A 60,948-nucleotide genomic window follows, 5' to 3' on the forward strand; every position below is an offset into this window, starting at 1 on the left:
AGGGAGCTGGTCGTGGCCAAGGAAGTGGCCCAGGACAGGGAGCTGTTAGTGGCCAGGGAAGTGGCCCAGGAAAGGGAGCTGGTCGTGGCCAGGGATGTGGCCAGGGAGCTGGTCGTGGTCAGGGAAGTGGCTCAGGAGAGGGAGCTGGTCAGGGAAGTGGCCCAGGAGAGGGAGCTGGTCGTGGTCAGGGAAGTGGCCCAGGACAGGGAGCTGGTCGTGGCCAGGAAAGTGGCCCAGGAGAGGGCGCTGGTCAGGGAAGTGGAGCTGGTCGTGGCCAGGGAAGTGGCCCAGGACAGGGAGCTGGTCGTGGTCAGGGAAGTGGCCCAGGACAGGGAGCTGGTCGTGGCCCAGGAGAGGGAGCTGGTCAGGGAAGTGGAGCTGGTCGTGGCCAGGGAAGTGGCCCAGGAAAGGGAGCTGGTCAGGGAAGTGGACCTGGTCGTGGCCAGGGAAGAGGCCCAGGAGAGGGAGCTGGTCAGGGAAGTGGAGCTGGTCGTGGCCAGGGAAGTGGCCCAGGACAGGGAGCTGGTCAGGGAAGTGGAGCTGGTCGTGGCCAGGGAAGTGGCCCAGGACAGGGAGCTGGTCGTGGTCAGGGAAGTGGCCCAGGAGAGGGAGCTGGTCAGGGAAGTGGAGCTGGTCGTGGCCAGGGAAGTGGCCCAGGACAGGGAGCTGGTCGTGGCCAGGGAAGTGGCCCAGGACAGGGAGCTGGTCAGGGAAGTGGCCCAGGACAGGGAGCTGGTCGTGGCCAGGGAAGTGGCCCAGGACAGGGAGCTGGTCAGGGAAGTGGCCCAGGACAGGGAGCTGGTCGTGGCCAGGGAAGTGGCCCAGGACAGGGAGCTGGTCAGGGAAGTGGCCCAGGACAGGGAGCTGGTCGTGGCCAGGGAAGTGGCCCAGGACAGGGAGCTGGTGAGGGAAGTGGAGCTGGTCGTGGCCAGGGAAATGGCCCAGGACAGGGAGCTGGTCGTGGCCAGGGAAGTGGCCCAGGACAGGGAGCTGGTGAGGGAAGTGGAGCTGGTCGTGGCCAGGGAAGTGGCCCAGGAGAGGGAGCTGGTCAGGCAAGTGGCCCAGGACAGGGAGCTGGTCGTGGCCAGGGAAGTGGCCCAGGAGAGGGAGCTGGTCAGGCAAGTGGCCCAGGACAGGGAGCTGGTCGTGGTCAGGGAAGTGGCCCAGGACAGGGAGCTGGTCGTGGTCAGGGAAGTGGCCCAGGACTGGGAGCTGGTCAGGGAAGTGGAGCTGGTCGTGGCCAGGGAAGTGGCCCAGGAGAGGGAGCTGGTCGTGGTCAGGGAAGTGGCCCAGGAGAGGGAGCTGGTCGTGGTCAGGGAAGTGGCCCAGGAGAGGGAGCTGGTCGTGGCCAGGGAAGTGGCCCAGGAGAGGTAGCTGGTCGTGGCCAGGGAAGTGGCCCAGGAGAGGGAGCTGGACGTGGCCAGGGAAGTGGCCGAGGACCGGGAGCTGGCCTGGGAGTTGGCCAAAGACAGGGAAGTGGCCAAGGCCAAGGAACTGACCAGGGAAGTGGCCAAGGCCAAGGAACTGACCAGGGAAGTGGCCAAGGCCGGGGAACCGACCAGGGAAGTGGCCAAGGACGGAGAACCGACCAGGGAACTGGTCAGGGAAGTGGTGGTGGAGCTGCCCAAGGTTGGGGAAGTGGTGAAGGAAGTGATCATGGCTGGGGAAATGGCCCACGACAGGGAGCTGGTCAGGGAAGTGGCAAAGGCCTGGGAACTGATCTGGGAAGCGGCCAAGGCCGGGGAACTGATCTGGGAAGCGGCCAAGGCCGGGGAAGTGGCCGGGGGGCTGGCCAAGGACAGAGAAGTGGTCAAGGAAGTGGTCTGGGAAGTGGCCAAGGTCAGGAAAGTGGTCAGGGAAGTGGTCTGGGAAGTGGCCAAGCATGGGGAAATGGCCAAGGCCAGGATAGTGGTCTGGGAAGTGGCCAAGGACAGGGAAGTGTCCAAGGACCGGGGAGTGGCCCAGGACAGGGAGCTGGTCAGGGAAGTACCGCTAGAGTTAGTCAAGGCCCGGGAAGTGGTCAGGGAATTGGTCAGGGAAGTGGCCAAGGACAGGAAAGCGGTCAGGGAAGTGGTCCAGGCCTGGGAGCTGGCCAAGGACAGGCAAGTGGCCCCGGAGCTGGCCAAGGACTGGGAAGTAGCCGTGGAAGTGGCCAGGAAAGTGGCCAAGGTCAGGGAACTGGCCAGGGAACTGGCCAAGGACAGGGAACTGGCCAGGGAACTGGCCAGGGAAGTGGCCAAGGACAGGGAAGTGGTTTGGAAAGTGGCCATGGGCAGGGAAGTGGTCAGGGAACTGGCCAAGGACGGGGAACTGGCCAAGGACTGGGAAGTGGCCCGGGGGCTGGCCAAAGACAGGGAACTGGTCTGGGAAGTGGTCAAGGCCAGGGAGCTGGTCAGGGAAGTGGCCGTGGAGCTGGCCAAGTCTGGGGAAGTGGCCAAGGAAGTGGTCACGGCCGGGGAAGTGGTCAGGGAATTAGTCAGGAAAGTGGCCAAGGAGCTGGTCAGGGAAGCGCTCGAGGCAGGGGAACTGATCTGAAAAGTGGTCAAGGCCAGGGAAGTGGTCAGGGAAGTGGCCAAGGACAGGGAACTGATCTGGGAAGTGGCCAAGGACTGGAAAGTGGTCAAGGCCAAGGAACTGGCCTCGGAAGTGTCCAGGGAACTGGCCAAGGACGGGGAACTGGCCAAGGACGGGGAAGTGGTTTGGAAAGTGGCCAAGGGCAGGGAAGTGGTCCAGGCCAAGGAACTGGCCTGGGAAGTGTCAAGGGAACTGGCCAAGGTCGGGGAACTGGTCTGGGAAGTGGCCAAGGACTGGGAAGTGGCCCGGGGGCTGGCCAAGGACAGGGAACTGGTCTGGGAAGTGGTCAAGGCCAGGGAGCTGGCCAAGGACAAGCAAGTGGCCCAGGAGCTGGCCAAGGACTGGGAAGTAGCCGTGGAAGTGACCAGGAAACTGGCCAAGGAGCTGGTCAGGGAAGTGGTCAGGGAATTGGTCAGGGAAGTGGCCAAGGACAGGAAAGTGGTCAGGGAAGTGGTCCAGGCCTGGGAGCTGGCCAAGTACACGCAAGTGGCCCGAGAGCTGGCCAAGGACTGGGAAGTAGCAATGGAAGTGGCCAGGAAACTGGCCAAGGAGCTGGTCAGGGAAGTGGTCAGGGAACTGGACAAGGTCAGGGAAGCGGACAAGGCAGGGGAACTGGTCTGGGAAGTGGCCAAGGCCAGGGAAGTGGTCAGGGAACTAGTTGGGGAAGTGGTCAAGGAATTGGCCTAGGCTGGGGCAGTGCTCAAGGCTGGGGCAGTGGTCAAGGCCAGGGAATTGGACAGGGCAGTGGCCCGGGGGCTGGCCAAGGACAGGGAAGTGGCCGTGGAAGTGGTCAGGAAAGTGGCCAAGGAGCTGGCCAGGGAAGTGGCCCGGGGGCTGGCCAAGGACTGGGAAGTAGCAATGGAAGTGGCCAGGAAACTGGCCAAGGAGCTGGTCAGGGAAGTGGTCAGGGAACTGGACAAGGTCAGGGAAGCGGACAAGGCAGGGGAACTGGTCTGGGAAGTGGCCAAGGACAGGGAAGTGGTCAAGGCCAGGGAAGTGATCTGGGAAGTGGCCAAGGCCAGGGAAGTGGTCTGGGAAGTGGCCATGGCCAGGGAAGTGGTCTGGGAAGTGGCCATGGCCAGGGAAGTGGTCTGGGAAGTGGCCAAGGCCAGGGAACTGGTCAGGGAACTGGTCAAGGCCAGGGAAGTGGTTTGGAAAGTGGCCAAGGGCAGGGAAGTCGTCCAGGCCAAGGAACTGGCCTGGGAAGTGTCCAGGGAACTGGTCTGGGAAGTGGTCAAGGCCGGGGAACTGGTCAGGGAAGTGGCCAAGGCCAGAGAGCTGGTCAGGGAACTGGTCAAGGCCAGGCAAGTGGCCAAGCACAGGGGAGTGGCCCAGGACAGGGAGCTGGTCAGGGAAGTGGCCGTGGAGCTGGCCAAGTCTGGGGAAGTGGTCAGGGAATTAGTCAGGGAAGTGGCCTGGAAAGTGGCCAAGGAGCTGGTCAGGGAAGCGCTCGAGGCAGGGGAACTGGTCTGAAAAGTGGTCAAGGCCAGGGAAGTGGCCAAGGACAGGGAAATGATCTGGAAAGTGGTCAAGGCCTGGAAAGTGGTCAAGGCCAAGGAACTGGCCTCGGAAGTGTCCAGGGAAGTGGCCAAGGCCGGGGAACTGGTCTGGGAAGTGGCCAAGGCCGGGGAACTGGTCTGGGAAGTGGCCAAGGCCGGGGAACTGGTCTGGGAAGTGGCCAAGGACAGGGGAGTGGCCCGGGGGCTGGCCAAGGACAGGGGAGTGGCCCGGGGGCTGGCCAAGGACAGGGGAGTGGCCCGGGGGCTGGCCAAGGACAGGGAACTGGCCAGGGACAGGGAAGTGGTTTGGAAAGTGGCCAAGGGCAGGGAAGTGGTCCAGGCCTTGGAACTGGCCTGGGAAGTGTCCAGGGAACTGGCCAAGGCCGGGGAACAGATCTGGGAAGTGGCCAAGGACTGGGAAGTGGCCCGGGGGCTGGCCAAGGACAGGGAACTGGTCTGGGAAGTGGTCAAGGCCAGGGAGCTGGTCAGGGAAGTGGTGGTGGAGCTGGCCAAGGTTGGGGAAGTGGCCAAGGAAGTGATCATGGCTGGGGAAATGGCCCACGACAGGGAGCTGGTCAGGGAAGTGGCCCAAGAGTTGATCAAGGCCAGGGAAGTGGTCAGGGAACTAGTTGGGGAAGTGGTCAAGGAATTGGCCTAGGCTGGGGCAGTGCTCAAGGCTGGGGCAGTGGTCAAGGCCAGGGAATTGGACAGGGCAGTGGCCCGGGGGCTGGCCAAGGACAGGGAAGTGGCCGTGGAAGTGGTCAGGAAAGTGGCCAAGGAGCTGGCCAGGGAAGTGGCCCGGGGGCTGGCCAAGGACATGGAAGTAGCCATGGAAGTGGCCAAGGAGCTGGTCAGGGAAGTGACCAGGGAACTGGACAAGGTCAGGGAAGTGGTCGAAGCAGGGGAAGTGGTCAAGGCCAGGGAAGTGGTCTAGGAACTGGTCAAGGACAGGGAACTGGCCAGGGAACTGGTCAAGGACAGGGAAGTGGCCAAGGACAGGGAAGTGGTTTGGAAAGTGGCCAAGGGCAGGGAAGTGGTCCAGGCCAAGGAACTGGCCTGGGAAGTGTCCAGGGAACTGGCCAAGGCCGGGGAACTGATATGGGAAGTGGCCAAGGACTGGGAAGTGGCCCGGGAGCTGGCCAAGGACTGGGAAGTGGCCAGGAAAGTGGCCAAGGAGCTGGTCAGGGAAGTGGCCAAGGACAGGAAAGTGGTCAGGGAAGTGGTCCAGGCCTGGGAGCTGGCCAAGGACAGGCAAGTGGCCCGGGAGCTGGCCAAGGACAGGGAAGTGGCCAGGAAAGTGGCCAAGGAGCTGGTCAGGGAAGTGGTCAGGGAACTGGACAAGGTCAGGGAAGCGGACGAGGCAGGGGAACTGGCCAGGGAAGTGGCCAAGGCCAGGGAAGTGGCCAAGGCCAGGGAAGTGGTTTGGAAAGTGGCCAAGGGCAGGGAAGTGGTCCAGGCCAAGGAACTGGCCTGGGAAGTGTCCAGGAAACTGGCCAAGGTCGGGGAACTGGTCTGGGAAGTGGTCAAGGCCGGGGAACTGGTCTGGGAAGTGGTCAAGGCCGGGGAACTGGTCTGGGAAGTGGCCAAGGCCGGAGAGCTGGTCAGGGAAGTGGCCAAGGCCGGGGAACTGATCTAGGAAGTGGCCAAGGACTGGGAAGTGGCCCGGGGGCTGGCCAAGGACAGGGAACTGGTCTGGGAAGTGGTCAAGGCCAGGGAGCTGGTCAGGGAAGTGGTGGTGGAGCTGGCCAAGGTTGGGGAAGTGGCCAAGGAAGTGATCATGGCTGGGGAAATGGCCCACGACAGGGAGCTGGTCAGGGAAGTGGCCTAAGAGTTGGTCAAGGCCAGGGAAGTGGTCAGGGAACTAGTTGGGGAAGTGGTCAAGGAATTGGCCTAGGCTGGGGCAGTGCTCAAGGCTGGGGCAGTGGTCAAGGCCAGGGAATTGGACAGGGCAGTGGCCCGGGGGCTGGCCAAGGACAGGGAAGTGGCCGTGGAAGTGGTCAGGAAAGTGGCCAAGGAGCTGGCCAGGGAAGTGGCCCGGGGGCTGGCCAAGGACATGGAAGTAGCCATGGAAGTGGCCAAGGAGCTGGTCAGGGAAGTGACCGGGGAACTGGACAAGGTCAGGGAAGTGGTCGAGGCAGGGGAAGTGGTCAAGGCCAGGGAAGTGGTCTAGGAATTGGTCAAGGCCAGGGAAGTGGCCAAGGAGCTGGTCAAGGCCAGGGAAGTGGCCAGGGAAGTGGCCAAGGACGGGGAAGTGGTCAGGGGCGGGGAAGTGGTCAGGCAAGTGGTCGGGGAATTTCTCGAGGTCAGGGAACTGAACTAGAACGTGGTCAAGGAACTGGTCAAGGCCGAGGAATTGGTCAAACAAGTGGTCAAGTTTGGGGAAGTGGTCAGGGAAGAGGTCAAAGTTGGGGAAGTGGTCAAGGCCAGGGACATGGACAGGGAACTGGTCATAATCAGGGAAATGGACATTGAAATGGTCTTTTGTTTTCTGCATAATATTTCTCCTCTGGAAATTAAATGAATTAAAAAGTAAAGGTAATTTGCTTGCTTGCGTTTGTGTGTGGTGTGTTTTTTTTTTTTTTTTTTGCCAATTTTTGATGGATATGATGTGGTTCATATTTAGGTAAACAAATCAAACATTGAAAATACCTTTTTAGTCTTTTCTGAAAACTGGAACATATAGGCGCATCTCAAACTAGAATTTATTTGGTATTCAACTCAAAATTTATAGATTTGTGTATTAAATAAATTCAATGCACACAGGCTGAAGTAGTTTAAGTCTTTGTTAAATGTGAGCCAGTAGTCGCCACAGTTAAAAGAACCAAACTCTCCAATTCACCATCTCCACAAATCTGAATACTTCACAAGACTAATAAGATATATTTTCTTTTTTTGTGAATTTGTTGGCTTTCTGCAAAGTATGTTCACTTACTGTACATGTACTCAATACTTGGTAGGGGCTCCTTTTGCTGTAATTACTACCTCAATTTGGTGTTTCATGGAGGTGATCAGTTTGTGGCACTGCTGAGGTGGTATGGAAGCACAGGTTTCTTTTGATGGTGGCCTTCAGCTCCTCTGCATTTTCTGGTCTCTTGTTTCTCATTTTCCTCTTGACAGTACTCATAGATTCTCTATGGCTTTCGGATCTGGTGAGTTTGCTGGCCAGTCAAGCACACCAACACCATGGTCACTTAAACTTTTTGGTGTTTTTGGCAGTGTGAGCAGGTGCCAAATCCAGTTTAAAAAAAATAACCAAAAAATTCAAAAAGCTGGTCAGCAGAAGGAAGAATGACGTGCTCCAAGATTTATTGGTAAACCGGTGCAGTGACTTCTGGTTTTCAAAAAACACAATAGACCAACATCAGCAGATGACCTTGCACCCCAAATCATCAGCATGTGGTACTTAACACTGGACTTCAAACAACTTGGGCTAGGAGCTTCTCCACCTTTCCTCCACCAACCTCAGACCTTGGTTTCCAAATGAAATTCAAAACTTGCTCCCATCTGAAATGAGGACTTTGGACCACTGGGCAACAGTCCAGTTTTTCTACTTAGCCCAGGTAAGACACCTCTGACATTTGTCTGTGGTTCAACAAGAGAAATGACAACTATGGCTAAATTCCTTAACGTCTTTATGCCCTGACCCCAGTTTCAGTCCATTCCTTGTGTAGTTCAATCAAATTCTTGAATCTATCTTGCTTGACAAACCTCATAAGGCTGCGGTTCTCAGTTAGTTGTGCATATTTTTCTTCCACACTTTTTCACTCAGCTTACTGTTAACATGCTTGGATACATCACTCTGTGAACTGCCAGCTTCTTTGGCATTGAATGTTTTAGGCTTACCCTCCTTGTGAAGGATGTCAATGATTGCCTTCTGGACAACCGTTAGATCACCAGTCTTCAAACTGCGAGACCATTTTGAAGGTTCTGTTTTGTCTATTTAGCTGATTGGCATGTCACCATATACTAATTTGAGTGGATTGGTAGGTTTTTGTTAAATTGTAAGCCAAAATCATCACAATTAAAATAACCAAAGACTTAAACCACTTCAGTCTGTGTGCGTTGAATTTAATACACAAGTTTCACAATTTGAGTTGAATTACTGAAATGAACTTTTCCACTACATTTTATTTGAAATGCACCTGTACTCTTAGTATGGCAATGGGTGTGCATGTTGCAACCAAGAATAGTCTTTTTGAATTTTGCCATCAACTGGATAAGTGTTCATAAAATGCTCCTAAATCGAAACTTCAGAACATGTGGCTAGGGTTGGGTATTTATTATTTTTTTTTTTTTATTGAATCAATTCCGAGTCTGATTCTGCTAACTGATTTCATTTCTTATCAATTCCCAGTTTAAATTCCGAAGTTGTAAAAAAAAAAAAAAAAAATTTGACCTGTGTGATCATTTAACCGATTTATTAAAAAGTTTGCAAACAAAAATATTAATGTGCAGGGTTTTGAAAATAATGTTCAGATTTTATACTTGACCAGATTTTAGCACCAACTTACCATTAGGTCTGAGTAGTAAAGTTTTATGCAGTATATGGTAATGGTGGCAATTTTTGACTGCTATATTAGCCTATAATTTGTACTGCTGTAGTTCAACTACAAATCGTAAACTAAGGCTACTATAATGAAACTTAAATTGGTGGTTACTGTAGCTTTACTACAAACAGCATAATTAAGGTTACTATAATGAGAGAAGTACATTTATGAAAACTGATTTTACTGCAAATACCATAGTTAAACTAGTTACTATAGTAAAAGCATGGTTAATTTTCCAAAGAGCTTTAACGGGTTAACACACACATAGGAGTTCACATAGAATAAAAACTAGACATTCTTTGTCATGTAAATCAAGGTGTAGGTCATTTTTATTTACCTTTTTCCAATCATTATCCAAAATCTTTGATTGTAGAACTCAACCTACTAAAGGTATCACATTAAGGTTGTCTCTTTAAAATCAATGTGGTGAACTAACACACTATAAATGTGCTTTTCCATCTTATCTTATCGTATTTGCCTTTTTCGTGCACACTGTTTAATGGGGAAGGTCTCGAGGTTGCCAGATCTGCATAAGAAAATATACAGACAAACATCGATTCCAAGCTATATGGAAAACTGCAGGCTTCGAAATACTCTAAGACTTCGCAACAATGGAAGGTCCTGACAGATTGCAGGCTGGATTTTCGCAGAATAAAAGGTTCAGTGAACCTGAAAATGCACACACTGGAAAATCTCCTACACATAACAACTTGGAGGATTGTGATATAAAAGAAGCGGAGTAAAAAGTATTCTGTCTTTCAAATGTAGCGAAGTTGAAATAACATTTTTCCAGAAAAAATAATACTCAAGTGGAGTACAGATACTCAAAAAGTATAATTAAATACAGTACTCAAATGTACTTTTTTTAACTGTCCACCTCTGCTTAAATTGGAGAAAATAAACAGGACAGAAACCAATACCTGAATTCACTGCAAGTGCAACATAATGCATTTTTGTTACATAGAAATGCACTCAACAAGCATTTTGATTTTGAGCTAGAAATTTTGAGAAAATTTACTGCTATTGTGTCATTTCCTCACCCCCAGCCTATATGACTGACTTTCTTCCGTGGAACATGATGTTTTCAGAATGTAGGATTTAAAAACGATGGCAGCACTGGTTGGAACGGTGAGCCCTTTTGACTGTGAGACACAATTGTGGGAGTAATACAGTGAGATGCTGGAATTTTTCTTTCAAGTAAACGAGATTACCGACGCTGACAAAAATAAATTCGTGCTATTAAGTGGGGTAGGTTCAGCCACTTATAGTTTGTTGAGAAGTTTGCTGTGTCCCATGACTCCTGGAGAGAAAACATATGGGGAGTTGATAAACGTGCTCAAAGCCCATTACAATCCAAAGCCAAGTGAAATCATGCAAAGATTAAAGTTTAATTCACGAGAGACTGTTGCTGACTATATGGCTGAATTGAAAAAAAATTGGCACAACATTGTGAGTATGGGGCCACGCTCTCGCAAATATTGCTTGACAGACTTGTGTGTGGAGTGAATGATGACAGGATGCAGAGACAGCTATTGATGGAAGAGGACTTAAACTTTGTGGAAGGACTTAATATCTGTCAGGCAATGGAGTTGGCAAACAAAAATGTAAAAGATTTACAAGGGATGTAAACACAGGAGACAGAGCAAGCAATAAGGATGCTGAAAGGACAAACGTCGGTGCACAGAGTGTATTCGGCAGAAAAGAAAGGCCTGAAAAAAGTGTTACAAATGCAAAGGAAATCATTCGCCCGAGGAATGCAGGTTTGTGGATGAACTTTGTCGTAAATGTGGGAAGCGTGGACACATAAACGAGCATGCAGATCGAAACAAGCTGGGGCTAGCTCACAAAAAGCACCGTTCACAGGACAAAGAGTGAAGAGAAAGGAAAAAGATAAAGGCAGGAGGTCACATTTAGTCATAGAGGAGGAAGTGAGTGATGTCGAGGATGCAAGTGACATCAATACAATTTACAGTGCATCTTAAAACCTACCTAAAGTGGTCCCTATCACACAAACGTTAAAGGATTAATGGCTTGGAAGTGGAGTTTGAAGTTTGAAGGATGTGGTGTCACAATCTTCAGCAGGGATAAATACTCCTGTAAACCCTGAACCCCAGCCACGATTCTATAAGCCTCGAAATTACCTTTCATTGTAAAACCCCTGGTGGAGGCAGAGCTTCAAAGTCTGGTGGAATAGAAAATTATAGAACCAGTACATTTTTCAGAATGGGCAGCACCCATTGTACCTGTGAGGAAGCCAAATGGCTCCATTCGAGTTTGTGAGGATTATAAACTCACAGTCAACAGAGCATCCAATGTTGAACAATATCCTATTCCTAAAGTGGATGATTTGTTTTCACAGTTAGCTGGAGGGCAGAATTCCTCAAAGCTGGACATGAGTCATGCGTATCAGGAGATCATGCTTGAACCAGGTGCAAAGAAATTTGTCAGGATCAATACGCACAAAGGACTGTACACTTATTGTAGGCTACCATTTGATGTAGCGTCGAGCTCAGCCATCTTCCAACGCACCATGGAAGGAATCTTGCAAAACATGCCACACGTCTCAGTTTATTTTGGCCTTAGCAGACTGCCTTTAACAGAGACAGGAGTAGAGACTCCAGCGGAGGAAGAAAGAGTGCTCCTACTGGAAGAAAATGATGTGCCCCTTGTCAAAGCAGAACAAGTTAGGAAATGGACAAAGATGCAGTTTTAGCTCGAGTGCAAGAGTATGTGGAGAAGAATCCACATTGATTATGCTGGTCCATGGTTAGGGAGAATGTTTTTGATCGTAGTGGATGCCTACTCTAAATGGCTAGACGTGTACCCGGTAAATAATCTACCTCTACAGTAACCATTCGATGCCTGAGACAAAGTTGTAGCCAACATGGGATACCTGAAATTGTGGTGTCGGATAATGGCAGTTGTTTCACAAGTAGAGAGTTCCATGTTACATTTCCCAAAGACACTAATGTGCAGCAGACAGAGGGAACGACCCAAGAGGTGTTAAGATCAGAAACTCCTGTGGTGAAAGGTCATTTAGAGTTAATGAGGTCGACGAAACAGAAGAAGACTCTGAGTTATTTACAAGACTTTGAATAGTTAGAAGTGAGTTCCCCTGCCACAGGGCAAGAATGCGTCCTGGAACTCACTGGGACGGAGTCCACCCGAAGTCACCAGTTTATATTGTAAATGCACAAATGTTATGGTTTTGTGTTGTTCCCTTATATATATTTATATATATATTAAAACTGGGTAAAATGTACAAAAGTTGTAAAACGTGTGATATATTGTAAAGAGTAATGTAGATAACTATTTGAAGCTAGTGTTATCTGGGGAAAGGGGATGTAGTAAATGGGATGCATTTGACAAAGTTCAGTAGACTGCAGCATGGGTTCTCTTATGTTACTTTTCTCCTGATGATTGTTGTTCCGGGGTTAGTAGGTCATCTGCTGTGACGGTGTCGAGATGCGTTGTCCGACCTGCACCTGTTAATAAAGATTTCAATTTAATAAAGATTCACAACAACAAAAAAAAAGTTAATAAAGTAAATTATCTCCATGTCTCCACATTTCTGATGCATCAAAGGATATTACAGTTGCCGAACCAAAATTATCTTTTAAGGGTTCACACTCATGCAGTAATGGCCCAAACAGTTCACACTCACAACATTCTTTGCATGTTATAGTCAAGCACGCTGTTGTGATGTAATACCATTCACGACCACTAGAGAGAAGCATCGGCTCATAATGCCTCCTCATTTCCTCTGAGGAATTAATTTGTCTCTGAATTTGTCTCACAATAACGTTTTTGAAGTTAATGGTCAACATGAATATTAATTAAATGTTATAATTGCTACATGGACCAAACGGACATTTAGATTTTTCAATACAATGTCAATAAATACATTATTTATTATAAATAATATAAATAAAATAAAAATGTAAGAAGATCTTGTGCCGATTCCGATTGCAGGTGCAGCGATGATTTCCTGTCATATAGTGCGAGTCCCCGTGCTGCCGCAGATCGGGATCACACGCGGATCAGCTGACGCCATTGAGCTCGGTGGGTGACGTCAATCACTCTTATGATGTCATCTGCGCTGCGCTGCTGACCTCACCGCAACTACTGAACTACGGTTCAAAACGCTCGTGCTCTCCGGGCTGAACCTGCGCATGGACTGAATGAAAGTACCAGAGTCCCCTTGCAGGTGAGCGGCTTTTAATGCCATTTGATAGATTGCACAGGGTTGTCTGTGGCTGGGTTTAATCGAAATGCATGCCTTCAGCAGCAGCACAGCGATGCGTTTATGACGCTCGTTTGAAGTGATGGAGGCACTGCTGGTGCCTTTGAAGTTCCAGTGCGTCCCGCCCTGCGCTGCACTCAAGCTCCTGCGGTTGTTACAGAGCTTCTGTCACGGTTAAGTGATAAATAATAATAACTGTGTGTCTGATGCTGTAGATAAATCAGAGGAGTGAATATGCATGGCATGCTAGTGTTAGTCAGGTAAAACAGACACCGATGCATTCATTGTTAGTATATATATAATTGTAAATAAATTCATTTTTAAGCAAAATAAATAATAATAATAACAATACAATAAATATATAATTTAATATATTTTGAAAATAAGATAATTATACATTACATTAAAAAGTATGTGTGTGTGTGTGTGTGTTTGTAATCAGTATTTATATACAATTATTAATACATTTGATAATCTTTGATTATTAAAAAAAATGTAATTAAATATATGATTTAATGTATTTTAATGCATGAAAGAACTAGATTAAGACCTTCTGATGCATAGTCAAAAGTCAAATATGCATGTATTGCAAGCTGTCCTTGCATTTTGATGATTCTTGCAACCTCTAATTAGACATCCTGATTCATAAATGATCATAATTAAATCAAGATTGTACTTGAGATGTAAAATCAAAGATTATTTTGTCTGCAGGGCAAGGCGTGTATGTGCATTAAAGCCTCTTATGAGCTTTTAATGTAATTTAAGCCTGAACTTGCTCTCTGTTCAAATTCAGGCTACTCATGAAAATGTTCAATCTTTAGAATGTTCATTTTATTTATTTATTAAAAAAAAAATTGTTTTGAGTGTTTGTATCTGTTTTTAAACCTAGTAAGCCACCTACCTACTAATAATTTTTGGCAATTATAGGCATGTTTTGAGATTATTATGCCAAGAAATGTAGTGTTTAGTAAGGATGTAATCAAATATTCAAGTCTGTGCTTCATATGAGATGATTTTATGCAACAAAACTCTGTTGACATATGTACTCATGTGACACATGTAATGATTCCCAGTTCAATTCAATTCGAATGTAACTGAAACTGACTATCAGTTTAGCCAGGGACAAATTTGTTGGGCTTTGAACAATACAATATCTAATTGAGTCTTGTTCCAACTAGGGCTGTAGCTATCCAATATTTTAGTAATCGAGTATTCTACCAAAAATTCCATCGATTAATTGAGTAATAGGATAAAATTAGTTTTTGCTTAATTAAAGTGCAATATTAATTATGCAAGAATAAATAAGACTCATGGGTCTCTTACAATTAACAACTAAGTTCCCTTTTTTAGAAAAAAATATTTTTTAAATGTTTAGAATGCAATGCATACATAAAAAAATAAAACATTTAATTATTACCCATTGTTTCTCTGTCTGTACTTGTACTGTGAACAATGACAATAAAGTTGAAAGATGAATTAAGTGCATTTAAGTGCCATTCGGTTGGGGTTTTAAATAAAACATTTTCTGAGATGCACATTAAACACATAAAACATTAATTTAATTTATCTTTTAATTATTGAAAATTAAGCCAACTTAACTTTTTGGTAAACAAAGGGGATTTACTATTAAAAATAAAACATGTAAGAAATTTTGTGTGATTAAACCTTAAAAAAAATAATGTTTGATTTTTTTTTTAGTAGTAGGCTATGTACATTCTGCTGAAAAATAGTAATACATCTCTGCCAAATACTTGTCTTAAACAGGACTTTTATTTTGACTGCTCTGTGTATGTGATGTGATGCTAGTTTTACTCAAATCAAACGGTCAAATGCTCATGAAGTGACTGTCAGAGCAGTTCTGGAGATGTTGTTCATGTGTTCATGTCTTTATTTAGTGAGACAGCAGACACTGCAATCACCACGAGTTTCACACGCACTTCAGTGTCTGTAATAAAAGAAGACATTCATTAACAGAGACACACAGAACATGCAGGATTCATATTTAAATAGACTGTTCCGGCTTAATATTTACAGATATTAGTCCATATCGTGATTTGATGTAAGTGCAATGACCTATTTTTTATTAATTCATTCAAAATTTGGCAAATTTCGTGCCATTCCGTGTTAAACTGTAAATTCCGTTTTTATGACTGGATTCCCTCCGCGTTTTCTGCATCACAGAAATCATAGGGCCCTAGTTGTGGTATGCCAGCTCTATCTTGCAATAGACACACACCACGACTTTCTCTTTACGTTTGCCCGCGCCCTCAAATCAAAACACTGCTGACTCCATGCAGTATGCGATTTCTGATGCAGGGCTTGTGTCTCCTTCAGCTTTGTGGGTGACGCGTTGTGTCACAAAAAAAAAAATTATTGCGAAAGAAAATGACGTGAGATTTAAAAGGAATTTGCCTCAATCATTTTTTGTAATTGAGTTACTCGAGGAATCGGTTCAGCCCTAGTTCCAACTGCTAGTCTCACCAGTGACTACCAGAGTCCTCTTTGGACTGTAATTGTTTTTCAGTGGGATTTTCACCATTAACAGGGGGTAGTTGGTAGTTTTAATGATGCCCAAATCCAGGATGTCTGTGTTTTTCTTTTAGGGCTATATTATTTTTCATTTGTAGGCTGCCTACAACAACAAAAAAATTTTGGTCGACTAGTAGTCATGTGACTGACTACGTAAGACACGCAGTTCTGGGTTGGTTGGATTAGAAACTCAGACATCCACCGTAAATGTATCTTAATCCAAAAGCATGTGTTTAACCACTGAGAAGCTATGGAAATTTTTTACAGACCTCCCCAGGAGAAACAATTATCATCCGAATAGGGCTTTCAATGCTGTTTTGTGAACATAGTCAGTTCGTGAAAGTCATATTTACGTGGATTGTACATTATGGATTGCGCAGTCAATGTGTTCATTGTGTAAATACACAGTTTTCTGCTAATATTGACAATTTTTAATCAATGTCACATATTTTTATCTTTATAGATTTTGAATTCTCAAGTCATTTTTATAATTTTGCCTTGCTCTGCGGGTTTCCCTGCTGAAAAAACAGCATATGCTGATTAGGTATGTTTTGACGCTAGGATGCTGGTTTATACTGGTCTTTTGCCAGCAAATGACCAGCATAAACCAGCAAAAAGAACAACATAAACCAGCAAATGACCAGCATAAACCAGCAAAGGACCACTATAAACCAACAAAGGACCAGCATAAACCAGCAAAGGATCAGCATAAACCAACAAAAGGACAAGCATAAACCAGCAAAGGTCCAGCATAAACCAACAAGGGACCAGCATAAACCAGCAAAGGATCAGCATAAACCAACAAAATGAACCAGCAAAGGACCAGCATAAACCAACAAAAGGACCAGCATAAACCAACAAAAGGACCAGTATAAGCCAGCAAAAGAACCAGCATAAACCAGCAAAAGGACCAATATAAACCAACAAAAGGACCAGTATAAACCAACAAAAGGACCAGCATAAACCAACAAAAGGACCAGCATAAACCAGCAAAAGGACCAGCAAAGGACCAGCATAAACCAACAAAAGGACCAGCATAAACCAGCAAAGGACCAGCATAAACAAACAAAAAAAACCCAGCAAAAACCAACAAAAGGACCAGCATAAACCAGCAAAAGGACCAGCATAAACCAACAAAAGGACCAGCATAAACCAGCAAAAGGACCAGCATAAACCAACAAAAGGACCAGCATAAACCAGCAAAAGGACCAGTATAAACCAACAAAAGGACCAGCATAACCAGCAAAGGACCAACATAAACCAACAAAAGGACCAGCATAAACCAGCAAAGGATCAGCATAAACCAACAAAAGGACCAGCATAAACTAACAAAAGGACCAGCATAAACCAACAAAAGGAGCAGCATAAACCAACAAAAGGAGCAGCATGAACCAACAAAAGGACCAGCATAAACCAGCAAAAGGACCAGCAATAACCAGCAAAGGATCACCATTAACCAGCAAAGGACCAGCATAAACCAGCAAAAGGACCAGTATATAAAAAGCAAAGGACCAGCATTAACCAGCAAAGGGCCAGCATAAACCAACAAAAGGATCAGCATAAACCAGCAAAAGGACCAGCATAAACCAGCAAAAGGACCAGCATTAACCAGCAAAGGACCAGCATTAACCAGCAAAGGACCAGCATAAATCAGCAAAAGGACCAGCATAAACCAACAAAAGGACCAGCATAAACCATAAAAGGACCAGCATAAACCAGCAAAAGGACCAGCATTAACCAGCAAAGGACCACCATTAACCAGCAAAAGACCAGCATAAACCAACAAAAGGACCAGCATAAACCAGCAAAAGGACCAGCATATAAAAAGCAAAGGACCTGCATTAACCATCAAAGGCCAGCATAAACCAACAAAAGGACCAGGATAAACCAGCAAAGGACCAGCATAAACCAGAAAAAGGACCAGCATTAACCAGCAAAGAACCAGCATAAACCAACAAAAGGACCAGTAAGAGGACCAGCATAAAAAGCACAGGACCAGCATTAACCAGCAAAGGACCAGCATAAACCAGCAAAAGGACCAGCATAAACCAACCAAATGACTAGAATAAACCAGCAGAGGACCAGCATAAACCAGCATCCCAGCGTCAAAACATACCAAAACAGAATATGCTGTTTTTGTTCCGCTTTTCTCACATATTTTTCATAGAGAGTGCATGAATATTGTGGATGATCAGAGAAGAGGAAATTTCTTTCTGTTTTTCTTTCTTTGGCTTTGCTCCATCTGGCTGAGAATGCTTTCTGAAGTTAGATATGTATTGAAATGCATTTCGAGTATCTGCTATGCAGCCATGTGTAAAGATAAACAAATGTAACGTTTATCTTCTCGTCCTAGAAGCTCTGCAAACTATAGTCTATATAGTATTTATGTGTGTGTGTGTGTGTGTGTCTGTGTGTGTGTGCTTGTCCTAACAGTGTGTGTCAGCACTCAAGTAAGTATGAAACCATTTGGAAAGCACCAATCTTTTATTTGAACCTGTCCAGCGGACAAGCATGACTTCATCATTACCTCACAGTTCCTCATTAACGCTTATCAGAAACATATGAGCTCCACATGCTGACTCCGTTCTGCCATGGAAACTTTCCATTTTGTTTTGAGGATGTGTGGAGCGTGTGTGAGTGCTGGTGGTGGTGTTTTTATTGTGCAACTTACTCTCACTTTCTTTGGTCTTGCCGCTCCATATGAGTCCAATTTCAGGTTTGTTTCTGACTGGTCTAAATTAGGCCTTTTACTAACTACACATTTTTTCAGATATAACAACTGACTAGTGGTTTTGAGTAAAACTGGCTAAAGTGTATCATGATAATTAAATTGCCACTGTAAATTGATTCAGTAAAAATGAAAAAATGTATAATCGGTATGGCGAAAAAGTGTTTGCGAAAGTGGACATTTCATTTTTATTTGTTCTTACCATACTGAACAAAAACAATGCCATTTTTGTGAAGTTTTTGAATGTTGTAGACGTAAAGCACTACAAACGCTATTGCAAGTGCGTCTTTAACTACAAACTTTTTTTTTGTCGACATATGGAACTGTCCTTAAGAAATGTCTCTTGATGTTTTTGACCCAAGAAAGGCCTTTTAAGAGATAAACTTTTCTTATTATCATTGGACGACCCCTTAAATGAGAGATTTAAAACCTGAAGTCCATTGGAAAAGAACATCTGCATTGACATACAAGATTCCTGTCATCTACCAGTCAAACTCAAGATTTATAAACCCACAAAACGGGTGCACAGCAGCATAATTTGGTTTTAGACATATCCACAGATTGGTCTCTTGGGTTATTTGATTATAGATGAGCAAGATAAATGTGCAAGAATAAGTTTTGTAGTATAATTGGATGTGCTGGTGTGGCATGAGATACCATCATTGTCGGGAATGCTGTGTCTGTGGGATAAGGGTCAGAATAATCTCTTTAAACATGTGTGGGTGGAAACATGCCCCATAGAGATGGTTCTCACAGCCTGTAACACAACTCTGTCCCACTGCAGGAAGTGAGAGGAGGACAGACCCCATGAGACGCTTGGGATGTGACACTGAGGAACCCTTTCACAGACTTTGAATGGGCTTATGTCTTGCCTAAGAAATCTTTTTTCCATGTCCTCTTACACAGTTAAAGTCCTTTTGTTCCGAGAAATATGTTACAAGTTTCCTCAGTCAAGTTATGTTTCTGTCCTTGCTGAGGGCAAAGAGAGAAGCAAAAACTTTGCAACCAATCAGAATGTATTTAATGTTTAATTTACAGCTGTGCTAAGCATGATTTTGGAGAAAATCATGCAAAAACCAGCAAGAATACACAGTGTGATTCTATGAACTTAGCATTTCCCATTTTAGCAAGCATAAGTTAGCAAGCTAACAGCCTAGCCTATTAGTGTAGCAGTGATTAAGAAAAGCTCTTTAGATTAACAAGAAGAAGATTGTGCTACATGTTTGCCATGGTTTTTCTCAGAAATTTCACCTAAATTTCAATTATAGATGTCATATAAACTGTTCTTTCTTGTCAGGTTTTATACTTTTAGTTTTTTTGAGGGAATGATGATTCCTTCTCTGGAGTGTCAGTCTGTGTTGCTCTGGTCCAGCTGCATTCCTGTGAGCAGAGAATCCATTTGCATTGATATTAGCAGCCTTTTCACCATGGTTACGAGGTCATACCCTGACCATGAGAGAGAGACAAAAACAGAGCGAACTGCCAAGAGCTGACTCAAATGAGTTAGAGACAAAAACGTTTGATGTCCCAGCCAGTTTTGTGCTTGGTGGGTCTGAGAGGCCAGACATCTTATGCAAGAGATTCAAATCGTACTGAATAAAATATATGCAACGGTGATTAAAATTTAAATTGTATGCGCTTCCAAACAAGAGTTTTTCCCGTGGCCAGTTTTCAATGTTTTGTAACTGTTGGACTTTGCTGGAGGTAATAGGATGGATGAAGCTGTGGTTTGTCAGTTGCCAGTGCAAATAGCTCAAATGTGGTTTGTGTGGGTAATAATGTTGTTCGCTGTTGTTTAGGGTGAGGCTTGACCCATGGGGTGTGTGTCTTTGTTGGGAACACATTAGTAAAAATGTTCCAGGTCAGGAGTTTAATGAAACCAATCACTGTCATTTCACATCTGCTGAAAGCAGCACAATCACTTCCAGATGTCACGTCTGGCTTGCTTTCTGCTTCAAAATGTGGACTAAAATATTACATCAGGACCCTGTGAACTAAAACATGACGTAATTATATTACGTATCATTATATTGTAATTAATTATTGTGTGTGTGTGTGGGTGTGTGTGTGTGTGTGTGAAAATTGAAAAAAAAAAAAAATTTCATGATAAGTTTAAAATATTGGTGTCATTTTCACCTTGTCACCTTGTCAAATTGATTATTATAATATTTATGTTTTATCTGTTACTGTTAAAATGCATTGGGATTAGCATTTCTAGACATTCTGAACTCTAGGGGTTAGACAACACGTGTCAGGTCCTACTCATTGTCGAAATCATACTCTAGATTTAAAACTGTTGCATGGAATTGATGTTGATGGTGTAGAAATTATGCAGCCAAGCAATAATATCACAGCTCACTATCTAGTCTTGTGTAAACTTCATATAGCTGTAAATTCTACTCTTTGTTACAAGTAAAACACTTCTTTGTAAGTAATCTTCCTGATTTATCCAAATTCTTCAGTATATGTAACAAGCTTTGGACTCTCTGTTTTCTAGCATTTTACATACGGTTGCTCCTTTAGGAAGATTATGGAAAACAGTTTGACACCATGATATAATGAGCACACTTGCACCCTAAAGAGAGCAGCCCAGAAAATGGAGTGCAACTGGAGGAAAACAAAACTAGAGGTACAGGTATTTTGTGTTGCATGGTTGGAGAGTACCCTATCCTACAGAAATGCATTGAAAACTGCTAGATCTGATTACTTTTTGTCTCTTTTAGAAGAAAACAAATATATCCCCAGTTATTTATTAAAAAAAGTGTCTAAATTAAAATTTATAAAAGATAAAGCACAAACAGGTGTTAACGTTTCCCAACAGCGCAGCATTAACTTTATGAACTACTTTAATTTCAAGATCAATACTATTAGAGATTAAATTGTAACCATGTAGCCGTCAGCTACAGTATCACATGAGACAGTGCACTATAGACCCCCTGAGGAACAGTTCCACTCATTGGACAAGATTTGTATAAACTTTTTAAATCATCATTCTAAACCAACAACATTTATGTAAGACCCCATTCCATCTATGCTCCTAAAAGAGATGCTTCCAGAAGTCATAGATCCTCTTCTGACTATTATTGATTCTTCATTATCATTAGGATATGTACCCAAAACCTTCAAACTGACTATTATTAAGCCTCTCATTAAAAAAACACAACTTGACCCCAAATATCTAGTAGGCTTGCTGATGGTGAAACTGGTGTTTAAGCCGCAACACAGGGCATGTCACATGCGGCTGCACAATGCAGCGTGACGAACGATAGTCGCATCACAGATCAGATTTAATTTATTCAGAGAGTCAAGCTGACTGACAAGAAGAGTGAGAACGTGAAAAGCCTGTTGACTTTTGCCATTTATCTAAGGTGATTTTGGAAGTTTTTATAAACATTTGTTTCTTATTTAATTGGTTCCACATTGTTTGCTGTTTTTTACTTGATTTAAACTTTGTGTAATTTATTTATTTCATTTGACATCAGGCTGTATGCCGTGCATCCAAGCTTTCTTACGCCAGTTTCACACTGCAAGTGTGAGTGGTGCATGAGCAGGGAATGAGCGTAACTACAGCATCAATGCAGCTGCAGATGCGTGAGAGTATTCACACTGGAAGCATTTGTACAGCGTCACAGCAGCAGCTCCAAAGTTACATATTTCTTTACAAAGACAACTATTAATTTGTTTTTAGAGGTTGATCAGTTATAAACTTGAATGCTTTGAAGTCTTGAAAGTTTGTTAACACAGGGATTCACTTTTAGGCTAAATGGTAAACAACAAAAACTGCTCCTATCAGTGAATGAAAGGTATCATATTGATCACAAGTGCAGTATGGAGTACCTCAAGGCTCAGTACTAGGGCCTTTACTTTTCACACTTCACATGTTACCCATGGGAGATATCTTCAGGAAACACAGTGTTAGCTGAAGACACTCGATCTATTTTACTTCGCGGCATGGCGAAACATACCTAATTGAAAAATTTACAGAATGCATAGTCGATTATATATATATAAAAAAAACAGGACGACAAGTAATTATTACTGCTAAATTCTGAAGAAAAAAAACAGAGTTGCTAATTATCAACCTTTATTAACCTAGAACACTGTCTAACATTTGATGGCTGGGTTTTTATGTGTTGGTGTATATTTGATCAAATAAATGCAGCCTTGGTAAGCATGAGAAACTTATTTCAAAAACTTAAAAAAACAAAATAGTAGAATGTGAAGAACATTCATTATTTGAGCTGGTTATATTATGGTCGCCCTGACCCTGTCAAACATTCCACATTCTGAAGTCACATTGTGATCTGTTTCTTTAATAGAGACAAACATAAACGTGTCGAGACTCAATGTAGCTCCGTACAATTGTTTTACATTGCTTCCAGTGGACCACAGGCCTTAGTTGTGGTTTAAAAGTAACACTCAGTATTCATAAAATCCCCAGGGGGTCAGTTTGTCCGAGATTAAAACATTCCACTTTTGTGAATCCCACTGCCATGAAAACAAAGACAACCAGCCATTCTTTTCTTCACTGATAGATTGTAAGTGTTTGTTTAATTTAACATGTCAGATTCCTAACACTGTGCTTCTCTGTAAGGTTTAAATCACACGCTCAGCAAAACTTGAGTTTTTAAATTGCAGTCAGTTTAGGGGAAGTGGTCTTGAACTCTCATGGGTGAGGTTGGTTTACAGCCCAATGTGGTTTGGGGTTAGATTAATATGTACAGTGTTTATTCAAACTCTTTTCTGAAGACATCCTCCTTAAAGCCTAACTTCTTTTGACAACATAATTTAAGGTGTGCATCACCAATCTAATCCAAATCTTGGCTCAATTTGTCATTGAATCATCTGGAACTCTTGCACTTAAGTTATTGTTTCAGCTTTTTTGTCTTCTCTCACGGTTGAGTACACAAACCTGAGTGCATGTGTGCTAATGAAGATATATACATGCTGGCAGCTGTACAACCCTCCCTCCGGCCAAAACAGCTCAGCTTTCCCAAGAATGTACTAGAGAGCACATCTTCAGGTGCGGGTCTACCCTGAAGTTATACACGTGCATATATAGTGTGGGTTTATGTATGTCTGTGAATCAATGCAGTTGTAAGTGTGTTGGTTTTATAGCACTTACTGCAAAACAGCATTTATTGCTGTTTTTTTCCATGGTGTGTATGCAAAGAAAATAGAAATGGTCCAGTAAGGCATTTTTCGTTAAAAAAGAAAAAAAAACATCATAATATCTGATCAGTATGCTGCTACGAATGTCTTGTTTAATAAGATTGTGTGTGTGTGACTCTGAACGTGACTCTGAGGGTGGTGTGTGGCATCCTGCCCACAAAGGAAATGTGCTCTATCACACAGATTGCGAAAAAAAAAAGAAAAAAGAAAAAGAAAAAATAATAATCTAAATATAACTACTCATCTGCCTGAGCTGACACCCTACCCATAGTTCATTTTGTCAAGTGATTGAATCACGGCTCTATACTCACAAACATACTCCAAAGTTACTTTTTGCCACATAGTGAGTGAACTGAGAAAGTATAACACAACTTTATTTTGAGCCTTTTTAAAATTGAAAATATTTTTGTTGCCATGAAAATGTAATTATATTACCATTTATTTTTGCTTATGTACTGGTGATGAACTCAGTATGTCACTGGCATTATGGGGACTTTTCCATTGAGGGGAAATTGATGCCAAAATTCATTAAATAACTTCAATTCTGGAACATTGGGAGAGTCTGTTCCATAGAGTTCTGATTCAAATCCTTGGAGTTGACTCTTGATGGTCCAGATTCATTACATCAGTCGCTTAATATTACAAACACCAGGGGCATTATTCACAGAGATTTTTTATCTTGCCACTAGGAGGCCTCCTTAGTTAGTTAATTAGTTAGACCTCTTTGGTTACAGTAACTAGAGCTAGTTCTTAGCTAGGAGTTAAAGAGTTAGGCAGGGTTGACCTCATTGTTGTGGATGGTTTTGGTGGCCACATGGATTTCACTTTTGAGTCACTCTACGTAGGTATATCGAAGGACTTAGGAGGACAACTAATCTGTCCTAGGTTAACATTCCTATTGGTTGATGGGAATCTGAGCTAGGAATGGCAGTTCACAAGCTCATTCTCTTCACTCTGATGATGATTGTACTGTTACAGTGGGTATTTAGGTATTTGTTAATGACAGATAGGATCGAGTTTACTACTGTGGGCTGTAATAAGAGTGCTAAAGCCTTTTGAAGGTGATGGGACTGCCAAATTATGGATGGACGTCCAAGCTCGTTCCAAATGCATGCAATTCCCTTCTATTACTGGAGCTTCACTGTGTACATCAGGGATCACATTCCTCACAGACACTAGCTGCACTGTTCAGAATCAGATATCTGATAAACACAACCAGCTTTGTGTTGCCATCGAGTGACATGTAGCCTACAATCTGCACTCAACAAACTTAACAAACAAACGCTGACATTTGACCACAGTCCTTTGGTTCCAAGCTGTCTGTGAAAGTTTTTGGATAAGAAGTGTGGCTATTTTTATCTATCTCATTGCATCTTGTCTAACAGATCAAATTAACAGTAGAGTAACAGCAGAATTTGGCCTGTGGTCACGTGGTAATGGTTGATGCAGGTTTGTGTGTCTGATATGGTAAAATGTATGACATATTTTTGATATGTTGCTGTCTGTCAGTCTCTCACAGATATGGCAAGATCTATATATATACACAAATATAATGAGCCCTTAGTATTGAGTTGCACCACATTTTTTTTCTTTTTTGTCAATTGACTATGGAAATCTATAAGTTATATACATATAAAAGGTGCATCCCCTTAATTATATGCATCATTTTAATATGTTGACAAAAAAAAAAAAAAGGCTATCATGTTGTTGACCCATAAGATGGAATATGGGTGAGGCTAGTGCAAGTCTAATGATATTGCAGTTTGTTCTTGTAGCACTGTTTACAGGGCAGGGCTGCGGTTTATCTGTGGTTAACACTTGCGTTATGTTGTCCTAATTTTGCTGGTGTTGCTAAACTGGACATAACACTGAAAGATTTAAAAAGCAAATGGAGGACAGCATTCTTGCATAATAACTTGAGGTCTAAATGTACACTCTTTTCCACCAGCTCTTTGCTACTTACAGGCCATTTCCAGGATGTAGCAATTTATTCAAGGACGAGGCAGTGGTTTACTCATAAAAATGACCATGAAAGTACATGGCACAGCAGGATCTGTCTGCCTGAGATTGTATTTTATTGACGTTTATAGTAGTAGATGTTCCTTGTGTTTTCCCTGCTTTTATTTTGCAGTCATAGTTTTCTGTAAAATGCAACACCAGCGTCATGTTTATGCGTTATCACAGGAAAAATAACTAGTTTCACTCTCGCTCAAGACTGTTAAAGCTGGCCAACAAACCCCAAAGGCTTTTGGTGTCGAGCCACAATCTCTATGTGACACTCAGTTCTTGAAACCAACTGACATCTATCAAACCTTCACGGGTTGCCGTGCTAGTTTAGCATTGGTATTTTGACAGCAAGCACACATTTGACCCCCTCCCTGAGTAAAGCTGATTTCTTTGTGTCAGGAGTCTCCTACTGTTGTTTGCCTTAAGTGCGTAAACCTTTTTAACTCCTGTACTAAAAATGAAGCTTTTTGGAAGCTTGGCTCGAATTCCATTGTTCAGATCAAGGTCTTGTGGTTGCCTTTAGGACAGTCCTGTTGCGTCTTTGAGTTTAAAGGCTGATTTATTTTTCTGCGTCGGACCTTGGCCGTAGCCCTTACACTGTAGCCTGATGTGCACCTCTCCAAAAATCGAACAGCGTATCGATTCTACACTGACGGCAAGCGCTGTGATTGGTCCACTAGAACCCCTCCCTACCTCCGTATGTACTTGAGTTTTGTGTGTGTTTATGTGCACTATAATATATTTTAATGTTGCACCTTCTAATATAAAATAAAATAAGCAAATAACAAGTGTCTTATCATTTATTATACTACATCAGTAGTTGGCCGTGACAAACAATGATGATCTGCCATGAGACAAGTCCAAGACTGAGAGACTGCCATCTTCTCCTGTTCCGTTATCGTCTCCTTTTGAAGTTTTAAATAATGATTTGATATTTATTTGCCACTGTCACGGCCATAATGATTCTCTGACGAGCTTCTTCTTCTTCGGCTTTTGTCGAGGTACTGCAGGTTACACCAAAAATATGCCCATGGACACTGCTGACTAGCGGTTTGCATGTGTACTGCACGTAGACGCGGACAACGGCGCAGAAGTATAAATAAAAAACTGATGCATAGCCTACGGCATAAAGGCTGCGGCATAGGTCCAATGCAGAAGTATAAATTGTATGGTGTTTGGTAAGACGCTAATTATAGTTGCTAGCTGTTACAGCTTTAAACATAAAAATTAATTTAAGTTAATTAAAATTAACTTAATTTATGCTGTATTGGTAGTGAAGTATTGCCTCACAAAGTATTGCAAAACAAATCCTTACATATACTCTGCTTTCATGTCACAGCATTTTCCTGATGGTTTGACGCACATGGTTCACTGTGAGATAGCCAAGCCCTGCAGGTCTCAGGCTTATCAAAACACAGCTCCAAACTCATATCAGAGTTTCCACTGAGGAAGTGTGGCCATGAAAACAGATACCAGGGATGGGGAAAGCAACTGTGAAACTGCAGATACAAGGTAACTATTTCTAAAAGCTAACAGTTGCTCCTAATTTAGTGCAGTCAAGCTAGTCGTCAGTTAGTGACATTAAAATACTAAATAACATTAATTTCGTACTGTAAAATAAATCTAATTCCCCAATGTTTAGATGAGCAAAAGAGGACATTTTAAAAAGGCTAGCAGTTTAGCGTTTTGTTATGCTATACCTCTACATAAAGGGAAAAGGTATTAAAGCAACTATTATATAGCTACTGTTTTGTGAAAACAGCTGAACTATTGTCTCACTGCTGGGGTGTGCATATGCATAAGTTAGCAGTGATTTGCTTTTAGCTAGGTGCTTCCTAAAAGTGCTATAAACCTTTTTGTGTTTATGTTGTGAGTATGTGTTCGAGTGACAGAGATGCAGTCCACTGCAGAGACAGGAAAGCATTCCGTTTCCTCTTCCTATCCTTGATTAAGTTGACAGGAAGTGCTATTTTTCTTTTTGACAGATGGTCTTCTAGGTTAAAAAGCTGACACAACAGGCTTTCTTGATTTTGTCTTTTGTCATTGGATGTTTGTAGGTCACCCCATATGATTATATGGAGCTGTCTTTGTGATGGCTCTTTTCATGGAGGAAGGGGAAACAAGGGACCCTGTGATGTCACAAGATGGAATTCTGTGATGATGGCAGTGGACCGGATGGATCTGGTCCATGGCCTGTGTCACACAAACCTTGCAGAATTGACGAGAACAACTTAGCTGTAAAAAAAGGACTACTGTTCTCTCTAGTGACCAGTACATTGTATCTTGTCCAGTAGTTTTAAGAGTATTAAAAATGGTCAAAACACTTTGAGACCCTAACAGTTTGTTCTATTCCATTGCATTCCATCCAGTTGTTCTGAAACTTCTCAGCGTCCTGCAGAGTTCAGCTCCAGCTTGTTCCAACATTCGGGGCTGGAAGACTTTATTACCTTGGTTCAGGTGAGTTTAATCAGGTTGGAGCTATACTCTGCTGTACAGTTGCCCTCCATTATCAGAATTGGACACCCTGAGTTGAATTCTACCACTTCTTCTTCTTGGGAACAGTGCTAAAAGTTGGACATTTCAATTGTAAAGCTTGGAGCAGACTGATCTGCATTGAGAAGCACCATTTGACACCATTCTAAAGACGGTGGCAACTAAGATGACATTCTGTTGGTTATTTTCCTAGTTGCAGGATGGAATGTAGCACAACTAGAATGGTTTGGAATGCTTTGAGGACAGAAGTAAGCTAACTTGAGTGTTTCCATCTCAAAAATCACCTGCAAACAAGCATTTACTTAACTGAACTTGTGTGTCTTCATGCGTTTTCACAGATGGCTCGTTTGAAATGTTCGCTTCAGAGCTTTGCTCATTTTCTCCCTTAGTTTGGTTCGTGTAGGCCAGGTGTCCTCAAATCTGGACTTTGAGATTCACTTTCCTGCTGAGTTTAGCTCCCAACCCTAATCAAACACACCTGAACAAGCTAATCAAGGTCTAAGGGTTACTAGAAAGCTACAGGCAGGTGAGTTTTTATCAAGGTTGGAGCAAAACTCTTGAGGACCGATGTTGGCCACCCCTACCCTAGGTCTTCAACCCTGCTCCTGGGGACCCACTGATTCATCAGAAGTGCATTTATGCTTGTCTTTTCAAAGTGTATGTGGACAACATCCGGATATAGGTTGCATGTTAATGCTAAGTGTAAACGCAGCCAGAGGCTACTCAATGTCTTTGCTCCCATTGACATATGTTACATTGCTGTTCATTTAATTGAACTTGAACTGTTCAAAATTTTGATGCAACTTTAGTTGTTAATCACCAGCTCCAGGAAGATTGTGTGGTAAGGGGCGTTTGGGATCCACATGAGTGGTTCGACATGACATTTGGCATATTTTGCCCTCATTTGCATAATTAAAACAAAAGATTTACAGTAAGGAAGAAATTAGCCTGGTAGTGCATGAAAAGGTCACAGTGGTTTCCCCGTCCTCTCCATCTGTGTGTTTGGGTGTGTGCAGGCCTCACGCCTCACAGGACATCTATGTGTATAAGATCAGTTGCACTTTCAGTGCTAGATGAACCGAAACCCTCCCATCGCCACAGTCATGTCCGTAAGATACAAATCATGTTACATGCGGGTGTGACAGCAGATCTCTGGTTCATACCACCATATAAACATACAGTAACTGACTGTTTAAGAGATAGTTGAGAAAAAAAGCCCATTTCGGCTTATTTACTGGTCACACCCATTTTTTTTTTATTTATTTCTCTGAATTTCATTAGAACTTAATAAATGCGTAATAAATGCGCTAATCAGTTACTTCTGCTGTATTAAATGTTTGGAAACACCCTTTGATGCAGTGACGGGCTGTTTTACATAAACCAAATGCTGTTTGTTTAAAAATCTCCTCCTTTCATTGGTGCAAAAGGTCACCAGTCCATCTGCTCCAGCTGTGAGATTGCAGTGACCTCGTATCTCCGCTGAGGGTTTGTATGTGTTTCTGCTTTGGCTACGGTCACTACACACAGAGTTCCTCATCACCGTTGATCTGCTCGTACCCAGGGGATTCTGAGTCACTACATAAGATAACCGCCAGAATAGATCAGATAACATGTTCTCCTCGTCGGTGTACCAGCAGAGTTTCATTGTGTCAGCGATGGACCATTAAACCCTGTTTACCATGTACTGTCAGCAAACTATGCACCTTAGCTAATGTAAATCAATCAATATTTCTTTATTTTATTTTTTACGTATAGTTTTCCTGTAAATCCTGTTCACTTTGTGGGAAAAACTGAATATTTCAGGCATTACTGGAAGCATTTAGGTGCTTATAGTTTTGTAGTTCTGTAAGTATGAAATCATTAACTGTTATGTTATTATACCAACTAGGGATGTCAACGATTAATCGATGATCGATTAATTGTCGATAAGAGATGCAATCGATTAAGGCTATCGATGGTCGGTTAACCGATTCAATGTTGGGCTGCGTGCGGCTCATGCGCACTCAACACGTGCGAGCGGCTGTGAGTGACGGTGACGATATATAAAAGCATCATCATTCATTCACAATGTACAAATTAAGCTTTTAATGTGATTTAAACTTTAAAGCACATTAAAATAGAAACAACATAAAAGTTCTTCAACATTAAATGCAATAGAAATGTAGTTACTAATCATTTCATCAGATAACTGTTTTATATCGTGCGCTTTGCAGGGCTGCGGGACACAGTGACAGTCTATTCGTTCCTACAACTTGTTAATTCATTCCTACGAATTATTAATGTGGCAATTGTCCATGTTTCATTAATTTTGTTCCCTAAATAACCCATGATTTAAGTGAAATAAGGGAACAAATTAATAAATCGAACGAATTCTTAATTCATGAAATCTTTAATTTCCCTTCCCATGTTTACCACAGTAAGAGATGCGAAAACAGTTATTAAAAGCGAAAGATAATAAAATAAACCTGGGAAATTAGAGGGTTAGACTATGAAGATTTAGGAAAAGAAACAATGCCTAAATATACTGAATTTGTGGAAATTCGTGACCAACCGGCAAACCAGAACAAAGCCGCGTAAATGAAGACTATGGGGTCCAAAAGCATGGTCGCGATCTAACATTTTCCAGTTAACCTATCATTCCTCTAATAAACAAAGCTTTTATACCACACTTGTCATAATCAGATCTTATAATTTCTAAATAAATAATTGCTTTGATTCAAAACAGCGATTAATAGGCGCTGTGACCGACACATTCCTGGAGCATTCAGTTTAAATAGACCGTAGTATACCGGTCCACTCTGCTGTTATGCCAAGGACGTTTTTGCTCATATGAAAAGGATCATCTTTTCCGTCTATATGCGAATGCGTGTTAAGTACAAGCCTAGTTTACATTATAAATAATAGTTTAACATTCAAATACATTGCGAATATGGAAACATTTCGATTTGTGCCGAATGAGACATGAGCAATAACCTCCAAATAAATCTAGCCAAAGCCGCGCTCGCTCATCCTCGTCTGCACGCATGCACTGTCACGATCTAATGCGCTGTATGCCGGATTTTTAAAAATCTGACATTTTCTAGGACAGAATCCAGCAGGATCAAATTAATGTGAGCAACTGTGTTTTGGTGCAGCAGCGCCGATGTAGTTCACTTAATGTGCAGCGCAGTCACACGCGCTCCACATTTCGGATAATTTTATACAATAATGTCAGTTGAAAACATTGCAATTGTGCTTTAAAATACAACAACGAGCACCACAAAACCATTTAAAGATGCGCGTTCAGCGTTCTCCGTGCGGGATTGGAAACTGTCAACAAAGTAAAATGACCTCAAAAGTATGGCGCGCTCTCTTCATTTTATCAAATGATCATAATCGCATCTATTCATTTTATAATCCTGCTACTAGCATTTTATTCAGACTAAAACCTCTTTAATTCAAGTGAGAAAGCGTTTTGTGTGTGTGTGTGGCTTTTGCACATCCTGTCATACCGCTGACTGCGTGCCTGCAATAGACGCATTTTGCAGCATTATGGTTAACGATTAATCGATTAATTGATCGTTAATTTAAACGACGATCGATCATGGAAATAATCGAAATTTGACATCCCTAATACCAACATACCTGAACTACTCAAATCTACTTTGTACCTTACAATATAGTTTCTATTTTTACTGTACTGTAATTTATAGTCAACCAAATACGAAGTATTTACTAAGTGTATTTATTTTTCATTAAAATTAAGGATTTTTTTATTTATTATTTAATTACATTTTTTTACAGTGTTATACAGTACAGGCCGATACACTTTTGGAATTATGGCTCCAGTTTATTATTTCTTACTTATGAGTCATAATGAAGCATGATTTATATAATGAAATATGATTCATATCACGATTTGTAATTATTAGTATTAGGTTTGTATTAACTTCTATGTAACAACAGAGAGATTCGTCTCCATTCAAAAGTGCACAAATGAAAAACCCTTGCAAACACAGGCATGAATGTATTCATATTCTTAAGGCTTGTCAGTCACTCCAGTGATCCTGAGGGGGTATCATAATTTTAAAGGGATTCCTGAGCACCATCTGTTCTGGCATAGAGCGATACTTACATATTGAGATGGTTTGCTGAACACTCATCTGCCCGTTAGTCTGTCAAATATACTTTGTCAGCCGCTCAAAGTGGACTTCCTCTCAGCTCTTTGATCACTCCTTTGGGTTCAGACCATGTCTGACAACTGCAGACTGGCAGTATCACATGCACACCTCGTGCATTTCCCAGGATAATATAGTAATATTGTTCAGAATTCATGATGAACCCTAATCAGCCAGTCAGATTTGAACTGGTGATTTCAGCCATTTTTGTAAGCAAGCGGCCAGAGCATTGACAGTGAATGTGCCTTCTGAGGTTGAGACTACAGTAATGATGGTGTGGGCTACCCAATTACGCCACAGAATCTCAGCACAGTTCTCAAGCCCCATAACGCTCAGAGTGATGGAAAGACCCCCACACAGCAACGAGAGTGTGTGAATTTCAGATCCATCTGACAGAATCACATTAACAATCTAGTGTTGCATAAGCGTCCCGTTTCCCACAAATAGCCTTTTTTTTTTTCTTCTAATAACTGAGAGCTCGCTGCAGTAAAACCTAAAAAATAATGGGTTCCTTGGCCAAAAAAAAGGTCTAGAAGTGTGAAAACAGATGCTAATTGTTTTGTTCGCAACTGAAATGTAGCTAGCATTTTTGCGTAAGTGGCAGGGCAGGAATCACCTCGCCTCAGGGGCCACAAGCTGTCTGTAGGACAACACAGGCCAGACACAATTATGTAAGTGCTGATGTTATCTAAGCGACCCTGAACCCCATCAACACGCTGAGTGGAGCGTGACCAAATTATATGCATATAGCTGTAACAGGAGTTTGAACACTGAATTTTAGATTCATTTGGTTTCTAACTTCTAAATTAACATCCATTGAATCTTTCCATTGCACATAAGGATGTTTGGAGTGGAAAAATGGTTCTTTAAATTTTAAAATGGTTTGACATTAAAAAAAAAAGTTATTTTGGGAAGCAAAAAATGGTTCTTCTATGGCACTGTTGTGAAAATTCCCCTCAGGAATCTTTTTTTTCCAAAGTAAATCCATCCATTGAACACAAGGTTTTTTATAGTGGAAAAAGGTTCTTCAGATTATTAAAGTGTTAGTTACTAACCCTCAAGATACCCTACCCAAAACCAGTCAGGGTTATATAAAAAAATATATTCGCTACAAAAGGCCTTTATTCACCCCCCGGAGCCATGTGAGACACTTTTTTTTTTTTTATTGATGTGTGCTTTTTATTTAACTGCTTTTGGACTGTTGCATGCAACACCCGCTCAGTCCCATGCTGCAAAGATCAAACACAATTTTTTATTATAACTCCGACTGGATTCATCTGAAAGAAGAAAGTCATATACACCTAAGATGACTTGAGGGTGAGTAATTTATGGGCTAATTTTCACTTTGGGTGAACTAACCCTTTAAGATGTGCTTCATAAATAGGTGGTTCTTTTGAGAACAGTTGACTGAGAAGTTCTTTGCAAACCCAAAATCTTCCATGGTTCCCATTTGGATCCTTTACTCATATGGAGTGTATCATAATCGGACATACCAAGTGAAACAGACCTGTACAGACTCGCTGCATTTACTACCCACTGTGTGGTTGACCTAACAGTGTTTAGACAGATGTGTTTGTACAGACGATAAAGATGGCTATCACATGCTGTGGAACTCCCTGAGGGCTCTAGACGGGGTCAATTTGGTGGGGTTTTCTTCTCAGCTGAGCCTTATGATGGAGCTCTGTAGAGTTTTTACTGTCCTCACGGTATGAAAGAGGGTATATAGTCATTTTCTAAAACATTCTGAACAAAGCAAAAGGAAAAACGTGTCATTTATTCAATGGTGCGATCCTGAAAGTCAGTCTTGTGTGAACGAAATAAAGTTGTCACTACTTTCTCCAACAATGATGTAACCAACATTTTGGTGTTGTACAACTAGGCCAAAAAATGTTTGGACTAAATTTTGTGGCCAGAAAAAAAAAGCCCATTGCCAGTACTGTAGTGATTCAGCTCACATAAAAGTTGCTTTAAAACCAAGCAGAGTTCTGGTTTTAATAGAACAAATTCACTTGACCAGCTTGTATTGTTGCAAAATCCATGCAAAAAATGACAAAATGACAGAATGAACATTTTTGAGTTTTCTAAATCTCAAACAAGCCTTGACTTTAATCATCAGCAGATTTTTAGTGACTGTAGTTTGGGTTTTAGAGATTTGTGTCCAGTGGAAAGACACACTCGTAAAAGTTGAACATGAGCTGTAAAATACATCCAAATGGAGATTCCTGGCTGTCTTCTGCGAACACAGTTAGAATCTGATGGAAATCTGGGGTATGTGACATTCACAGTTAATAATTTGGACCATTATCTTATGCTCTATGTACAACTAACAGACAAACAATGGTTGTTAATTATTGTGTAGAAATTAGACAAAATGAATAGAACAATTATGGCAGAACATGCATATAACAAAATGTACAAGGGCTTAAGTTAAAAAATCAAATAAATTCAGAGGTTACTAATCTGGTGCAAGATAAGAGTTGAATGAAGTTTGATTGATAGCTTATGTGTGATGTGTGTGGGATTTTTGAGTGAAACAGAAAAAGGTAGTGGCCAACATTGTTTTGAAAAACATGGGGATCAAACATTTAATCTTAAATAATCTAAAATATATAGATTATAACAGTGCCTGTACACGCATTCAAAATAGCATTAAAACATATATCAGCAAATTCCCCTCATTCATGAAAAAAAGTGGTAGGGAGCATATGTAAAGCAAATGTTTAGAAAATACGAACACTTCCATGAATCTGAAAATTTAGCTTTACAAACGATTTAAACAAAAAATGTTTTGCTCATATTTCATGAATGAGTCCTAATTAAAAAGAAATAAAACATAAAAATGCTAATTGACTAAAGCATGCCATCAAAGATAAGTGATGCCAGACTGTTGATTTCGAACAATCCAAGCCAATCCTACAATTGGATTAAAATAACATCACATCCAATGTACTGTAGCTGCATGGCTTCCATATTTAATCTAATTATTATATGATCTATTTATGTATAATAATTGAGCATTTAAAAAATATGCCAAACATGAGCTGACTCACCTTTCCATAAGTCGCAGCCTCAGACGTCACGCCCACGGACCGTTGACTGAACGTGTTACGTTCCACCCAGTCTAGGATAGGGGAAAGCAACATTAAAGGAAAAAAAAAGTAAACAACATAACTGTGATACAACAATTTATTTGATGTAACACAAACAAGGAAGTATTAAGTCTTCAGGAGTGGATGAAAATCCCAAAGAAAATACAAAAAAAAAATGCCTCTAACTATTGCCACCAAGTCTACACTTACCTTACAGAAATAAAAAGTAAATAAACAACAATATAATTCCCTTACTCCCTCTCTAGTTTTAAACAGGAGAAAATGATTCAAAAATAATAAAAAGAGGGCACCCACTCCCTAGAACTTCCCGTTTTTGGATGTATATATTGAAATTAGAAGACACGTTTCCACAATTGGTATCAAAATAAATACAGAAAGAAATAAGTGTCTATATCAATGTAACAATGTTGACAAGTTAACAGCAAGGCAAAGAATTAAATAGAAAGGTTTTAACACTGATTCACAACTGAACAACAGTAAAGCTTAGAAACAACCAACTATTAGCTAAAGCCCCAAACAACAAAAGAACCACGCGTTCCTCTCCCTTGAGCGCGATGAGGCTTTTAAACTTCGACAAGACCACTCCCCAAACGAGCATCCTTCATCCCAGGAGATCACCTTCACCTGGCTTTACCTGCACAGAAATAAAGGCATGGGGGGGGGGGGGGCAACCACGACTGTCATCTAGTGGTTGGGAAGACATGTATACAAAATAAACTTAATCTGTAGAACGTAACACCCCCACCCTTAAATTACAAACCAGAGGTTTGTATATAATACAAGACAGTATAACCCTAAATTTCACCATCATAAACACGTGACAGAGCATCAGCAACAACATTTTCAACTCCTTTCTTATAATGAATGTCTAGATTGAACTCCTGTACCATGAGCGACCACCTCATCAAACGCTGGTTTGAGTTGGACATTCGTGACAAAAAAAACCAAGGGATTGTGGTCCGTATACACCCTAATGGGATTACAGCTTCCACCAACATATACTTCAAAATGCTGAAGTGCCAGCAACAGAGATAGTGCTTCTTTCTCTATAGTACTATACTTTCTTTGACTCTTCGTAAACTTTTTAGAGAAGTAAGCTACAGGGTGTTCAATACCAGAGTCATCATCCAGCAGCAATACAGCTCCAGCTCCACAGGCACTGGCATCCACTTGCAACTTGAAAGGAAGTGAAAAGGTAGGAGCAGACAGCACTGGAGAATTACAAAGGAGTATCTTTGCAGAATTAAAGGCCTGTGCACATTCAGGTCCCCACACAAATTTTCTGGCCGTACTTAGCAGATCTGTTAGTGGGGATACCACCACTGAAAAATTCCTACAGAATCCACGGTAATATCCAGTCATCCCCAGAAAACGTCGGAGCTCTCTCTTGTTGGTTGGGGTGGGAAAATCAACAATGGCATTCACTTTGGCATCAACTGGCTTAACTTGCCCTTGTCCAATCACTTTACCAAGATAAGTGACCATAGCTTTAGCAAATTCACACTTCGCCAAGTTTAAGGTCAATGATGCTTCAGCCAACCTCTTGAAAACTAGTTCCAAGTTATTTACGTGATCCTCCCAAGACATTGAGTAGATAACCAAGTCGTCCAGATATACCTCACAATTGGGCACCCCTGAACAAACTCTCTGCATGAGCCGTTGGAAAGTTGCTGGGGCAGTTCTCATCCCGAATGCCATAATGGAATATTGCAGGAAGTTATCAGGGGTGACAAATGCAGAGATCTCAGAGGCCCGTGGGGTCAAGGGTACCTGCCAATACCCCTTTAGGAGATCAAGCTTGGTAATGTAACGAGCAGAGCCTACTCGATCTACACAATCCTCCATACGTGGCAGGGGGAAGGAATCTGGTTTTGTTATATTATTAACCCTACGGTAGTCAGTACAAAATCTTACAGTTGAGTCAGGTTTTGGAACTAAAATACAGGGTGAACTCCATGGGCTTTGACTGGGAAAGGCCAAACCATGATTTAACAAATATTCTACTTCCTTTCTCATTAATTCACGCTTCATTGGGTTGAGCCGATATGGGTGTTGCTTGATTGGCCTACACTCGCCCACATCGATATCGTGTTTCAACACTGTAGTCTGCGTTGGCACATCAGAAAATAAAGTAGAATACTTGTGGACCAGATTTACAATGTCCTCACATTGTTCTTTAGGAAGATACCAGAGATATGATTTCAAATCACTCAAAATGGAGGAATTATTTAAGCACATTGTCAGGCCATGAACATCACTATTGGCCAAGCCATCATTTACAGGATTATATACCACTTGCCTGACACTAGTGGACAAAACCGATACAGGTTTTGGTATTGACTCTGGAGATACCGACCTGGTCACGTAGGCTTTCAACATATTTATGTGACACAACCGGGTTTTTCTCTTACGGTCTGGGGTACTAATCACATAGTCTGTGTCACCAAGCTTTTGCTCAACAACATAGGGGCCCGAAAATTTGGCTTGCAAAGCTGAGCCAGGAACAGGAAGAAGGACAAGCACTTTTTCACCAGGTTGAAAATTACGCACTACACTTTGCTTATCATAATGAGCTTTCATTTTAGCCTGTGTTTTAACCCCTTTACGTGCAAACATCGCTGACGGCCCCAGTTTATTATTGTTTCACTTTCACAGCACATTAAACATCACTGTCTTACTTCATCTGGACAAACTATGCATCAATTGAAAGTTTAAAGACTCTAGCTTCGATATTTGACCAATATTTTGATAAAACATTGTTGCAGTGACAGATATTTAGTGATTTATGTCAGGAGTGCAAAATAATAAATCCGTATTATGCCACATTTTGAATAGAAATTTACCACTCACTCATATTCAGTCACGTCAAAAGCGGTTTATTTGTGTTCACATAGACTCACTGAACAGCGTCAATAAGGATTTATAGACCAAAGATGCATATCTGCGGAGATATATGGATATATTTACTGATGTTTACTTCATATTTCTTCAGACAGAATCGTCATTTCTATTCATTTTCCACGGATTTACGCGATCAGATGATAAACAGCCTCTCCCAGCGATCTGTGTATGTGTTTGCTGTGCCGGCAGCTCGTGCTGTGTGGCTCAGACTCTGATTGGGCCTTCCCAAAAGTCAATCTGAGAGTGTAATATCTGGATACCGCCCCATCGTGTCACATGCTTCCTGCACACTTCCTGGTAGTTATCTGGCCAAAACAACACTGAAACACCTCTGTACACACAAAATATCCGAACAATAAACCCGCGATTACGATAGTAAAGCTTGGTATGAGAATTTCTTGAGATCTGGGGCGTTTTTATAAAAAAAATCGAAAATGTACATCGGAAATGCTAACTTGTGCAGCGATGAAAAAGGCTACAAATAACATATTTTTACAACAGTAAACGACCAAATTCCACCCCTGATCGCTAAAGGAAGTTATTATAAACACTCGATCGGGGTTTAAAGTGAGTTTTGAGTAAAAGTGTACTAATAATTTCATAAATTGTCAGATGTAGCTTGATGCTAAAGTTAGCACCAATGCTACTAATAGCAGGTGCTTTTCTTCTTCATCATGCATTTTTGTCTCAATAATTCACGTAAGGTCGTAAGAAAATGTTTTGTTGTATTTTTATAGTAAGACTTTTGATAAATAAGGGCTAAATGCAAACAGAGACTGAAGTGAGATCGCTGCTTTGTGTCTTTGTAAAGCCTGAAAAACCACAATCAAGGCTAATAAAGGTGGAATAAAAACAAAAGAATAATGATAAAAGAATAATGCGGATAATGTGTCATACCTGGCGGAGGTGTGAAAGACTCGTTTGGTGAGAACAATGGAATAACAGATAGGGATTAATCGGGCAGTTTTCACAGCCAAACAAACACAAAATACACAGGAGAGTTTACATGTGAGATCTCACAGAGATGACAAGGGCCATAAATCAATCTGATTAGCCTTCTCTAAAAACACACATGACATGGCCTTAGAAAATATTTCATAAAATTCACCGTTTTACAGATTCGATTATGAAATTTTTTATGAAGGTTTGGAAGACTTGTGGCCTTAGCTACACTGTGTTTTCAAACTCATTTCCTACATCAACATTTTTTTAAATACATTTAAAACATATGTTTTTTATATTTTTATTTTTGTTTTTATGTTTGAGCTTATATATCTCTATTATCATAACAGTCTGAGTGATTCTGATTCCTGAACAGTAAACTTTAAAGTGTCAGCTTTGTGAACAAAGGTTGATTATGTATCTAATCAGAAAGAATCATGAGCAGAAACCTTTTTATTTTGGGTATGTAATTTCGGTCTCCATGCCAAAAAAGGGGGGTTACTAGTAAGGGGTTAACAAGATGCTGTTTTGCAACTTCACATGCCCTGTGGAGACGTTCCCGAAAAGAACTGACATAGTCTAAAACTGACATGGGTGGAGTGGTCTTAGACAGCAACTGCTCACTCAACAACTTCAATGGTCCCCGAACTGTATGGCCAAAAACGAGTTCCGCAGGACTGAAACCCAGTGACTCTTGAACGGTCTCTCTAATTGCAAACATGAGTAATGGCAATCCCTCTCCCCAGTCTTTTCCTGTATCAAGACAGTATGCACGAAGCATGGACTTTAAAGTTTGGTGAAACCTTTTAAGTGCCCCCTGGGACTCAGGGTGATAGGCACTTGACAGTTGATGTTTCACCCCCAGTTCTCGTAATACCTGCCTGAACACATGAGAGGTAAAATTGGTACCTCTATCAGATTGGATAATCTTAGGCAATCCAAATGTAGAGCAAAATTTTACAAGCTCCTTAACAACTACTTTTGCTTTAAGAGTACGTATCGGGACAGCCTCAGGATATCGTGTCGCAGCACACATCAACGTTAGGATGTACTGATGACCTGATTTTGACTTGGGCAATGGACCTACACAATCAATCAGGAGTTTCTCAAAAGGCTCTCCCACAACAGGAATTGGTTGCAAAGGAGCAGGAGAAATAACCTGATTTGGTTTACCTGAGAGCTGACAAACACAACAGGAACGAACAAAGCCTGACACTGCAGACTTCAAACCGGGCCAAAAGAAGTACCTTGAAATCCGCTGGAAAGTCTTTGTGATACCCAGATGACCAGACAAAACATTCTCATGAGCCAACTTCAGAACTTGTCTACGATAACCTTGTGGAAGAACAATTTGGTAGCTTGAACTCCACTCATCCTCATCAGAGAATTGTCGCCTCCACCAACGCATTAGCACTTCCCGGTCCCAAAAATATCCCACTCTAGTTTTAGGACTTCTTTCACCAGCGCAGGTGGCACTTATGCACTTCGATAAAGTGGGATCAGACTTTTGTGCTATAGCTAATTGTTCTCTACCAAGTGTTAAAGGAATTTTCTCCACTTCAGTCAGGACATCAAGATCTGATTTAAAAAGTTCAGGGTCAATAGACAGCTTGACTTCCACCGGCTCACTCTGAGTAATCAAGAAAGAGTCTGAAAGTTCAACAACATCATCATATTTACGAGCCTGAAAAACCTTTCCACCTGCTAGATCATTTCCTAGGATAAGACTTATCCCCTTCACTGGTAATTGAGAACAGACAGCTATCTTCACAGGCCCTTCAACCAGATCAGACTTTAAATGGACTTGGTGCAACGGAACTTTGACACAACCCAATTCAATCCCCTGTATTAAAACACTTTCACCAGTATATGACTCAGATGAGAATGACAGAGCACTCTTCAGAATCAAAGACTGTGCACTTCCTGTGTCCCTCAGCATCTGAATAGGCTTATAGTCAGAACCAGCAGAAAGAGACACAGAGCCGTTAAAAATGAAAGGTTCATATACTTTGAACTTGAGTGGAGAATCAAAACTGGATGCACTCTGAACAAACGCTACACTTTTAGTCTTGGCAGCAGAGTTTTTCTGCTTCCAGGCCTTGCACTCAGAAATTAAATGGCTAGGGTCAAGACAATAAAAGCAAACACGCCCATCTCCATTTAATTTAGCAACTGGGCTACGACCACTAGCGACTGGCATGTAATTTCTGTATGAATGAGGAGTTTTAGGCATGCCTCTCTCCCTACTTTCATCCCTAAAAAACAGATTTCTAGTTGGACGTGGTGAAGAAAACACCTGTTTATGGGTCAACACAAATTCATCACAAATAACTGCTGCATCCTGCAGAGACACAACCGTTTTCTCATTCAAGTGAACAACAATTTTCTCTGGGATGCAACGCTTGAAATCTTCCAACAAAAGCAATTCTTGCAGCTGTTCAAAACTATTAACTTTGCTAGACAGACACCATTTTTCAAAGTGATTTTTCTTTTCTCTAGCAAATTCTACAAATGTCTGATTGACTGTTTTTGACAAATTTCTAAATTTCTGGCGATAGGCCTCAGGCACAAGCTCATAGGTTCGAAGTACTGCAGATTTAACAATGTCATAGTCTAAAGACTGCTCTATTGGCAAAGCTGAAGAAACCTCCTGGGCCTTCCCTACTAAACTGCATTGCAGTAACAAGGCCCACATCTCCTTTGGCCACTTCAAATTAGCAGCCACTCTTTCAAATGCGGTGAAATAAGCGTCAACTTCGCTCTCACGAAATCTTGGCACTAATGCAATGTTTTTACTCACATCAAAATCGGATTGTGAATCTAACATTGAACGATTAGGACTTTGCACAGGAGAAGTGCCAGAGGGAGCTCTAGATCGTGGCAATGGAACAGGCTTACTCTGCATTTGCTGAGCCTGTAAATCTAGCTGCCGCAATCTAATATCACGATCAGCTTGTATCTCAATAGCCCGAAGCCGAATTCTTTGAGCCTCACACTCTTGTTTCCTTATTGATAGATCTAATTCCTTTAGTTTAAGTGCCATCTTTGGATCATCACAAGATGCAACACTTTTAGAGTCAAGGGGAAGCTCTTGATCTATAGATTCCCCAGCTACATCTTGTACCTCTTCAATCACCTCTTCATATTCTCTTGGCAAAATACCCTCACTAACTAGCTTCTCAAACAGTTCATCTTTGATAACCTTCTTAATCGCTTCTCTAGGTATTTCAATGTTAAAGAAATCAGCTATCAACAATAAATCTTTCTTTCTACAACGATTAAATTCTTCTGTTGTAGGGCTAAGTGTAAATGATATAAGATCAAAATCCATACTGTCCCTATCACAGAATTTCCTCTTTCACCAAAGTCAAAAATAGGCAAGCAATACACACAGAAAAAATGGCAGTGATCATAACAAAGGCTTACCTCCTCTTTTAGTTGAAAAGGAACATAATGAGTATGAGGAGATGCCTACCAGTTGGACGAGCCCCCAATTAATGTTACGTTCCACCCAGTCTAGGATAGGGGAAAGCAACATTAAAGGAAAAAAAAAGTAAACAACATAACTGTGATACAACAATTTATTTGATGTAACACAAACAAGGAAGTATTAAGTCTTCAGGAGTGGATGAAAATCCCAAAGAAAATACAATAAAAAAAAATGCCTCTAACTATTGCCACCAAGTCTACACTTACCTTACAGAAATAAAAAGTAAATAAACAACAATATAATTCCCTTACTCCCTCTCTAGTTTTAAACAGGAGAAAATTATTCAAAAATAAAAAAAGAGGGCACCCACTCCCTAGAACTTCCCGTTTTTGGATGTATATATTGAAATTAGAAGACACGTTTCCACAATTGGTATCAAAATAAATACAGAAAGAAATAAGTGTCTATATCAATGTAACAATGTTGACAAGTTAACAGCAAGGCAAAGAATTAAATAGAAAGGTTTTAACACTGATTCACAACTGAACAACAGTAAAGCTTAGAAACAACCAACTATTAGCTAAAGCCCCAAACCACGACTGCCATCTAGTGGTTGGGAAGACATGTATACAAAATAAACTTAATCTGTAGAACGTAACAGAACGTCTGGTGCAAATGGCACACAAATGTGTAAATGCTTCAGGAATGTCGAAGTCCTCGTACAATTGGTTGACTTCTACAGGATTTCCACGAGATGTGTGTGTCGTATTCTTTAACGTTCTGCCTGGAAACAAAGATACCGTGGTGCCAAACCCCATCACAAAAGAAGAAAGCCTATTGTTTACAACTGTGAGTGCTTATCAGGATCAACTAAATGCTGGATTTTTAAAAGTATGTGAAATATTTAAAATTTGTGGCATAGAATCTTTAAAATATGTCAGATAGTTTACACACCGGTCTGTTATTGTGGGGACATTTCATCGCTTCGAAACGCAATAATGAAAGAAACGCACTATGATTGGTTGTTTGACATGATGGTCAAACGGCCTCATGAGTGGGCCCTTGGACAATGAATGCTACCATGAATTCCAGACCTTTCCATGTGCTTTTCCCATCAAAATTACGTTGCGATCGACTCCACCTATTGGTGGAACTGCGCATGACCACTCAATTTTAAGTACAGCTTACTTTAATCTATTTAGTTCAATAACTTTCTGTGCTAAAACGTTGAGATTCAGGAGTCCACAAACTTATTCAAAACAAGTTAATATCACTTAATTTTATTAGTTAGATCAGTATCATTAGTTTACAGTGTGTATCAAAATGTAGCTACAGTACCAAAATTCAGTATTCATGCAAACTTGTCAAATTTAGTTTGCTTCACTCCGCGAGTTATTGTTGAAGAGTAGTGCGACATTAGACGGATCGCACAATATTTGGAAATAGTTGAGGTTTTTGGCCAGTTAAGAGTGGTCACTTTTGCCGCGTTTCCACCGAAATTAACACAAAAAACATTTGTACCAGGAACTTTTTTTCCCAGGAACTTTTTTCCCGCCAGACTTGTTGCTTTCTGCGTTTCCACCTCGGTGTAAAGTACCGGGTAGATTAGGCAAATAGACTGGTGACGTAGGTCTGCGCACGTTTCTCAATACAAAGTACCGCTGATTTAAAAAAAAAAAAAAAGTACGCTGATTTTGGACGTGCATCCTAGGTAGTTGGTTCAGACTTTGTGCATTCTTCTCGGGAGTGTGATGTCTGCGATGACGCAAGTCTGGTAAATCTATAAACAGCAGCATACTTGATAACTTCAGTCTGCTCGTCATGGCTACTGCAATTTTCCTTACTGTATATTTACAATAAAACGAAATATGATATCAAATACCACTGCCTCCTTTCGTTTTCATTTAAGCATAATAACAACTGCAGAAATGTACTTAGTTCAGGGAAATGTGTATATTCAGCCATTACAATGAAACGAAATATTATATAAATTTGCCTTTTTTATTTTCATTTTAACATATAGATAAATTTAATACAGACCAAAGAAAACCTGTTATATTTACACCGCAGCTGAATTATATGTTATGTTTAACCACTAAAGACACATCAGCCAGCGGCACATATCAGAAGGTCTATCCCAGGAGAGGCTGCTTCTCGGCGGATACATGAGGACTGAGCTCCCGCTGATCGAGTGGAGCTCACCGTCTACGAGATCGGCGAAACACATTTTTAAATAGGCGCTGTCTTTATAAATAAACCATAGATTTGAGTTTTAAACAACTACATTCTCGCCTGAAATACTTTTAAAATTACATTTCATGACACAATAACAGTAATATTTGAAAATTATCCAAATAAATGGTGGTTGAACTCAACCAATGCTGCGTGAACTCAGATCGCTTTGGCTACTGCGATTTTCCCCTCAGTATATTTACAATAAAACGAAATAGGATATAAAATACCACTGCCTCCTTTCATTTTCATTTAAACATAATAACAGCTGCAGAAATGTAACGTTACTTAGTTCAGGGATAAGTGTAACGTTATATAGGCCTACAGCCATTACAATGAAAGAAATATTATATAGACTTGCCTTTTTATTTTCATTTTTACATATAGATAAATTAAATACAGACCAAAGAAAACCTGTTAGATTTACCCCGCAGCCGAATTATATTTTATGTTTAACCACTAAAGAGACATCAGAGCCAGCGGCACATATCAGAAGGTCTATCCCAGGAGAGGCTGCTCTCTGCGGATACATGAGGACTGAGCTCCCGCTGATCGAGTGGAGCTCACTGTCTACGAGATCGGCGAAACACATTTTTAAATAGGTGCTGTCTTTATAAATAAACAACAGATTTGAGTTTCAAACAACTACATTCTCGCCTGAAATACTTTTAAAATTAAATTTCATGACACAATAACAGTAATATTTTGAAAATGTTGATCCGAATAAATGGTGGTTGAACTCAACCAATGCTGCGTGAACTCAACCAATCAGCATGTTTAGCGCCAAAGTCCCGCCCCCAAAAGTTCCGGAACTTTAAAAAAGTACCACATCGCCAGCAGGGACTTTCTGGGGGGCATTTTTTTACCCGGAACTTTTATTTAGTTCCTGGTTCCTGCGGTGGAAACACACCAAGTACCGGACCAAGTCCCTAGTTCCTGGATAAAGTTCCTGCGGTGGAAACGCGGCTTTTGTGTTTAATTTTAAAAAGTCTACTGTCAGCCTTGACAGTAAATACTTTTTTTTGTTGTCGACCACTAGTAACGACACTTTCAGTTTTAGGGCCCTATTTTAACAATCTAAACGCAAAGTGTAAAAAGCACGGCACAGGTGCACTCAGGGCATGTCCAAATCCACTTTTGCTATTTTAACGATGGAAAAATGGCCCGTGTGCCGGAGCGCATTTTAGGAATGGGTTGTCCCTATTCTCTTAATAAGTAATAGGCGTAACGTTCAAGAAACCAATCAGAGTGTCATCTCCTTTTCCCTTTAAGAGCGAGATGCTCTCGTGCCATTGCGGATCGCTATTTACATGGCGGAATTTGTTGGCGGAAAAGCTGAACGCTTCTCAAGCGAAGAAAACGATCTGCTTCTGTGCGAAGCTAAAGCAGGAATACACTGACTTATTAAACACACTGATTAAACTGAGGAGTTCAACGAGTGAAGTGGCCAGTCGTCTGCGTTGGATGCAGGCTTTCAAATAGCTCAGCGAGATAAGTCAGTTAATATATATATATATATATATATATATATATATATATATATATATATATGTGTGTGTGTGTGTGTGTGTGTGTGTTTTGGTACGATTGTTCAATTAATTCGCCAATTTCATTAATCATTACAAGTAGTAATAGGCTGAATTGCAAATAGGTAACCTAATTCCAATACACGTAATGACTATCCATCATTACATTTTTATATTTATGTGGCCTACACTAATATCCTTTTACTCCGTAATCCTTTTGTTTTTAATATTTGGCATGTTTGTGTGATGCGCATCACTGTGTGTAATAAGCAAAGTCAACATGCACTGTGAACCAACCCAGAGGCGCATTTTCTACCAACGCACTCTTTAAATAACAAAAAAATATTGCGCCATTGACTTTAGACTTTAGATCAGGTTTGAGTTGGTCTATGGTGCAGTCTATTTTCAGCTCCTTAAAATAGCAATGTGCCAGCAATGCGCCTGAACACACCCCTTTTTTAGACCAGCATGCCCATGGGCGCACAAATGGGTGCAAATGCATTTGCTAATTAAACACGTTGCTGGATGGAAAAATGTGAACAGTGCCGGAATGAAACTAGCAAACACACTTGCACTGCGCCTTGCGCGGCAATGCGCCAGGTGTATGATAGGGCCCTAAGTGTTTAGTCCTAAACCAAGTACTATATTTGTCTTTACAATGTCATTTCTGTGAAAATGTGTTCTTCTGGGGATGGATTGTCAAGTGGCGTTTGGGCATTTTTCTGAGTAAACTAGCAGTTTGCAGACTCCCCTCTCTGTCGCAGTTTTTCTGAGCTCTTGTGATTGATTTAACATTGCTGCAGTTCTTTCAGTTTCTTCAGCTGCTGAGAGCAAGTGATGACGGTGCATCCCTCAGCAATAGCATGCTTTACTGGACTGTTGGGAGAGCTCTCAAAAACGAAATTTTAAATGCTAGGATTACACTTCCTGAGTGATTTCTGATGTCTGGGAAACACAACTGAAGCCCTGTAGATTTACTAGTTAGGTTTGTTGGGCTTTGGTGGCATAAAATATAAATGTAGACAGTTGACTTGAGGTGAAGGCGAGCTGTTTTTTGTTTTTGAGTCTCTGGTTAAGAGTCAATAACTTAATTTGAAGTGCTGTTCTGGGGGTTGTTGTGGTTTGAGGAAAACAGAGGAGGTTCTACTCTGCTTGATCAGTCATTCTGATACTTGGACTCTTGTTACAATGATGTTGCAAGTCAAGAGTGCTTGAGGACACAGACAGCGATTGCTCGGAAACATAACAGTGTGTGTGCGAGTCGCTGTAATCAAAGTAGCCCCATTCTTACAACAAACTATGAAAAGTTTATTTGTGTTGTACATGTTTAGTGCATAAATGGTGTATGGAGGAGATCATTTTTCATGGCTGTTTTATTGTCTACCAGACAAATTAGTCTGTAGGTCTGTTTAGGGTTGGGAAATCATCTGTTATCATTTCCACACTCCGCATCAGGAACGCGGTTAGATATTGGCGTAATAATCTGTCGCTGAGGGGTCTTAGTCTCGCTTTACTTGCTGTATGTGATTTTTGGCTAAACCCACTTAATGTGACAGCTCTAATCAGGGTTACTGGTAAAGTGGCTTTGGGCCGCATTGTTATCGTAATCCCATAAATCATAGTTCAGCGTGAGTGATGTGGGTTTTGATGCGAAAAAAGCATTATGGGACTCCAGTGAGCTACATTTGGATGATTGGATCGTTGTTTTTCTCGGATTCTAAAGCAATGACGCATGTGCGCAATTGTTTGTAGAGTCCAAACCTCTTTCTTTCTCTGCCTCTGGCTTAATTGCTTGTGTTTTTTTAGATGGTAATGAAAGGTGAATAATGTCTCGACGGCAGTCCAACATTTCACAGTGGGTTTTTTTTTTTATCGTCTTTAAATGACAAACAAACACTGATTTCGGTCTTCCAACCCCTTTAACTGAACACATCAGAAAGGCAGGCCATGCCTCATTCTTTGGCAAGACTGCAAATGTCCCAAATGTCTCCTAAAGCCTACACTTTCCTCCCCAACCCCTCTCCCCTCTTCTTTTCTGTCTCTTCTGCTCTTTTTCACTGCAGACTCATACACAAACCCCTCAGAGCACCGAAATCACTCCCCACCTCCGTTATGATGTCATGTGCAAGAGTTTGGGAGTTTAAACAGACCCAGGGTTTGAGTATTTTACCATGCTGCTAAACACAGTATCTGGAAGTTTTATTAATTAATATTTCTCTTTTGAGTTGAGTGAATCCATTGTAGTCAGAATTTTGGATTTGGACTTGTATGTTCACAGATAAAGATGATCTTGAAATATTTTTAAGGTTAAACACTCTAATAATACTTGCAGATGTAAAAGCAGACGTATCTGTGATGTATGTGAACTATCAGGTATTAATGCAAAAGTTTGCACGTGTTGATGAAATATGATTCAAACGCACTGCACACTTACTCTAGTGTTCATGTAAAAACAGTTGCCAATTGACTATATGTAGATCGCTATACAGTCTAGCATTTGTCTCACACGGACCGATGAGATTGTAAAGCTGTTGATTTCCCTGCTCTGTGGTCTTGTAAGGTACTGTAATAAGAGCCTGGCTGAATAACAGGACTCACTCCCACTCAGTACAGTCTGTCAAGTGACTTCACTGCTGCAGAATGCTGAAAACACAGTTAAAACACAGACACTCAGGACTGAGGGTGGGGACATTGTGTGTGTGATTATCCAGCTGGGTGTTTTCCTCACTGGCAACAGCTGAGCTGAACGTGATGGATCCTGATCCTGCACTGCACCGTTGCATGTAGTTGCATGCATGTTTGCGTCTGTGGCTGTGTTTACCGAAGACAACTTCAAAGGGCCCTCGTGGCAGTGAACCAAAGGTTGTTGCGCACTTACTGGAACGGATCTGCAAGATTGTGTTTGTCCGAGTACTCTGAAACAATAGCAGTGATCACGAGAACATTAACTGCATGACATGACTTCAAACCTTGACTGACATTTTAAGACAGTAATACGCAAATATGTAATTTTGTGATCAGTTGGTGTAATTTCAGTGGTACCTTGTGGAGTGATTCATCATACTGCATTTGATTAAATTATATTATTTTTCATTTTCTCAGTTTCTTTTGGGTCCTTCTCAGGCTGTCCCCTCCCAGCCTGATCTGATACGTTGTGTGTCCCCATCAACAGACACATTGTGCTGGGTTTAACTAGTGTGAAGTAATGCATTTGGCTTCCGTGGCTAAGTAGTTCAGGGCATGCTCAAAGCAAAGGATGCTCAAAGGACTGTTTTATTGGTTATTTCTCTCTCTCAGACACTTTCTTGAATGATTGGGGTTGCCAGAGGAAGGGCAAAGCAATCTGCTCCCAACCTGCCAAGACCCCAGAAGCTCTTTGATATAAAACCGTGGTAAATTACGCTCACTGAAGTGATTTCTGTCACCTTGTTTGACCCAGCTCAGATATGGCATGTAGATCTGTAAGAGAGATTAGTTCATCAGTTTTTGAATTAAATGTTTAAGCATTTTTTTTTTTTGTTTTATTTTTTTTATTTTATTTTTTTATTGAGTTGCTGGGCTGAATAACATCACTGGGGTTTATCTCCAAAAACTGCAGGTTGATTTGTTTTGAATAACAGTTTTTCAGTTTTACATTCGTAATTCCTTTCCTCTAAACACTAAAGATTGTGGAATAACACAGTGTTCATGGAAATATATACTTTGAGCGTTTTGCAACATCCTTCTCAAATCACAAGGAGGCACATTAATCACCACAGATCTCAAAGTGTTTTTTCCGTCAATATTTTATCATTAATAATGGCATTTAGAAAGAGGGCAAGATATTGCCATACAGTACGTCACAGATTGACTGTAAATTTTGAAACAAAGTCAATAAATTAAGTGTCCACATAGTGGCAGTTGACTTTTAGATATTTCAATAGATATGCAACATGCTATTTGCCAAATTTAGTTGCAGCATGGCTGCAGTGTATAATGTGTGAATGTTTTTCATTTATTATTCATCCCCAAGGAGAAGATTTGAAGTCTGGCCATTACTCAAATAAACAGACATTCCCCCATAGTGTTATTTAAATTATTCCTGACTATTTCTCTTTTTTCATACACTCATATACACATCTGGATGTTGACCCTTTGTGACTCTTTTGAGGAAGGGAATTGTGTGGAGTTGCAACTGCAAATCTGTAATGTTTTAAAGATGCATATTTTAAAGTGGGTGCAAGCCTAGCGGCCAAATACCTTCGAGGCAGGAGTGTCAAAGTCAGCTCCTGTAGGGCCCCAGTCCTTCAGAGTTTAGCTCCAACCTTCTTTCAAGTAATCCTGAAGACCTTGATTAGCTAGTTCAGGTTTGTTTGATAAGAGTTTAAATTGGCTGTGGCCCTCTAGAAACTGAGTTTCACATCCCTGCCTACATATTTCTACAGTAGCTGGTTTTGAACATTGTGATTTCTATATAATATTCTATTATATACTCTGCCCCAAATCAATAGAGATGACCTTAAGATGTCAGTGGTATCCTGGTGCAAAAATGGTAGGGTCCCCCAAGGGCCTCTGAGGCTCTACATTTAGATTCTGTACCCTGCTTTTTATCAAAAGAGCCTACCGCCATATGTCTGTGGTATACTGGTGAAATGATATGGCAGGGGCGCCCACATTTGGATTATGTACTCTGCCCCAAATCAAGAGTTCACAATCAAATATCAAAAAAATTTGGCTTCCAATGACTTCTGGAGGCCACATTTCGTTTTTTTCTCTGCCCACATAAAAAAAAATCAACCTTCATATACATTCATATTCATTACACGTCATGGGACGTGTGCATTTCCAACATCGTCCATTATCTACATGAATCTAGTCAGTATAGACAGGTGTGTGGTGTGTTTTCAATTTTTAGTTTGTTGTGCCTGAGGGCATCTGTGCCGAACATTGCAGTTTGCTTGGTTTTTAGAAGATTCTAGAGCTTGTCCTCAGTGATTATTATTCAAAAGCCTTGTTTCCTCAGAAATAACAGAATTTATGTTGCGTAACTCTCAACTATACATTAGCAGAATCTGGCTTGCAGATTCCAGCTTCTTGTCAGCTTTTAGACTGCAGGAGGCTTTCCCTCCTACATGAATAATTGGTTGCATATTGATTTTTAACATCACCCGAGAGACCCACACTTGCAGAGGCCCATCTGAGGGCTTTCATTTGGTTTTTCTGTGGTAAACAGTACAGTCATACTTTATCCTTGCATAACTGTTGTTCTTCACTGTCTCCTTTGGCAAGCACTCCCTAGAAGAGCTCAGCAGTTCACTCAGCAATTAAAAAGACATCAGGAACCACAGAAGGGGTAGGAATGAGCTCTACGTGGATGCTTTGCATGTATAAGGCTGGCCCATTTTTTTTACAATTTTGTTTACTTTTACAGCACTTGCTTTGGAGACTCCAACTGGAAGCTTTGAGACAAACTAGACGCACTTTTACCGAAGACTTACTCAGCAGAATAGTAAGTAAAGGCTCTGTAGGCCAAGTTATTCAGATGCTAATTCAGTGTCACTCTCACTGTGTTTCTTTGTGGCTCTTTAGTTAACAAATTGACCCTGGGACAATCATTGGACAATACTAAAAACACATTAAGATGATACAACCAATTGGGAGCCCCACTTTGTGTTCTGGAATTTTTTTTAAATTCTTTAAAAAATGTTGGAGAAACTAGCCCAGCACTAACTGTCAAGAGCTTCTTTACAAACACCACCAACACTGGAGTCATACGTTTGTGATGCTTTTGGTATCAGCTCTCACATGTGCACCATTAACCAACTCTAGAACGTGAGCCCCATGAGAGGGACGTGCTGAGTTTGAATTTAATGGAGGTGAATTTATGGAGAATGTAATTATTCATCCCTTGTTCCCGCACTTTTTTTGCCAATCACCAATCAACATTTACTAATTATGAGATTTCTGATTATACCAAAAATTAGATGTAATTAAAGCTTATTTTATACAGTATTTAGTCAACATACATGTATGCACAACATATCAGTGCCATATCTGTTATCGGACAAATTTTTTCTTTATTTATCGGTATCAATCTTTATTGTTTTTTTTATTGTTCATGCCCATTTCGGCTACAGATACCTTTAAATGACCTTTACTGTCATCTAATCTCACTTATAATAATAATAATAATAATAATAAAAAACCTAACAATTTAATAACACTGTTAAATGTAATCTTAAAGCAAATCCCAAAATTAATATCCATTTGTCATCCTGAACATTACAGTTTTGGGATGACATTACAACATAATTATCACTTGCAACTGCAACTATTCATATTAATTCCTGGTGTTTTGTACAGTATATAGTAATTTATGTGAACAAAATAGTATAGAATTTTTATATTATCTATATATCGGTTTGCTGCCCTTAACATAATTATCGGTTTATCTGTATTGAACAGAATTGTAATATTAGCGCATCCATACTTGGTACTAATATAAAGTTCAAATTATAAAATTATAAAGTTCACCAATTATGCATTCAAACTAGCCAAATATGGCAAAGCTGATAACCTCATGGGCAGCGTGGTCCTGCCTGGAGGTTAAAATAAATGCTTGAAAAATCTCCAAATATTAGATGAATTAATTGTCATGGCCAATATATCGGTCTTTCAGTATAGATACAGTAATATTATTATGGGTGATCCACAGTTAGGAATATCATGATATTAAAATACAGACTTTAGATTTCTCACAGTTTTAGATTTGATACAGAATCAGGTTTTTCTCTGTCCATCCTTGCTCTCCATTTCTGATTGCGGATCTACAAAGGCAGTCTTTTGGCTTTGAAGCCATGTTAGCTTGTAAGAACTTTTGAAAGCTGCTTCGGCTTTGTTGCGGTCTGATGCTGGGCATTGTTCGGACCGGGTAACCCTCCAGAGGCCAATGAATACCACATCTGAAGAAAGTGAGAAGACAAGAGCAAAAAAGGGGGTGGGGGGGGGGGGGGGGTTGTGTCAGAGTAGGGGGCTGGCTTTTTTTTCTCACCCTGCTAGTTTTAAATTTCGCTTCCTTTCAGTTCCAGAAAACACTGCCAGAAGACCAAAAAGAGGCAGAATCGGAGTGAAAAAAGACTTTAGTCTTAAACTTGAACAAAAGCCAGCTGGCTGGGCTTTATTGCTGCGACGGCCTTCTACAATGTGCTGGGAATTTTAATCAGAGACCCCACTCTTATGTGTGTGTGTCTCTTTCTCTTTTTCTGTGTCTCTCTGTCGGCCACTTCTAACTATCAAGATGAGTAGTATGATAGCTTCTCCTGTGGAGGGTGGAGAGCCCATGTTGGAATGCTGGAAATTTGCACATTAAGTTGGAGAAGTGTGAGGAGAGATATAAAAGAGATTAGAGGAAAAATGTATTTCAGTGATTTTGCATTGACTTGCAAAACTTCTGTTAATTTGTATTAGTTCGCAAATCTTTTGCATTCCCTGGAGAAATTAGGATTTGTTCGCAAAACATTCACATTCCATAGAAATTTGCATTTGCTCACAAAAATTTACTAATTTAGTCACAAAACGTTTGCATTCCAGAGAGAGATTTGCATCTGCTTGCAAACTTTTGCATTCTTTAAAAACATTTGTATTCCTCAATGAAATTTGTATTCACTTTCAAAACTTTTTAATTCTCTCAAAATGTTTGCGTTCCCACGAAAGAAACTTGGCATTTGCTTGCAAATATTATACGTTTTCTTGCAAGTTCGCAATTGTGTTCCACCATTCTTAAAACCATATAATAGTGTCAGGCAATATGCTCCACCGTAGTCATATCGTCATAATGTCAGCCTGTGACATCGCCAATACATGATATTATCATGCTAATTTATTTATTTATTTACTTAGTTTCATAGCGGAGATTGAACCAACTCCAGGGTAAGGCTAAAAGCAGCCTAGTTTTAATGTCTTTTAAGTAAATATATAAATATAAATTGGTAAAATGTACTGCACAAACATAGTAAAAGAAATATGATGATACAAATAAGCCCTTATATTTATTAAATACTATTACTAGCCTGATAATAATAATAATAATAATAATAAATAATAATCATCTAGCTATCATCAAAGGCATCAGCCACAGGCAATATCTCCAACTATCGGCACAACCCTACCATATAAGAAATATTTTTTTTTCCCCACCTCATCTTATTTCCATCTCCAAAGTTTGTCAGGGTAACAAAAGTATTGTGAGAATGCAAAATAATTTTTTCCTATCACCATTTTCCTTTAAGGAGTCAAAATTGTCATTTTTGGGCAAACACTTCAGAATGAGCATGCACGTGAGCTCCTGGACCTCGGCTGTGTAGGTGAGTTGCTCGTATATTATTGCTGAATTCAAACTAAATTCTCAGAGCTGTCATCTTGCAGTTGGGCAAATAAATAAATCATTAGCGGACAAGGCAGCAACCCTGGGCCCAAATCCAATTTTGAATCAAAGTCAGATGAACTTTCTTCAGCAAAGCAGTCTTTTCTTAAGCAGTCTGAATGGAAAAACCTTGACAGATAGATCTTTGTGCAGGTCAGAGGTCAGGGTGTCAACAATGTGCTACAGTTTAAAAGCGAAAGGAGCCATTTTGCCTAACGGCTGACTTTTTTTGTGTGAATTGGTTTGCAAAAAGTTACAGAAGTGTGTTTGATGTAAACTGATGCTGAAACAAGGCCCTGCCATGTCATCATACTTCTCCAAACACTCTTTGCCTTAAGCGCAGCATGCAAGGCTTTGAGTACAGCAGTCAGCATGCGTGTTTGTCTTTCATATGTTTCCGTTTAACGATGTGATCTTAAGTGTGCATAAAAGCAGGTTGCTCGCAGGCCCTTTGGCCCATTATGCTCTGCGTTTCCAGATGAATGCTTCCCGTTCAGAGATGAAATGCTGTGAAAACCACACCAGTCCACATGACTGCTGCTGCCTTTTGTATAAACCTCATGAGGAAGAAGCAGTTTTAATCCTGAATTGTCAAGATGGGTTTTGATACAAAATTCCTGATTCAATTTTGATTCCAAATTCATTCTGATCGGATTTTGATCAATTTGGATATTTCAGTTATAATATTCATTTTACCTGAATATGAAAGAATATTTTTCTTTGCTAAAGTAAATTATACAGGACACTGTTTCAGACTGACTCAAAGAAGTACTATTCATTTAAAGGACCAACTGTTTATAAATTATACCATGTTGGTTGGTGTTGTATGTTTGTTTTTGCAATCTGCAAGCACAACTGTAGAAAGATGGATGCATGGTCTTTTTATTGAATAAAATATGGTAAAATGGGATTTAATTTGTCATGGTCTTGCCCAAAACTATTGTCTTGTATTACAAAAATAAGTTCCTTCCAGCAGATTTAACAAATAGCATGGTAAACTGTTAAAAATCAAAAAGGACCTTTCTTTTTTCTGTTGTCATGTTACTGTTTCCAGATTCACACTTGTAGTGTCATCATTTATGTTAAGCGTTTTTAAGTTCAGTTGGTGTTGAAGTAGGAACATGTTGAGTCACCTGAGACTTGATTATTTGGAGAAAACAAAATCACAAAATTGCAGTGTTCACACATATTTTTTGTAACAGTGTATGAAAAATTTTTGCTGTCTAAAATTTGAGCTGAAAAAATGAAAACATTTGTAAGCGTGTGAACCATTGTGAGGATATATAATCATGAACAAGTTTTGCCCTATTTGACGATAGCCGAGTGAAGCATTGGGAAAGTGGAAGAGCCTGCTCCTGAGTACTCGGGCTAAACGAAAATCATCTTTTATCCTGTTTACAGTGTGAAAAGATGATATCACTCAACTTCACAAGGTCTGCCCACACATCCCAGAATCCTCTGAGCTACTTAGATATGCACAGACGTCATTAATGAATCAATAATCTGGAGAGAGAAATTCCTGACGACCATCCCAAGAGATTTAAAAGAGGGATGCACCGATAACATTTTTGGCAGAACTGATATGAGTCAATACAAAAAATTCTGAGTATCGGCTGATACCGATACTAGCACAGTTTTTATTTTTTAATGTAGAATTTCAATACCTTTGATTGTTGACCTGATGCTGACCAGTTTGTGTGTTAAACACAATTCTGCTAAATATAGACAACTTCATTTTACAGGAAAATATCAAACACTTTTTTGTTTTATTTTTCCTTCAAGATATATATATGATATATCATCATATATGATGCATTGAGTGAAAATACTGTTATGTAACATTCCCTTCATTCAGTTTCTGCTGTCCTTTAGCCATTTAATCAGTCTAACTTTAAAGTTAAACAACAGGAAACCTCCCTCTCCCTCTGTGTTTACAGGTGTGTGGGTTACATATTGATGTGTGACTGTGCGACTGCATGTGTGAGTGTATCTTGATGGCCGTAGCCCCCAGAGTGCGTAGACGAATGGTGTTTGTGTGAGACAGATTGAGTAATGTGGAGTCAGGCTACATGATAAACTAAACCAAATGGATTTGGGCTGGGTCTGGGCTTACGGGCCGGGACTTACAGCATTCTTCCACAGTGATGTAGATGTGACATGCTTACAACAATCAAAGAAAAACATGATTTTTTTTTTAGACAGAAAGGGTTTATGAACACACTGAAGTTATTTTGATGTCATCAGGCCAAATTCAGCTTGATTTAGGGTGGCAGAGCCTGATTTGGCAGGAAGAGGGATTGACCCATGAGGATACACGTATGTGCGTCTGGTTTCACTTGGAGCTCATTTGGAGGACTATGGTGATGCAGGAGTTAATAACGGTTTCCTTGTAGCAATATACAGTTCTTTCAGGCATGTTTAGAGGTTTACGCAATGCAACATTCCTATATTTTAGTTTTTGTTCTTAATTAAATAATTCTGGCCCATATAATTAGCCGATAATGACTGTCAGATTATGACCACTAACCGATAAATATGCAGATGAATAAATTCTATAGTCTCTAAAGTAGCTATAAAATTATTTTAAAAAAAAAAGTTTTACATTTAAATTTTATTTAAAAATGTTATTGAAAATGGTACCATTGATTTTAAGCATAACAATATTCTAATGTATAGTATGAAAAAATATATTAGTTTTAAAATATGCCAATATATATTTAGCCAAAAATAGTGTAATAAGACTTTTAAAGTACGTGCTAAATGATGGCAAAAATATGGGAAACAAGCATGAACAATAAATATCCAATAGCAGCCAATATCGAAACATTTCTGATATTGGCTGATAACCAAAATATCATTAACATATTGGTATGCATATAGATACATGTATCCTTATTTCCCAGTATCCATATATTGTCCAGATTGTCCTGCATTTCTAATATTGTATTTAATCCAAAATGTCAGTAACACACCTGGAAAAAGACAGAGCGGCAGACAATTTCGGTGTGCGTGGGGATCTGATCCAACTCCCTCTCAAACCGTCCCACTATATCACGCCACTCACATTCCTTCATTCAACCCCTCAAAGTCTCATTTCCTTCCAGATTTGCTATCTGACACAGCATGCCAGGTCTGATTCGGTGCTGACAGTGATATTGTGGCAGATCCAGGGAACAGTTCTTTACAGAAACCACCACATCTGGTCAGCTTCACTGATCTTTATAGGAGATTGTGGATTTGATTCTGAGAAGAAACTCAGACAGGTTTTTATCCACTTGAGTGTAAGTAAAAACAGAGTTCTAGCATTGAAACTGATGGCGCAGTTCGATAGGTCTAACTCAATCTGACGTAATGACATCACATGGCACAGCTGATTGGTTCTCTCCTGTATTGGTAGCCAATGAGCTTGCTACTCAGCTTTCAAATAAATATCTAGAGCTTGCCGTAGCAGTGCAGCTTGCTTTAGAAACCCTCCACCTTCCCCAGCACCACCTGTATAGATCTGCTTCAAGGTGAATCATGTATGCTATGGGGTTATTTTATATATGTTATATTTTTGTAGCAGCAATATTTCTTACATGCTGACAGCAGCATGTTGTGAATGTAGCCCCAGCAGCAGCGTAGCAGATCTATTCTACCAAGACCAAATAAATTTTTCATTTTCATGCCGGTTCCTCCCAGAGTTGTCATGTCAGAAATAATGACAAATGATAAATCACGCTTCTTTTTCGGTTTGTACTACAAATACATAAAAATAAAACACTCTCCCTCTTATTGCAACATTGACAAACTTGAAATCAGAAAACTTTGTGGAGCGTTTGTCGGTTAAAAATCCATGTAATGTTTGTAATGATATAGCAGCCGGACCTGTGGCAGTGTTGACAGAAGAAAGGGACAGGAAATACATACGGCCACACATACAGCATGTGAACCATCGCCACAGGGGGACATGGAGAGAGAATTGTGAGAAGGTAAATCAGGACTAAGAGGGGTGCGAAAAGACGTGGGAGAGCGGAGGGATGAAGTCATGACAATGTCAAGTTTTTAAGTTGAGCTTTGGGCCTCTGTAGCTGGCTGGATCCTTCAGGGAGGAAAATGGAATATCCATTGTTATCCAGAAACCACGAGGTCAGAACACGTAAAGCAATATTCCCTATCCTCCTGATTATCTTTCTGTGTCTTTCAGAAACATCATTCACTTTCAAAGCAGGACAATTTTAATTGGATTTTTAAAACTATGAATAGTATTTTGGTATCTTTAACTAGTTTTAGTTCTGAATAATTTATTGATTTATTTAGACAAGAAAGTATAGAATTTAAATATTACCCATTTATCTGTAATTGGCTATGACATGAAAATAACTGTCTGTACATTAATATCACACACATACTGACTTGTGTGCTTTCTTGTGTGACCGAAGACAAATCGCTGATCTGCTCAGATCCTGTTAACACATGCATTATATTGACCCTCTCTCCTAATCTCCATCTTTTTGTTTCCGGGCTTTTATTCACTCAACCCATAATCCTGCTTTTAGTCGTTGTCATAGTCTTAGGCTTTCTTCAAAAAGCCTGAGAGGATTTCTGAAACAAGCATCTGACCACCCAATGTGAGCATATGTTACTCAATATTTTATGTAATTATATTATTACTTATTGCATTTCAGGGTCAGGAACCCTTTCACGATTGAGGAAGCAGCCGGTACTCAAGATATACCAGCTGTAGAGAGACAGAGAGATGTGGAGGTTATGAATTGCACTGGCTGTTGTTTTTTAGAGCATTGTCATTTCCTCTGCAGCTGGAACAGGCGAGAAGGGAAAACAGCACAGAGGTTTTGGAAAACTAAACATTTGCCCAGCGTGAGCTTGGGTGTTCCTCTGTGGAGCATCACAGAAAACAAGATCAGGAGAGACGGACAGAATGTGTTGTCATCAATGCACCATTTCTAAAAGGCCAAACAAGAACATAGTGTGTCATTGTGCTCCAAGGTTGCTACGTGAAGAAGGTTGTGTACAGACTAGATTTGTGGTGGGTTCTAATGCTTTCCACAAACTGTGTCCTTCATCAAATTCATGTTATTATGCAGAATCTACAGGTTATTTTGTAATGTGCTATAGAGAGATTAAAGGATGGTATTTTCCTGAAGTCTGTTTATGGTGTTAGTCACTCCAGGGTTTCTCTCAGAGCACTGTAGTCAAACTGATGACTGCCTTAAACTGTTAATAAGTAGGGAGAAGGGATAAACAAACTATTTGATGCTTTGAACTAGATGTTTCCAAGTCATAAAGTGCATTTTTAGTTCTCTGGCTGCATTAAAAGTGCATCAAGGTATGCATATTTAAGTGGGTTTGTATCATTCTGCATTGGATTTAGACTTTGTTAGAAGAAAACAAAGTTGTATTTAAGTAGGCTTTTTATTTGTTAATTCTCCTTTTGAAGGCAATGTCAAAATATCCTTAATAATTGCGGGTCATAAGTTGACTTAATTTATATAGAGCTTCCTATATATCGACTAATCTGTTATGAAAAATGGCAGTTTTGCACAATCCTTTGGACAACCAGGTAATTGGTAAAACTGAATAGTCATGCTAACCCAAGAAACAGCCATTCAAAATTCCAATTTAATGCGCCCTTAGGCTCATGAAGAGTTCTTTTATGCTGAAGTCATGAAAGAAAGGGAACACCACTTTAAAACCCAATATTGAGTCTTCTGGACCACCCAATGTCTGTGAGACCCCCAGTGAAGGAGCTCATGGAGACTGTTTTGAGGCCAGACCACATTGCAGGAGCCATCTGATGAACATTCAATGAGCAAACAGTCATGTTTATGAAACAAACACAACAGTAGTGTGGCTTGGTTGGGCTCCAGGCCTCTGACGACCAAGTAGTCCTGATCTCTCTGTAAGACTTCTAGACTAAACATTTTGAAATTATTCAGATTATTCTTTGTTGCATCTAAAACTGGAAGTTTAAGGGTGAAGTATGCCATGCCTGTGCCACTAATGGCATCTAATAAAATTGCACAAAAAAAACCTCTCTTTTCGGAGAGTCTATTGGTTGAGCTGCCACTCAAAGTGATCACAAAGTAGTCTACTTCCGTTTGCTTCAGTACTCTCTAAAAGAAGATTCTTAGTGGTTGTTGACTATACAGATTTATGGTGTATAATACAATATGTCAGGATCTGTATTATGGACTTGCTTGCATTTTGGCAGGTGGAGAGTAGAGTTATGGAAGCTATTAACATTCTGTGGCTACATATGGACACTTGTTTATTTTTCCATATGTGGGCGGGGAAGGGAGAGTATTTCACTGTCCGACATTGAACCCCTCCGTCCTCTTAACTCCGCCGAACAAAGAGCAAAGACAAAAGAGTGCTGCGAGTCAGTGAGGTGGAAGACGAGCGGCATTAGTACTGGTTGGATGGTTGGAGGGATGGTAGCAGTCAGGAAATAGGA

General features: G+C 40.9%; 1 long non-coding RNA gene across 2 annotated transcripts; it reads left to right on the forward strand.

Annotated features, from left to right (window-relative positions):
- The first annotated feature begins 12,725 nt into the window (after positions 1 to 12,725).
- Positions 12,726 to 55,593, forward strand: LOC127942661 (uncharacterized). Of its 2 annotated transcripts, XR_008149371.1 has the most exons (5): positions 12,726 to 12,827; positions 26,639 to 26,811; positions 51,359 to 51,422; positions 51,501 to 51,578; positions 54,358 to 55,593. It is a non-coding gene; the product is annotated as an uncharacterized LOC127942661 (long non-coding RNA). The 2 variants fall into 2 exon arrangements; XR_008149370.1 differs by lacking the exons at positions 51,359 to 51,422; positions 51,501 to 51,578; positions 54,358 to 55,593 and adding an exon at positions 27,357 to 27,622.
- The last annotated feature ends 5,355 nt before the right edge of the window (positions 55,594 to 60,948 follow it).

This window comes from Carassius gibelio, chromosome A22 (genome assembly GCF_023724105.1).
Source record: "Carassius gibelio isolate Cgi1373 ecotype wild population from Czech Republic chromosome A22, carGib1.2-hapl.c, whole genome shotgun sequence".
NCBI classification, from domain to species: domain Eukaryota; kingdom Metazoa; phylum Chordata; class Actinopteri; order Cypriniformes; family Cyprinidae; genus Carassius; species Carassius gibelio.